This window comes from Ochotona princeps, chromosome 8 (genome assembly GCF_030435755.1).
Source record: "Ochotona princeps isolate mOchPri1 chromosome 8, mOchPri1.hap1, whole genome shotgun sequence".
Taxonomy (NCBI): Eukaryota; Metazoa; Chordata; class Mammalia; order Lagomorpha; family Ochotonidae; genus Ochotona; species Ochotona princeps.
In genome coordinates, this window is record NC_080839.1 from 72,492,425 (window position 1) to 72,564,513 (window position 72,089).

Consider the following 72,089-nt stretch of genomic DNA (forward strand, 5'->3'; position numbering starts at 1 on the left):
ATATCACCTGTGTCCCTACCTACCTCCTAGAGCAGAAAATGAATGCTGAGGCTCTCCAATAATTTACTTAGGCTCTGAATGCAAACTTCCTAAAGATGTCAGCAGGAGGCCTGTTACAATCGGCCTTTCATTAGTGAGGTCATTATTTTTAAGGATCTGACTCTACTTCCCTGTGGCAAAGTCAACTGCAGCCCAGGACACAGACACACAAGCATAATGCATCCCCACACCTTCGTCACCTCCATGAGGAAGGAGCGCTGGGATCACTTTGCTTCCTCTCTCGTGGGAAGGAACAGAGTGTCAGATACTGTGTGGGCCCCCCAAGAGCTGAAAGTCTCTTCCAGAGGCAATGATCAGAGAGCAGGGATGTCCCTGTCATGAATGTGGCCCTGTACTAGGCATATAGGCACTGGCAAACTTCCAGTATTGCACCGAGCCACCACTGCTCCAGTAAGCTACAGCTCTAACTCCGGGGACCCACCAGGCTGGAACTATTGGACACCCACAGGAGGGCTGACTGTGTCTCTTTCTATAGTCACATTAATGTCTACAATGATATTATCACACCACTAAGCCACAAGATGTGTTCAGATTTCCTTGTTTCTTTTCCCAGCAATCAACACAGACTGGGTGTTCGATGCAGTATGAACTTACCAGAGATTGGAAGTTCGGGAAACGAAGATTTTGAGAAATCGGAAGAAAAATGAAAGATAAATAAATTATATGCTACATATAAGCTGCAGCATATGGTTACGAGCCTCAGTACCTATGGGGCGGTGGGGGCAGGGAGGAGCTCTATGCTACTATTTGTAAGGCAAGGTAAGAGAAGGAAAGAGATCTTCTATCCACTGATTCACTCCTCAAATCCCCACAGGAAATGGGGCTGCAACAGGTTGAAACAGGAACCAGGAAGCCCATCTGAGTCCTTCACATGGGTGGCAGAGACCCTGCCAGGTGCATCAGTGGGAAGCTGGACCAGAAGCAGAGTAGCCAGGATTCAAATCAAGGCACTCTGATACAGGATGTGGGCATCCAAAGCAGCGGTTTAACCCACTGCTCCACAAAAGGGGCTGCATTTATTTAGTAGTTGACCACATAGGGAATTCAATGAATTAATGAGCTAGATGGGCTTCCTGGCATAATTGGGACTCAGACTTGCCCCCCAAAGTGAAGCAAGTTCCTCCAGGACATAGGAAGTAGGATAGGCAAGAGGAAGAGAGTTCCTTAAGATCCACTGGAAGGAATGACTTGGCATGCCTGGGAATGTCACCTGGCTAATGACCTCAGCAAGAGGAGTGTCTGCAGAGAGAAGCTGCACCCACACAGCTGCAGCAGAGGAGACCCTCTTAATGGTACACCTGAAAACACCCTACAGGGGTGGCTTAGGAGAACCTGGTACCCTGTGTGCAGAACTACAGGCAGAGAGCCTCGCACAAACACCCGCCCTCTAACCAGGTGCTGACTCCAGCACACTCTATTCTTAAAGAGCTCAAAGAAAACATTGCAAATGTACCTGATGACATGGGAGAGTGCTAGCGACCATGGGCTTCAGGGCTATGGTTGCAGGAACTGCCTGACTTCAGTTAGCTTACATGCCAGCTACTGAGTTGTCTGAGCTCCTTGCCTGGGATGTCCCCTGCCCCTTCAAGCTTATCCAAAGTCCAGTCATCTCACAAAGGCTGGATCAGCTCAGTCTCCCTGCACTCACCAAGCCTCCACGGCTCCATTAGTAGAGTGGGAGGAATGACCGCCTCTCTCCTGCCTTCTGGGTTTCTTCAACAAGGAACTCTCTAGGGGTGGAACAAAGCTGGGGAAAGAAAGAGCAGTGTCCAATCCAGAGTCCCAGGTCTGATCCCTCTCAGGATGACCCTGTGAAAATGTGGTGAGACCTGCCAGCCTCACAGCCACCGTCTGCCCAATGGGCCCTGATGCCCCTTTCCAAGAGTTAAGAGATAAAATCAGTGACCCGACTTCAGATCATTCCATGCTGGAGGTGCTGTCTGCTTTGGCATTCTCTCTGTGGCCATCATAATCTTTCCTCTTCCCTTTCTTTACTCTCAGAAAACCAAGCCAAGCCTCTGGCCCAGATGGTAATCATTTCATTTTGCAGATTTCAGAATTCTTCCGTAGAGGGGGCAGCTCCCAGTGTTTCCCAAACTGTGGGTGTTGACAAATGATTCTCTAGGATATTGGGCTAATTATAAGATGTCGCTGAGTCTGTCCCATCTTCGTACCTCCCACTTGCATGAATGAGCCGGCCACTATGACAACCATCACCCATGAGTGCAAAATGTCAGCTCCTCTCCCAGGAAGTAGAGAAGCTTCAGGGATCATACGACAAAGATTTGACCCCTGGTATATCCAGGACATGGGAATTTATCAATCAGAAACTGCAAGGCAGCAGATGACATTTTAGAAGGCATTTCATTGCTCTATGACCTGTGTCATTGCAGATAACTCCAGGGTTTTGTTTGTGGTGACCATGCAAACTGCCCTGCTCACAACAGGCTACCATATCACCTTCCAAGCACCAGAAATCCTGCTATGACCACTCCCACATCAGTGCTTAGTCCTGTTTTCTAAAATCTCAGGTTCTGCCTTATTCCAAGCTAGGATCTGATGCTTATTCCAGTAAGAGCTTTACTTCGCAGAGAATCTTCCTAGAAGGAAATTCTTAGCAAACCTCCTAAAAGACACAGGCATCAGAAAAATTTGAGTCTTATGATGGAGAGCCAACCAAAGTTATGTGGTTCAGGTAAATATACCTGTGAAGACCACGATCCCTAGCACACTCTCATGTCACCAAGTACATGTTCAAAATGTTTCTTGCCTCTTGTTTATTTTTGATGTTTTTTACACTGCTGACAAGAATGCATGCCAATCCCAGGTCACATGGCCCAGGTGCTTGGCCCACCTTCACAGTGGGGACAGGGTCATGAGCCCCAGGGGTGGGTGCATCCAGTGGGGCCCTGGTTTTCTGGCCTGGGTCCGTGGCCTGCCTGCATGGTGGATGCCAGGTCCTTAAGCCCTTGGAGTGAGGGGTCTGGTGGAGCCTGGGTCACCTGGCCCCGGTCCTTTGCCCTACCTGTGCTGTGGGTGATGGGACCATAAGCCCCAGGGATAAGGAGTCCTTGGCCCACCTGTGCAATAGGTTCCAGATCTGTGAGCCCTGGGGGTGGGAGGTCCAGTGGAGCCTAGGTTGCCCGGCCTGGGTCCTTTGCTTGACTGCATGGTGGGCGCCAGGTCTGTGAGCCCCAGGGGTGGGGGCATCCAGCGAGGCCTGGGTCAACTGGCTCAGGTCTTTGACCCACCTGTGAGAACTGGTCCTTCTCAGAGGAGAACAGTGGACAGCTGACACAGATCTACATGGAAGATATGGCAGCCTATTGAGGCCTGCAGAGGATTTCTATAATTTTCCAGAGAACGGAGGACAGAACAGGACTATGCCAACCAAATGATGACAGCAAATATCTTGGGAAATGGAAACTCTAAGGTTAACTATGTCAGCTAATGTACGTCAAAACGGTTCCCTCATCCTTGGATCGGCAAGATTGACAACATTTTAGAACTATCAAAGCCACCTGGAGTATATCCCTTGGAGTATATGCCACATTGAGACCCTGGGTTGATATCGGGTGGCCATTCCCCATCCCTGGGTATTGGGGCAGTTGAGAGTCTGGATATGGCCTCTCCATTTATCCCTCCTCCTCTCCCTACCAAAACAAGAAGGAGAAATAGAAAATTTTGAAATGATGATCATACCCACGTTTCCCTGACTCTTGATCCATCCTACTCTGATCAACTATGTTAACATCATCTAAAATAATAAATAAAATAAATTTAAAAATAAAAAAGAACACATGTTCATGATGCCCACTAAATAGGGTGGAGGGTCTAGATATGAGGGAAGGTGGGTGGGACAAATGTTTCCAGTTTTCCTTTCCTTCCCTTTTCTCCTGTTGAACCACTCTCAGCTGTCAAACTACATCAGTCCCGATAATGGGAATATCCACTCGATGTCATCTTAGAAAGCCCGATATGGGAAAGAATGTTCTGAGGTTATTGCATGAGTGGCTTTGATAGCTCCAAGACACTGTTGGTTTCGCTGCTCCAAGGTTGAGAAAATTCTATCAAGGTCCGTTGGCTGAAAGAGTCCATCCTAGTGTATCCACTCACCCAGAAACTTGCTTCCAATGTTCTACCAGGAGGGTTTTCCAACCTATACTGCTCTCCATCTTCTAACATGGAACTTGGCATCCTTTGCAGGTCCAAATGATTTGCTTGTCATGTTCCCCTTATGTACCTGGGCATGCCATCCACTGTACAAGCATAAGAAATTAAGAAGGCCCAGTCCTGACACATGCGTTCCAAGGTCATACCACAAATCCTGTGATTCTACCTGTGGCTAGAATTTTCAGTCCAGTGGTCTAGTTGAGGAATCCCCCAAGAAACCTTACCTGAGGTGACCCCAGACCTGACTCTTACATGTGCCAGTCAGTACAGAGTCCAGTTCAGTCCATCACCCATATCAGCCTGCACACACTGATGATTGTAGTTGTCTGATCATTTCCATTCCCAGCCCCACATCCTAGGCAAACTGATGGGTACTGCAGCCCAGCCCAGCCCAGCCCAGCCCAGCATGCTTCAGACCAGCAGGAACTGATGCCTGGTTGGGGCAACACCCCAGCCCCAGTTCCTATGCATGCTAATACGTGCAGCAGACTACTCTGGTCCATGCCACATCCCAATCAGGTTCTCACACACACTTATGGGTGCAAAATGTTTCCATTGAGCACATCTTGAAAGATGGGTGCTGCATTAGCACCCACAGGGGCCCTGCTACAGAGTAGTCTGAAGGCCAGGATGTTAGAGAAAATCAAAGAGATTGCTTGAAGGTACAGTGGGAATCTCTTTCTGTTGGGAGTGGGAGTGGGAGTGGGGGTGAGCCTGAGCTAAAAGTGGGCTCTCCAAGCAACATGATGCAGTGTACACAATACCACAGTAATTCTGCTAACCAAGTGGCAGGTCTCTCTGCTAACTCCTCTGGTTTATTTCTAACAATTATTTGGCAATGGACTTGGGGACCCCCTCTCTGAAAATGCTCAGTGGACTTGGGGGCATCCCTCACTTGGATGACCCTGGAAGGCAGCCCCACTCCTACATAGTATTATTTTCTAGACCATGCTTCTAATCCTGCATACAATCATAAATTTTGAGGACAGGAGGCAGAGATGATTGACTCCCTTCTCCCTAAGCCCTTCCCACATGTGTAGGGCTTATAGTAGATGCTCACTCTAAAGTAATTTCATGGAGTTGAACTCCAAACCTGCCACCCTTAGGGAATAACATGCTTTGCCTTTGCTTTGGGCATTCATCAGACAAGGAATGGAAGAAGTGTTGAAGAACAGGCTTCCACCCTTGTGATACTCACTAGCATGTATGATCCAAACCAGAAACACTCAGCCCATTGTTGTCTTGATATGTCACCAAAGAGTAATGTCATTAGGAGGAAAAAATACGTGAACTTCTTTCTTGGTTTCCTACTCAAAATCAGTGAAATAGTTAAGCCCAAACTGCCAAAGGTCTTATGCCTAGACAGGTAACTGTGCCATTGTTCCTGAACAACTCAGTGTTCAAAAGACTGAGAATCTATTCTGATCCTATAGTGAGGCAGATACTAGAACTGCGTCAATGAAGAAGGTATAGTGTTTACCCTTTGAAAGGCATCGGCAACACAGATCACTGGGGTATGAAGCAGCACGCTGTGTAACAAAAGGCTCCCCAGCATGCAGAAGCATAGACTTGGAGATCCACTTCAGTGGATGACACCTGAACTAGGTATCGGGAACAAAATGGAAGTAGCCCTCCTAAGAAACAACAGAAAGGATATCATTGGCATGGCAGACATCATAAACAAAGACATGGAGTAAGAAGGGTTTAGTTTGTGCAGGGAACTTCATACTACTTAGTGTTTCTGGTACAAACAACTTAAGTTGGGGGATGGTGGTAGATTCAGAAAATACCCAGGGATCTCATTGTAAGTAACCTTGTATGTCTGTCTGCCTAGAACAATTTGAGGAGCCATAAGAGGGAGTCTTTGAAGAGTTTTCTTTACAGCAGCAAAGACTTAGTAAAGACTGGAAGTAAAGGAGGAAGTAGAGTTGGTAAAGGAAGGGTGATCATCTGGGAGACAATGACAACATCCCAGAAAAAAGGTTAGTGAGATCTTGGGGCAGGTACACAACTGGACTTGGGAAAGTAACTGAGTGGGCAGAACCTAGTCTTCCTTCTCAGGGAAGTTGCCATTTTATGTTCATGAGCATATCCTGGCCTCTAGGGTATTAGAAAACTATAGGTGGGGACACAAAAGAAGCAGAACCCATTTAAGAATATTCCCCTCTAGAACCACTGCCCCATCCCTTTGACTGACTGGGAAGAATATGGAACATCAAGCACAGGGTGGGATGAAACAGACAGGCACTGGATGCCATGATACTCCCGCATCCCAAATCAGAGTGCCAGGGTTCAAGCCCGGCTCTGCTCCTGATTCTGGCTCTTTGCTCTGGTGCAATCAAGGGGTGGCAGGTGATGGGTGTCAAATTGTCAGGTCCCTACTGCCCACGTGGGAGATCTGTGCTGGATGGAGCTCCTGGATCCCAATTTCGGCCAGGTTCACCCATGGCTGTTTTGGACATGTATGTAACAAGTAAGCCACTGGATGGGAGCTAGATTTGTATCTATCTCCATCTCCATCTTTCTCTCCTTTTTACATAAATATAAAACCTTTTAAAAGTAAGGAAGAGGAAGTCGTCATCACTCTTGGAGAAGAGCTGCAGGACCACGGTAACCACATCTGCCTACCTGTCAGATACTGACTCTGTAACTCCCGAGCCCTCCAAAGGGGCACTGTGATTATAGGCACCACAGGGTTCCTTTAATTGGTAGCCATTGGAATGCTTTTGCCTACTCCCACCCCCAATCTTTATAAAACGGAAATGAGGGCTATGGTAGGTGGGCGAGGTGTTGAGCTGCTCTGGCTATGAGGAAAAAGATCAGGCCTTTGATGAGCTGAATAATCAACTCCACATGTGCACATTACACTGCCCAGTTCACAGGAGCCTCCCAGAATGCCCCAGGGAGAGGAGAGACAAGCAGAGGAAGCCACTGATAGGTGCCTAATTTGACAGGTTGCCAATGTGGATGATCACCAGAAGGCTGGTTTGAAGCAATGATGGGAGTAGGTTTAGCTGTGAGTTTGGGGCAAGGTCAACACACAGGTCCCACCCCTACAATGGGGTTGGCTTTTTCTGACACTGTGCTCTCTATGACTGAGATAAGGATTCTGGTGAGAGAATCATGGGTTTTCAATGATAATCCAGTGAGTGGCAGCAGAGTATAGTGATTCAGACAAAGCACAAAATTGAAATGGTGTGGTCAGGCATCTGGGCTTAAATCCTACATCCCTAACTTACGAGGAGTATCACCTTGGGTAAGTCACCCTACTGCTTGAAATCTGCCAATTCCGCTGCAAACTAGGGTAGCAATTGTTCTCACATCATAGGAAGGAAGTTAGGATGGAAGAAGGCAACACATCAAATGTTGGCACATACAAAATGCTCATTCCTGGGATCTGTTTGCGACATGGAAGAGCTGACTGGTGTTCCGGCAGGGACAGCATTCATGGCCCTGCAAACATTGGCACAATATGATGATGACAGTTACTCCCCAATTCAATATCAAATTTATTCTAAATACAATTCATTTTTGTCCTTCATTTCACCCCAGCTTCATCACTCTTGGCCCCATTTTGTACACAGGACTGAAAGCATAAAGAAACTGAGTGACTGCCCTTGGTCACATTTGCTATTATCTGAATGCTAAGTGAAGCTGCTAGAACCCACACTGATTACCACATAGCATTCCTGCTTGAAGCATCGTGATGGCCACAGCCCTGCATCAGGGGCCTGGCTTGTCCTTCTATGGTGTGGCATTTGCTGAGAGGCCACCATGCACCATGCCCACGCATGTCACAGTCTGACGTGTCATAGTCTCACAGCACTTCAGCCACAGGTGCTACTGAAGAAGGTCTGCCGGAGCGACGCTTCCTCCTTCCGGCCCGCTGCACTCCGGAAGCCTGGAGCAGGAGAGGATGATGTTCAAGGCACTTCCAGGACCTTTCCTTTCCGCCACAAAGCAGCTACTCTGGCTCTGCTTGAGCAAACTGAGAAAGAAATGTGTGAAGCACTTGGCCAAGGTCAAAAGGCAAAGCTGCAGCACCAGCTCACCGCCCTGCCATCCAGAACGCACAGGCAGGAGTGGTGTGTGGCTGGCAGCCTGCGTCAAAATCCAAGGCGTTTTCTGGGTCATTCCCTGGGCACCCGGCCGGCAGGCAGGATTTGAAGAAGCACCTCAAGAGGGGCAGCCCACGTGCTCCGGCCACAAGGAGCTGCCCGCACAGTCCCTACCTATGGGCTGGCAGGATCAGATGCTGCTTTAATTAGATCACCATGGTAACGAACTAGGGGAGAACAATAGGCAGTTGTGTACTCGCGACAATCACCAGTCTCAGACAGGGCCCCGCTAAACTGTAATTACTTGGCAACGGAAGCGGATCTTCATCTCCATGAGAGAAATAACCCGCCATCCATGTCTCCTTACCTGCCCGTGTTTTGTGAACATTAGCGTTTGGGATTCCAAGCAGGCTTATGGCTTAAATTTGTATTTGAAAGCACTCAGCAGAGAAAGATGATCATCTTTGCACCTAAGACTTTGTATTGTGTGTTCCCAAGGGGTGCTGAGAGTGAAGGAGGTACAAACGACCCCATCAGCAGCATGGAGTGACATAGCTGTGTGTAGTTTATGCGACTTCTCCCTTAGCACCACCCTGCATGGCCACAGTGGGTGTCACAAGACACAGGAGGCACAGGGGGACAGAATTGGGTGCTGCGCTGTCAGGAGGGCACGGCGGGAGGTAGATAGAGCTGGGTGCTGTGCTGTCGGGATGGCATGGGAGAGTGGATAGAGCTGGGTGCTGCGCTGTCAGGAGGGCACGGGGGGGGGTGGGTAGATAGCGCTGGGTGCTGCGCTGTCAGGAGGGCACGAGGGGATGGATAGAGCTGGGTGCTGCACTGTCGCGAGGGTCCCAGGAGGATGAGGCCCCCGCACTTTGTCCTGAGTCCCATCACTGCTCAGGGACAAAGAGAGTCCCAGTCCAGTTCTGAGCCCTTTGGATAGCGCCTGAGGGTCCCTTCCCTTGGAGTAGTTTTGCTAGTCTGATAAGATGCAGTTCACCCTGGTCATCAGAGTCATGGAGACCCATAAATAACAGAAAGATCATTTAAAATAAATCACTGGTAGAGCCCAGAGAAACGGATCCTCGGGTTGCTGCTCTCCAGGCCTGCCATAAATCTGTTGTCTTCTCGGCTCTGTAGTGGTCAGGGTCATAGGCCATTAAAAGAGCTTCACGGAGAAATTTGAAAAATCCCAGCAAGATGGGGCATGTGGGAGTCACAGGAAAGGCATCTGTAGCCTCTTCCTTGGCTGGGGTTGAAGGCTGGAGCCCAGGCTGGCACCTTGGACACGGTGTGCTCGCACAGCCAGCTGCCGTCCTGTCTGATGGGATTTCAGGAGCCCTGTGGAAAGACCCCAGCCCCTAACATATTCCATGGCCTCACTCACTTTTAACAGAAGCTATGCAGTTGCCAGTCTGATTTTGCCACATGAAGCTACATTCCCTTTGGAGACAGGACCCAGTGACCTCAATTTTATGAAACTGAGATGACTTTGACCTTCAACTTTGTTTTTCCAGGAAACTTAGTAGTGACGAAAGAGAAGGAAGGCAGGGTGAGCTGTGAGAGGTGCCCAAGAGCCAGGGACACTCACAGGAGGAGGCAAACAGGGCGAGCTCCCAGGGGCTGAAGCCAGGGTCAAGCGAGTTCCCTTTTGCCCTCTCACTGGGCTGTCCTGAGGTTCCAGTGACGCAGCATCCTCCAGCCTCTGGCTGCAGGACCCTATAGTGTGCCAGTGCTCTTCAAACCTGGACTTGGAGCAGCCCAAGGGTGATCTCAACCTGCCACCAGATGTCCTCCTCTTCTCCATTGCCAGCGGGAACAAAGCGGGAATGCGCAACTCCCTGGCAAGGCACAGAGAGCGCAGATTCCTGGCAGTCCACACCTCACATGCATTTTGAGATTGCCTAGCTCAGGGAGCCACCACTCCGGGTGATCTAGTTCCCAGAAGAGATGCTGAGAACCAAGAACACTTTTGCCTGTGGGACAAGGGTAAGCATGGATCCACACCCCAAATCTAGATAAATCTCAGTCTCTGTACCCCCTGACACTCATGCATGGATGGCTGAGGGGGTCCCCCAGGTAAAGAATCCCTACTGGTCTAAGAAAAAGAGCTAGAAACAAGCCCCCAGTGGCAAAGTGGGCAAGTCCCATACTGCTTCAGCCGTCACTCCTCCCTCCCCAGACCCCAACAACTATCTTCTACCAAAGTTCAATCCAGTATAGACTGTCTCCCTTGTGCACACCACACAGCAGATGAAATAACATTTACAAGAACATGTTGCATCTTACGATTCTGCTACTTAAGACCCTTTAACAATTTTCCATTACCTTCCAATAAGATGCATTGCCTCATCTATGGCCTGTTGATGAAGTCAACCAGGGATCAGCCTCCAGAGAGCCACTCACACACTGTCTTCCCCCTAGAGGAGGAGGGGGCGTGCCTGGGCCCTGCCAGCAAGTCCCTGCTCAGCACAGCGTGGCCTAAGCACACCCCTCCAGCCTCAGGACAGTCCCCTCCCTCAAGTCGCCTGGGTCTCCCCTATATGGTATACTTAGACATGATCTCCAGCCAAAGAACTTAGTGCATACCTTCCTCTTTCTTAAAAAATATTGTTTAAATTATTTTCCATGATACATTTTTTGTACATACACGGATTCCCGGCTTGACCCTCTCTTCCCATTTTCTCTATGCCCTCTTCTTCCCCATATTATTGCAGTAATATAGTCCTTCAGTAACACAAATTTAAATACATCATGGAACTGCAGGTATCGACAAAGGTAGAAAGTCTGGGAGCATATTGTCAGGGCATACTTAACTGTTCCACTGGGAGTCTCCCCTTTATTAGGGAGTAGAGACGCCTACTGTGACACATCTTCACTCCCAGTAATGCTAGTCTTCATTACACAGTCCATCCATGAGAATATATGGATGAACATGCTCATTTATATATCTATTTGCTTCATATTTTGCATGAATATTGCCTTATATCAGAGAGAACATATGATATTTGTCCTTTTGGGATTGACTTATTTCACTCAGCATAATGGTTTCTAGTTGTGACCATTTTGTTGCAAATGTGTACTTCATTCTTTTTCATGGCTGTGTAGTAGTCTATGGAATAGATGATAGATGTACCACAACTTCTTTCTCCATTTCTCTTTTGATGAGCATCTTGGTTGTTTCCATGTCTTTCCTATTGTGGATTATGTTGCTATAAATATAGGGTTGCATGTTGCTTTCTTATATGCAGATTTTACTTCCTTCAGATATATTCCCAGAAGTGGGATAGGTGGTTCATACAGTAAATCAATTTTCAGTTCTCTGAGAACTCTACACAACGACTTCCATAGTGGTTATACTACCCTACTATACCAGTAGGGTACCCTTCTCAGCACATCCACACCAGTAAGTGCAAATAGATTCTGGGGCCCAGCATGGTGACCTAGCAGCCAAAGTCCTCACCTTGAACACGCCAGGATTCCATACGGGTTCTGGTTCATATCCCGGCAGCCCTGCTTCCCATTGAACTCCCTGCTTGTGACCTGGAAAAGCAATAGAGCATGGCCCAACACCTTGGGACCCTGCACCCACATGGGATACTTGGAGGAAGTTCCTGGCTCCTGGCTTTGGATTGGCACAGCACCAGCCATTGCAGTCACTTAGGGAGTGAATCGTCAGACAGAAGAGCTTCCTCTCTGTCTCTCCTCCTCTCTGTATATATCTGACATTGCAATTAAAAATAAATAAATCTTAAAAAAAAATAGGTTCCTGAACATAGCCAATTTCACTGGAATTAGATGAAATTTCAATGTGGTTTTTACTTGGGCTTCCCTGAATGCTAGGGATCCTAAACATTTTTCCTATGCCTATTAATCATTTGAATTTGTTCTTTTGAAAAATGCCTGCTCATTTTCATCAGCCAATTCTTACCAAGGTTGTCAGTTTTGCTGTTGTGGGTCTTGAAAGCTTTTTGTAAATCCTGAACATTTGTCTCCTATCTGTTGTGTAGTGTACCAAGATACTCTCTTTCTGTACAGAAGCTTTGTTGATGTGTTCCCTCTTGTCTATTATGGCTGTAACTGATTTAGGTGGCTTTAAAAAGTCTTTGCTTATGCCTATGTCTTGTAGTTTTCCCCAAATAGTTAAATAGTTTCTGAGTGCAGATTTAGGCACTTGATCAATTTGGAGCTGATTTTTGTATAAGGTGGAAGATAGTGCTCTTGTTTCTTACTTTTGCAAGCTGGTATCCAATTGTCCAACAACATTTGTTAAAGACTCTAACCTTTAGCCCTGATTATTTTCAGTACTCTTATTGAAGATTAGTTGGCTGTACCTGTGTGGGCTCACTTTTTGGTTTTTTACTCTGTTCCACTGATTTCTTTCTCTGTTTCTGTACCACTACCAGAACTGTAACAGTACCAGACTGTTTTGATTACTACTTCCTTGCAGTATGTCTTGAGGTCTGGAATTGTCATTTCTCCAGCTTTATTTTTATTTTGTTGTGAAAACTATAAAGCATTTGTTTAAAAAGAAATAGAAGAGAACATTAAAAATGGATTAAAAATACCATGTTCCTGGATTGATAATTCAACATCATCAAAATGTCCACATTACCAGTAATATGCACATTCAACGCAGTCCCAGTCAAATCCCAACAACACTCTTCTCAGAGCTGGAAAAGATGATATAAAAATTCATCTGAAAACAAAAGAGACCACAAATAGCCAAACCTATCTTGAAGAATAAAATAAACCTTTATTTCATTGATCTTAAGTATGCTTCTTTTGGTTTTTATTTGGTTCACTCCCTGCTTTGCTTTGATTTTTTTTTTTTTCTGTTGATTTTGGGATTGTTTTGCTCTTGCTTTTCTAGCTCTTTCAGGCATATAGTTAGCTCGTTTACCTGATGTCTTTCTAGTTTCTTGACGTAGGCACTGATTAGGAATGAACTTCCCTCTAAGTACTGCCTTGTCTGTATCCCACAAGCTTTGATATGTTGTGTAGATGCTTTCACTCATTTCAAGAGACTTTTATTTCCTTTTTGGTTCCTTCTGTAACCATTGCTCAATCAGGAACCTATTGTTGAGTTTCCAAGTATTTGCATGTTTTCTGGGGATATCTTGACTTGCTGGTCTCCAGTTTCACTCCATATTGGTCTAAGAAGATGCATGGTTTTGATTTTTTTAAATTCGCTGATGGATGCTTTGTGGCCTAAAGTGTGATTTATCTTGGAGAAGCTTCCATGTATTAATGAAAAAAATATGTATTCTGTGTTGTAGGATGAAAGGTCATGTAGATATTAACTCCATTTGTTCTATTGTCTGGGTGTGCTCTGTTGCTTCCTTGCTGAATTGTGTTTCATTGATCTGCCCATTGAAGTCAGTGGGATGTTAAGGTCTCCCACTATTATTGTGTTGGAATCTATGTCTTCTTTAAGTCTATTAATAGTTGTTTCATTTAGCCAGGTGCCTTGGTATCTGATGCATATACATCTATTATTATTATTATTTCTTCATGCTGAATGGATCCCTTATTGTTATGTGGTATCCTCCTTCATCTCTTTTAATAATTTTTATGTTAAAGTCTATATTACATGATATTAGAATGGTAACACCAGCACATTTTTCCATTCCATTAGCCTGGAATATAATTTTCCATGCTTTCACTTTATGTATCTTTATTGGTGAGGCATGCTTTTTATAGGCAATAGATAAATGGGTTCTGTTTTTTCATCCAATCTACTAATGTGCATCTTTTTTAATTGATAAGTTTAAGCCATTTGTGTTCCGGGTTAGTATCAACAGGTAGTGATGTAGTCCTGTCATTTTAGTGGATTTCTCGTTGTTTGATTTAGGGTGTGTGTGTGTATTTTTGGGGGGATGGGAGATGTTGTCCACATTTGCCTTTGGATTTACTCAATGTTATTCTTTGTAGCACATCTTCAAATGACATTTGTAGTGCAGGTCAGGTAGAGGGAAATTCAGTTTTATTTGCATTATAAGTATTTTATTTCATTTTTAAATACAAAGAAAACTTTGATGGTATGTATTTTAGGCTGACAATTATTGCCGGAGTCCAGTTCCGGCCGAGGTTCGGAACTCGTGAAGTGTGCGTGGAGTCGCCTCAAAGAGAGAAAGAGACGGACCACTAGGAGTCCATGATGATTGTGGACCATGCAATATTGCTGTCCGCTTTATTTAAGCAGAATCAGTCAAACTCTGGCTCAGACTTTCCACGTCATGGTCAAGTGGGTGTTTCTAAGGACAATACTGCCACCTGCTTTACCCAAAAACAATAGAAGTTCCTGCTACAATTCTTATTCTACAACCTAATCTTGTATCACAAAGAAAAGGAGAACCTAAAGATTCAGGAAAGAATGAAACCCTAAATACAGGTCCCTTGATTAGCATAAGGTCAATGGGGACAGCCAAGACAGTACGAGTAATAGAAGGCCCTTTTGCAAGACATTATTGACATAAACCTCCAAGCTCACATTGAGTAAAAAGCCAGCCTCACAGTAGCAAACAATGCCTGGATGGATTAGAATTCTTCCGCAGGGTGGTCCGGTATCCATGCAAAGGAAGGTGGAGCTGCATTCAGGTGGTTGTAGTCATCCGCCCGGGCCCTGCCTTACAGTGGGAAGTTCCTTGCGGCCCTGCCTACAATGGAACAATACTCCTCACACCCTCGTGTCCCCCACATCCACTGCACGGACCCCAACAAATTATTTTTTCTTTTAGGATCTAGAGTATTTCACTCCATTCTCTATTGGTTTTTAGGTCTTTCTCTGATAAGATAGCTGTGAGTCTGATTGAGGTCACTCTTTAAGTTAATTGACATTTCTCATGTGTGTATTTAGGTATCTTTTCTTTATGATCAACTGAAGATGGCTTGATTATGATGTACCATGCTAAGATCACTTCCAGTCAAGTCTCTACTGTTCCTATTTTTGGTTGCCCATTTCTTTCTCTATGTTGAGGAAGTTCTCTTTTGTTATTTCAATGAATACATCTTTCAACCAACTTTTTTTCTGCTTCTTCAAGAACTCCCTTAACCTTTATATTTGGCCTGTTTGATGGTATTATTTAATTCTTCAATGATTTTCTTAGCTTTACTCAGTTCCTCTTCCGCTTTCTGACTGTTTCAGCATTTTTGCATATGGTGTCTTCCAGTTCTGAAATTCTCTTTTCTATCTGACTCATTCTGCTATTGATGCTTTTCATTGCATTTTTAATTTGCTCTTTTGAACTTTTCACTTCAGTTTTAGTATGTCTTAATGCTGCTATTTCCTGTGTAATGCATTCCTTGAACTTCTGCGTCTGCTTCTGGGTGTTTTTAAGGAGCTGTATGATGAGTTTTTAAATTCTTTATCCAGCAATTTTTTGATGTCTTTATCTGTCAATTATGAGATTGAAATATCCTTTTATCTTTTGTAAGGGAGGTATTAGTAACCTCTTTCAAGGTACTTGTGCCTTTTCATTTACCCTTGGTTGTTGCAATTCAAATGAGCAGATTCTTCTCCTCAGGACCTATTTTTAAGCTGTGTCATCACCGGTCTGTAGGTTGACTTTACTGATCCTTTTCAGTGCCAGTTCTCAATCTGTGTCTCTAAGAACCACTCTCCCAAGCAAGTTTCAGTTCCAGGCTCCTATGCTGCACTCCTGCTATGGCCTCCACAATCAAGACACCCAGGTCATCTCACCTCAGACCCTGTGACTCAATGTCATGACTCCATGTCATGGCTGTACCATTGTCTGCTCAGCCTTCTCCTGTGAACAGTTCCAAAAGTACCTAGGATTAGAAAGGTTATAGATGTGCCTTTAAACTGCATCACAGGGCTGTCAATGGCACCCTTCCTGATAGTAATGTACATTTTTTCCTTCCTGAAGGAACCTGCTAAGCAGCCAGTTCTCAGAGCAACCCAGGCCTTTTTAAGTAAGGAACCCATGGGATACCCTGTTGGAATTATTTTCCTGGTGGGACCAGCAAAGTGTATTGCGCCAGAAGTGGGTTCTCCCTGGGATTGGAGCATGAGTTATCCTCCCCAGGGGCAGCTCTGCCACATTACTGAATATGACACCCAGTGTGGCACTTATTACATCCAATGTGGACATGGGGTTATGGAGCTTTTTGGGAGGCTGAGTTAAGCACCTCATCCCACTCCCAAACCCATCTACAAGGGCTCTGCTACTCTGCTTTGGTTCATGATTGGATTTAAAAGATCACCAAGAGCAACGGTTCTATGACCTGATTCAGTTACTGCATTCCCAGGGCCCTTCCCTCCCACCCCCCACCTTCCCATCTTACTGCTGGTGCAGTTCTGATTGCTACTGGGATATCTGTTTGCCACTCCATTGTCTTCTTTGCTTCCTTGTGTCCAAGGGTACCCAGACATCCTTCCACTATTGGCCTGTTGACTCCTATTACCTGGGACCACACCTTCTCCACTTCTTTAATCCTTCTCCATCTGCTTTAATGTGTCCTCACCCTGTTCTGCCATCTTGCTCCTTACAAGTCTTCCTCTTGCCTACCACATATTTCCTGCCTCATTCTCCAGTTCTCAGCTTTAACACTCTCCTAAGAAGGTCATCTCTGCATCAAGTTCATCTGACACTGTTAACATCCAGTGAGGACTTACAGGTCATGGTCACTTATGCCAAATTGAGGGAATTTAATACAGGAAATGTTTCACAGAGGTGTGGAAAGGTTGAAAGCTTTTTTTTAAAATGGATGCTGAATTTATTCAGAGACTTATGACTTCGGGAGGCCACGACTAGTTTTGAAAATATAAGGTGAAAAGTGGGGTTATCGGGGTCTAGAAATTCAGGGAAGGGACACATGGGGTTAGTGCTATGGCTACCAAGTAATTGCCACATCTCTTGGATGGGGCCTTCAATAGGGTGGACAGAGTGGCTGTTTGGATTTCTGAATAAAACTCAGATACATTCATAGGCAGCATGAGATCACAGAGGGCCTCCCCTGACATGGACGGCTAGTGCTTATGATACAGCATAGAGATATGTCTGTGTTCAGATCACCATGAGCTGCAAGATACTGGGGCTCTCCCCTGCTGCAGGGCCTGCTGGGAATGCAGAAAATGGGATCCTCTGGGTCCCTTCAGATGCTGGAAACCAAGCAGCTGGCAAGAAAGTCTCAGTTGCCTGACCCAGCACCACAGTGTGTGGAACGGGTTCTGCTGAGACACAAAACAACTTGCAAAATTTCACCCCAAGCATCGTGCACCAGTGGACCTTTGTATTTCAGTATGAGCTTCATGGAAGTGGGTCAACCCCCTTGCACACCCCAGCATTTGGCTCAAAACCTCAACTATTAGCTCTCAATAGGCATTGATTAGCAATTGACTAGGAGGGAGAAGTTATTTCTTAGCCTCAGTTTCTCCAACTACCCAGCAGGGAATACGTCCATTCCATAGAACTTGTGACTGCATTAGTGCACCGATGAGGGCAGGCCATGTGTGGTTTGGACTCCAGTCATGACCCTCGATGGATAATTCCTGAATTCTCTGGTAGCCACACTCCAAGCTTGTTTTAGCAGTGTGTGAGGACACCAAGAATAAGTGTGGAGCTCACTTACTGCCTATCTGACCCTAAAGAATTCCTAAAGCTCCTTCTGCCTATTTTTGTCCTGTAGTGCTTGAGTGACAACATTTTTGCATGAGTGCTGACATTTCTGGTGTTTCTTGATAGGATGACATCACCTATGGAGCCCTGTGAAAAGAAGTTGGCAAATATTCTGACCTTGAGGTGTTAGGGGTATAGACAGGGGAAAGAGGGAGCAAAATTGGGTCTCAGAATCCTTCACTGATGTCCAGAAAATGATGAGGGCAATGAATTCCTGCAAAGCCCACAGGGCAGTGTGTGTCACAGATCATGGTAAAGATGGGAGTGTTTTGCATGCACTAAGACACCTAATCAAGGATGTGTATAAACATGCCCTGTGGGTGTGGAATTCCTCAGGAGCTAGTCGGGAGGTTGTCAGTCACCTTGTCATCTTCTTAGTGAGGAAAGGTCCCAGACCATGGGGCCAGCACACTGGCTCTGATCTCTTTCTATTGGCTACCGCATGCTGAGTGGAGGAAGTTCCCTTCCCTTGCAATTGTCTTGATTCGCTCTCAGCTTGAGCTGTGCATTTGAATCATCTGAGTCACTTACTGCAAGAAATCGGATTTCATTGTTTTGGAGTGGTGGAAAGTGGAGATTATGCAGCTGTCAAAGCTGGCTAGGTGATTCTTCTGTGCTTTCAGGACAAGACCACTGCAGTAATTCACTTTAGCACTTGTCAGAATCATTGGGAACACAGGATGCTCTGCTTCATGCCAGATCTTCTGATTCAGCAGGTCCAGGTGGAGCCTGAGAACTGGCATTCCTTACAAGGTCACAGGTGCTGCTGATGCTGGCATCCTGGAATCATGTTGTGAGAAACCGTGCTTTAATTTTGAGACTCTTTTAAGTTGTGGGGTGAGTTTGGAAGACACATGGAGACTCCATTGGTTGTCAAAACTGAGAAGACAGTTTGAGTGGCATCTGGAGGGTAGACACCTGGGAGGCAGAGCTGCACACAAATGCAAAAGACTGTGACTGATCAGGCCAAATATTGGCGGTGTCGATGCCTCTGCCTTTGCAATGGGCATTTGGAAGTTGTGTTAGGGTATGGAATCTGCAACAGCCAGCTGGAAGAAGTCCCAAGGTCTTGCATTTCCATAAAGTTCTTGGTGATATCCCAGCTGCTAGTCACTCATAGCTTGAGTCCCTTTAGCTCAGCTCAAAAGTGACTTCCCGCATCCTCGAGCAAATATCTAGCTTCATCCTTGAAGCCATCACCAGTGTGACACTGAAGTCCTCCATAGTTGATGACTATGAGTTAAAAATTGATTGATTGATTGATTGGTTGGTTGGTTGGTTGATTGGCTGATTTTAAAAGGCAGGGTGACAGAGAGAGAGACAGACAGACAGACAGACTATAATGACCTGAGCTAGGCCAGTCTGAAGCCAGGAGTCAGATGCCTCTATTGGTTCTCCAGTGTGAGTTCAAAAGCCAAGTACTTATACCATTTTCCTCTGAATTATCAGATACATTAACAGGAAGCTGAACTAAAACAGAGAAATGTGAGCACACTTTGGTACTTTAATATGGGAGGATGCCACATTGCCATCAGCAACTTAAACCACTGCACCACAACATCAAACCCTATGGCTTTCTCAGCATCACCACTTTAATGTCCAATAATGAGAAGTATGTGTCTGAACATACCTCCCAATTCCTGACTGACACTCAGGCCCTGAAACCTGCTACTCCCTCACTGCTGTTCATATTCATTTCCTCCCATCTCTGCAGAAACCCTTGTCACCCCTTGTCCTCTTAAAAATCTCATTAAAACTTGCCTTGGTGCTTGAAATATTTGCTCTAGTCACCAATGCTCCTCGACCTGGCCAAGGTGACAGCATCTGTCACTTGGGTAAGGGCTGCGAACCTTCTGGATTCCACCTTTGCTCCCATACAAGCAGCTGTTCTCCACGAAACAGAGCCTGGGTTTCTTTACTGTGTGGATTAGTTGAATGGTTAGCTCCCAAAATAATCTATCTATGTCCTAACATGGACCCAGTAAATAGGGCTTTGTCTAAAAGAGGGATTCCTGTGGGTATAAGACTTCCAGATAAGATCACCCAGAAGATCTGAATAGTCTCTAAATCCATGGATAACTGTGCTTAGAAGAAACAAGAAAGAAAATGAACACTCATGGGCAGAAATGGATGGGAAGTGGGAGACAGAGATTGGAGTGGTATGGCCACAAGCCAAGGAAATGCAGGTCCTGAAAGTCTGAAGAGTCAAGGAAGGATTCTCCTTTTGAATCTCCAGTAGGAGTATCACAATCCCGAGACCCGACTCTCAAGCTTCTGCCAAGTAAAACAAGGAAAGGCTAAATGTCTGGTGCTTCATGGCACTCAGTGTGACAGCCCTAGGAAGCAAGCACACCTCACACTTGTCCTATTCCTCCAGTATGAGTCCCTGACACTTCCAGTCAACCCAGGCTTCTTGTTGTGTCCTATAGCTGGTCATACGAGCAGTTGTCCCAAGCTAGCCATAGGCCACTCCCTACTCTCTCAAGTCTCTACCAGAGATATCCTCTTCCGCTGGGTGAAGCCACATAGTCCACTTTTACCTGCCTTCTCTTTTCGTCAGGCACTGATGTTTCTCCTGACTTGGATATTTCAACTGGGCTGTTTGACTGTCTCTTCCCCCTGGAGTAAGAATCACAGGAGTAAGAACTCTGTAGTCCAGACTCTTGTACCCCCAATGCAGCAAAGTGTCTGGCACCTTCTAGGCACTCAAAAATGTCTGCCAAGTATATATCTCCTGCCAGCACTGGAATCATACACACATCACTCAGCAGTAGCATGGGGACAATAGTAACTGCCTGAATGGTTGATTTCATGATAGTTTACAGAGTGGCCTTCCTCAATGTCACACCATCATGCACTGAAGGCTGGACTGAGTCAGCTGGAGGCTCTGCACTCAGCTCCCATGGAAGGACTAGGAGTCCTGTTGCCTTGAAGATGTGGGCTGAATCTTCTTTTGCTGTGCCCGCTATGAAGCCACACAGACAACATCCATGTTAAAACTGAGAGTAGAAAAGACCCTTTTGTGTCTGAGCACACCTTTGTGTCTCCTTTGAGGACAGAGAAGACGATGTAACTCAAGGGCTTTGTCTCTGCTTTGGTCTCCAAAATATACAACTTGAGGAACTGAGTGGAACGTAAGAGTGACCCCACATGGTCCCTTCTCCTTGCCCCATCTCTCTGCTCTAATTTATGTGATCTCTCATCCAAGTATTTTTATAGGGCTATTTTATTGCGTGCAACTCTTACATGAAGATGAAAACTGGAAAAATAAATCCAAAAGGTGACCAAATTCACCATCTGGGGTTATAATAAATCATCATGCTACAATTATGCTATATTATAATACAAAAAAACTGTCCAAAGAGTACCAAGGGGATCCCAAGGGGAGTGAGTTCAGAGAAGCCAGAGCATTTGGGAAATGACACCAACTTCTACGTACCCAATTGTCACAGAGTACAAGGTACAAAAAAAAGACAGAGATAAACAAGAGAAGCTAGCCTAGGTCCTTAACCTAGTTAGGCTTTATGTCAAGAACTGCACATCTTCACTCTCCTCAAAAATATGTTCCTGAAAAAGTCACTTTATGTACATGTACACATGAAAGCTTAACATTTTTGTTCATTGTCAAGGGTATAGGTAACTTTTCTGGTCATCTTGGACTTCAAGCAAACGCCCTTCTTTTGGAGAATTGGATTTCAAGCCAAGAGAAGAGAGAAAAGCTACTCCATACCAAGGCAAAAGCTCTGGAAAAACCACTAGCTGCTCATTCCCTATCCAAGAATCTTCCACTTAAGGTAAGAGCTTCAGGAAAGCAGGACATGCCAGACACAGAGAAGAATTTCTGCTTGATAATTTTCAGATCTACAACAGGGCATCTTCAACCCACCTAAGTCTTTTGAGCTGAGGCACAGTAAGCCCATGGGTTGCACCTAGGTAGCAATGTGATCCACCTCTGAGCTGTCAGGAGTCCAATATGGGCACCAGGAGGTCTGCACACTGCCAATCCTCTCATGCTCATTTCCCATTGTTCCACATTCAGCTGTGATCCAGAGCTCTAGTAAACAACCAGGTCCACCAGGATCAAAAGATATCATTCCTGCTCTTGAAAAAGACATTCTGGAAAAGGATACAGAAGAATAAGCAGATTGCTATAACAATTGCAATGGCTGCTCTCAGCTCAGTGGGCGTATGAAAGAAGCAGCCTGCCTGCTTCTGCTTGGGTTTGCAGAGGAAGGTTGCAAAGGAAGACAATGCTTTCTACTATCTACTCTTGGGGTACCATTCAAATGTAATGACAGATGAATGGGTAGTGGAGAAACAAGGGACAATGATCAAGAACATCAGTTTCTTGTCACATGAACACTTGGCATGGCCATTCGCAGAGGCACAGTTCACATCATCTGTTTTGACAGTTTCGTGATCTTAAAAGAACCACTGCATTTTCTGCCTTTGCTTGACCTCTGAGTTCCATTTGTTGAGTTTACAGAAAGATGAGAGAAAGACCATTGAGAGAATGCTTCAAAGAGCACAAAGAAGACAAATTTAGGTCACTAGGGATGAAGAACTCTCTAAGGTTTCCCAACTTGCTCTCAACAACCCTGACATTTTCCCCATTAACTATGGGATCTGTCTTGATGACAATTCCTTTACTACTCACGGAAATTTACATGGTGGAAATCCCACCTCTAGTCCTCAAGGCCACCTGCAGGACTGGGTTTCTGGAAATATTTTAATGTATTTATAGATCCGTTCCTTCTTGGGAGCAGATGGCAGTATGATGATTACAAAAATCATGTTTAGAACGTGTGACTTAAACAAATTCCATGCCCTGCCACCTGGTCACTGCACATTGTAGCCTGCTTTCATTTTCAGCTGAAAATGAAGATGATGCTCTGTACCCTGAAAACAGAAATAAAATAATTGATGTCCAAGAGATCTTCAGGCAGAACCTTTAAGGATAGCAAGTTCTGCAAAATGCACGTGCTGTCTCCTCTTCTCTCCTTTCTCCCAACCCACTTACTTTCCAGAACACCCTCAATCTACCTCTACTGTCTGTGTCATTGATGCTTTGATTTGAAGTCATTAGCCAGCTGTCCAAGTAGAAACTTCGAGCTGCTGTGGCCCAGGGCAGGAGAGCCTAGAGGCATAGCAGTAGGACTGAGAGCAGAACCTTGGGCAGAAGACCATTTGTACACACCTGGAATTGCTGGCTCTGGGAAACAGCAGACCAAACAGTTGACCATGACAGCCAATGGCCATGACCTCAGCAAGGGAGGGAAGGAGTGACCCATGTTCTGTAAGATATGGTTGGGAAGCAGAATGTGTCAAACTTCTTTGTTTACCTGAATTAATATATGAAATATCTGAAGCAATATAAACCATCACCAAAACAAAACAAAACAAAAACCCTGCAGTTGCTGATTGTAGACAGAGAGATGAAAACCAGAATGTGTACCTCCCTAAATATAAAAGTGGAAAGTGTAACAAAAACAGAAAGGGGGCCAGGATACTGGGAAAGATTTGATCTTGAACAGCTTGGTGATGCTCAGAGACACATACAGCCAGCAGCCCAGGGAGCCTCTGCAGTGAAGAGCCTATCAAGGCTCACCTTACTCTTAGAAGGTGCTGCTGCCATTGCTTGCCAGGCTCCCTGCTCACAGCCGATCTCACATGCACTGCTCCTAGTTCAAGCTGAAGGAGTGTTCAAAAAGAGCCAAGGGTCCGAGAGGAGCTATGCTTAGGTATTGCAATGGATTTCAAACAGTCCATGCTTCTGTTTTACTGTTTTCTTTTTTTTTTAAGATATATTCATTTATGAAAAAGCTAGACTGCCAGGGAGACAGAGCGAGCCTCCCCCAATAGCTGGGACCAGGTAACAAAGTCAAGAACCTAGAATTTCACCTGGGTTTCCCATGCAAGTGGCAGGAACCCAAGCACTTGGCCATCTTCCATCACTTTACCAGATGCAGGGAGCTGGATCACAAGCAGAGTGGCCAAAGCTCCAACTGGCACTTACAAAGCATAATTAGATCATTTAACAGACTGTGCCACAATGCTAGCCCCTCACTCCTTCATTCGGGGCCTGTTCTATGGAACTCAGAGGACTTCAGCAATTCTACCATGCTTGAAGAGCTGGGTTGCCATGCATTATGTAAATAAGTTAAGAAAACAGAAGATGATTGCCTTTGTTTTCTGTGTGTTCCCTCATTTGTCTGCAACAACTGGGTTAGTAATAGATTCTCCTGTCCATTAATCCATCTGCCAGTTTAACATTAACCAGAGTATCTGTTACTGTCCAGATAGATAGATGAACAAGCCAAAATCCCCGACCTGAAAGAATCCTCAGCATGTCCTGGCCATTTCACGCTTCCGGAAGCTGTCCATACTCTTTGGCTTGTGGCTCTACATAATTCCAACCTCTGCTTCCATCCCCATGTCTTTTGTGACTTGGACCCTTGGGCTTCCTTCACAAGTTGTCCCCTGTGCTCCAACTGAGCCCAGTACAGTTACCCAAGATAATGCCTCCCTCTCCAGAGCCTTATGTGGATCATATCTGCAAAGACCCTGAAGCTAGGTAAGCTGGCATATTAACAGTCTGGGGATTGAGCAGTGGAGAGCTGTAGGGCCTTGATTCTGGCTACCAGTCATCATTTTAGATTGCAAAACAGCTATTCTCTTACTCTAAACTGACAAGGCAAGGGAAGAATGGAATGTCCACCCTGCCTTTTCTCTGCAAACTAAAGCTCAAAGATGCCAAATAGTGAAGAAAGCTATCTTTTCTGACCTGCTCTGTTTCCGACTTGGGCTGGTTCACCCCACCTTAGGCAACCTGGTGGTCCCCCTCTCCCGGGAAGTCACCATATTGATGCTGAACTTAGTATGGATACCCGATCAGCATAGCGCCCTACAGCCCAGAACTCCTGGACTCAAGCGATCCTCCGGCTTCAGCCTCCCGAGTAGCTGACACTACAGGTGCGCGCCACCACGCCCGGAGAAAGCTATCTTTTCTAAGACTTTTTTATTTATTTGAAATGTAGTAATACCAAGAGAGAGATGAAGAGAGATCTGCAGTCTTATGGTTCATTTCCCAAATGGCTACCTTGGCCAGGGCTGGGACAGACCAAAGTCAGGAACAGGGAGTTTCTTCCAGGTCTCCCAAGTGGGTTCAAGGATACAAGAACTTGGACCATTTTTTGCTGCTTTCCCAGGCACATTACCAGGGAGCTGAATTAAAAGCAGAACAGTCAGGACTTGAACCAGTGCCCTTAAAGGATACTGAACCTCACAAGCAGCAGCTTAACTTGCTATGCCACAACAACAGTCCTCAGAAAAAGACCTTTGTAAAGGAAGAATCCAGGGGGAAAAATAGGATAGGAGGAATGATCCTAACATCACCATTAGGCAGCCCTATTAACATACTGATGGTTGTTGAAAGCATTTGGTTAAGAACTCTGGGTAAATGTCATGAGGATTGAGTCACCTGAATGCACTGAAAAGGAGTAGTCACCAGGCAGCTCCTGACTCCAGCGGAAGAGTACAACGCTTCTAGAATCTGAATGTGATAGCTCCCCTAGATCTAGCACCCAATGTGGAAGTAACATGGGAAGGACACATAGGTACAGGTCAAACAATAGCACAAAGATACAAATCATTAAAAACAAAATATGGAAGGAGACTGACAGGGTGGCAATCGTGGGTAAAATTTCCCCCTGCAACACCAGCATCTCTTCCATGTGCCAGTTTGTGCCCCAGCCATTCCACTTCTGACCCAGCTCCCTGGTAATGGCCTGAGAGAAGCAGTGAGAGATGGCTCACATGTCTAGGTCATCGCCTCCCATCAGGGAGATTAGAATGAAGCGCTTGGCTCCTGGCTTCAGCCTGGCCCAAACCTCAGCTGTTGCAGTCATCTGGGAAGTAAACCAGCTGATAGAATCAATCTCTCTCTCTCTCTCTCTCTCTCTCTCTCTCTCTCTCTCTTTCTCTCTCTCTCTCTCTCTCTCTCTCTGTTTTACACACAGACGCATACACACACACACAGACACACACATACTTAGGAAACCAGGGATTGAGTTTCCTGCTCCTGGCTCAAGCCCTGTCCCAGTCCTGCCTGTTGCACACATTCGGAGAGTTAATCTGTACATAGGATTTCTCTCTCTCTCTCTCTCTCTCCCCGCCGCTCTTTCTCTCAAATAAATAAAAGCAATGTTTAAAACATGAAATAAGACTCTTTAGTACTGAGAGAATACCTGAAATATTAAGGAATTGTGATTCTTTTTACAATTCTTTTCTGTGATGAAAGATTTTTCTTTTTTAGATGTGCTGATAGTATAGTGGTTATTTTTCAAAGTCTCTTTCTTGTAAAGATACACACTGTTATGTATGACACCATGTCTTAGGGTTGTTTCAAAATAACCTGGTTGTGGAGGGGAGGCTAAGTGTATTGAAGCAAGGCTGGCAATGAGCTGAGAGCTATGAAAGCTGGAGGTTGGTACATGGGAGTTCTTTATTCACTTCTATTCTTGTATTGGCTTGAAATTTGCCACAATGACAAGTTTTAAAAAATATGCACCCAGAAATAAAATTACTGGGTATGAGTGTTTCCAAGGCATTTAAAATGTGTTGTCAAATTGCTTACCACGGAGACTGTAGCAATTTGCAGTCCCACTAGTACTGTACGAGAGTGTTGAGGATATAGTATTTTAAGAGAACATATAATCACTTGGGGAAATGTAAGCATGTGTACTTCTCTGCTGTTCCCATCTTTGGAAAGAGCAAGGGCCTATTACCGGATACTGCAGCCCAGTGGTGACCGCACGCTCGGGGGCCTTGGACCTGAACAACAGAGGAAAGAATCCCAGTAAATGGAAGTCAGCCCGAGAGTCCTCTAATGAGAGAGGCCTATGTCATTTCTGACACTATTGTAGAAAATCGGAGTGCCCATTGAGGCATTTGTTCACTGGGAAAATCCACAGAGGTACCTTCCTGGTGAAATCTGGTTATCTTCAAGAGGCTTTGTCACAGAAATACGGGGAACAAAACGAGTGCCTGGGCTTTCCTGCCTACCGTGAAAGAGGACTTCTTCACCATAAGGTAATTTGGAGCTCCTAGAATCTTCCAATTATATTTGATTGTAGTGCCTCTTTTCTGTCTCAGTACTAAAGGATGCCCAGCACTTTCCTGCCACCAAAACCAACTTTCAAATACAGCACCACTTACTTTGATGGCTTGTTTAGAAGTAGCACTCTTGGGCCGTGTGAGACGTTCCGTTTCAAGAAGGAGCACACCCCATGATCCTTCCCTGATCATTAGTCAGCCAGCGAGGAATAGGTGTCAGTGATGTGGAGGTGAGCTCTCAGGTACTGCGTGAGGACAGCAAGAGCCGCTCTGGATGCCAGCCCTATAAGTCACTGTGTTGCTGGGTTAGTTAGAGGAACGTGAGTGAAGTCATGTAGCAACTTAGCCAGATAATAAGTGCATGTGTTTCTTGGACTTTAAATGACACGAGGAGCAAAGAGATGAGCAACTCAGAACCCAGGCACATCCCGGATAGAGACCAACCAGAACAGACTAACATAAAACAGAATTTGGAAAGTGCAGCACTACACAAATACTCAGGCCCAATGTGGTAACCTAGCGGCTAAAGTAATCGACTTGCACACACCGGGATCCTATACGGGTGCCAGTTCTAATCCAAGGGACTCCACTTCCCATGCAGCTCCCTGCTTCTGGTCTGAGAAAGCAGTCAAGCACAGCCCAAGACCCTGGGACCCTGCACCCATGTGGGAGGCTCAGAGAGGCTCTGAGCCTCTGGCTTCAGATCCGCTTCAGTTGCAGCCGCTTAGGGAGTGGATCAACGGACAGAAGATCTTCCTCTCTGTCTATCTGACTTTGCAACATAAATAAATAAATCTTTAAAAAGAAAGAAAAAAAATGCTTCAAGAGGATTTGTAGTGCCAATGAAAGATTAGCTCAGGGAAATTCCCTGGTCAGTCGAAAGAGAGCACAGTCTTGAAGATGGTGCTCAGGGCTGGTGTTAAGGCATAACACGTAAAGCTGCCCTCTGCAAGGCCCCATCTGATACACGCCCCATTTGTATCCCAACCCGCTCCACTTCCAGTGCAGCTCTTTGCTAATAGCCTAGGAAAGCAGTGAAGGAGGCCCAATTCTTGAGTCCCTGCCACCTGCATGGGAGAGTCAAAAGCAGCTCCTGGCATCCTCCTTGCCTCGCCTTGGACCTTCCAGCTGTCTGGGGAACACACCAATGGATGGAATATCTCTCTTTCTCTTGCTCTCTGTAACTTTGGCTTTCAAATAAACAAATACATTTTGAGAGGAAAATGAAGATGGAAGATAAAGCCAGAGGAAAATAAAGTCAAGAAGGAGAGGAGCTTTCCAAGCAGAAAAAAAGTATGTGGGAGGATAAGGAGGTGTGAGGTTGCCTGGAGCAACAATTTGTTTACTTCTAGGGTGAAGTTAGTGCCTGGGTGAAAAAGAAAGGAAAGGTAGAAATGAAAAGGTAGAAAATGCCAGTGGAGGACCTTTTCCAAACGTGGTGACAGGTTTGCTTTGTAAACTGTGTTAAATCGTGTGTAAGAGCTGGATACGTGAGTGAGCCATAGGGTCGCAAGGCCCAAGGACGGCAAGTGGTGGTTGTGAGAGCCTGACACCTTGATTGCATCACAGTAATTTCCCTCTTGGAATGGCCAGGCCAGGGGGAGAAGATGCAAAGCTGTGGGAAGAATTGGTTAATGTGCATCGTGGATGTGGCTGCCCTAGCTTCCAAGAGCTAGAGTCTAACTGCTGAGCGATCCAAGGGGCAGCATGCAGTGACTGCTTCCGCAAGAACAAAAAAGAGCCAGGAAGTGCGAGGTAGGAGGGAACTGCAAAGCAGTTTCAGCAAGCTGAGCAAGACCAGGGCGTGCTCTCTTGGCCAGCACAATTAAATAGGAATTTTACTATGGCCTCCTTTCCAGTCACCCACAACCCTTTATTTTTCTTTTTTTTTTTAAAGATTCATTTATTTTTATTGGAAAGGCAAATATACAGAGAGGTAGAGAGACAGAGAGGAAGATCCTCCATCCAATGGTTCACTCCCCAAGTGACTGCAACGGCTGGAACTGAGCCAATCCGAAGCCGGGAGCCAGGAGCTCTTACGGGTCTCCCACACGGGTGCAGGGTCCCAAGGCTTTGGGCCATCTTCGACTGCTTTCCCAGGCCACAAGCAGGGAGCTGGATGGGAAGCAGGACCGCTGGGATTAGAACCTGCGCCCATATGGGATCCCGGCACGAGCAAGGCAAGAACTTTAAGCACTATGTTATCGAGCTGGGCCCACCAGAACCCTTTCTTAATCATTGGATTCATTGTATATGGAAAAAAAACTACCACACCAGTATTCACAAAATTATTAATATCATTTTTTAAAAAAAGAAGTAAACAAAAACCTGGGAGAAATTTGGAGAATCAGGGAACGAATTTGGTAGCTAGAGATGAAAGCAGATCAGTGGAGAACACAAGCAAAAAAATCGAACGCGTCATTTGGAAGCATCTGCGGGGCGTTGTGCTCTTTTTTTTAAGTTGTTTTCTTTTGCTTTTTACTTTTCTTTCTTTTGTGGTAAATGTTGAGTGGAGCACAGAGGAAAGCACAGTAAATCATCCAGGTGACGCCAAGGAGGAGGCTGAGAGGTGAGAAGAGCTGTCACCCAACCAAGACTTTAATGCACTCAGGACCTGGTTTTTAAATACTGCCATTGTAGGGGTGATAATTCCTGGATGCATGTCCTCCCAAGGGAAGGATTCTAAAATCTCTCATGGGAATCTCTAAATTTAGATTGCCCTTCTCTGTTCCTAATGAAGTCTGAGAAATAGATGCCTTTCCTGGAAACAGGGAAACTGTCTCCACATGCAGAGATCAAGTCTTGCTCTAAAATCCTCCAAGTAAAAAGTGTTTGTTGAATGCATTCATGAAATAGTAGCAATTGCCAGAAGCTCAACTGCTTATCCTTACAAGGGCTTTTGCAACTGGTCATTGAATCACAATTATTCCTCGCTGGTTCTACTTCATTCATACAAATCTGACTTTGAAAGGTACTATGACATTAGTGTGGCCAAATATCTTTTTTAAAACCAGTAAAGGAAAGAGTTCATTAAGATTGCCCCCATTGTAAGCCTTTTTGCTAAGAGAATAGTTTTTGTGCAAAGAAAGTAATGGCCCTAACAATCTATCTAAAATGATTGAATTAGCAGCTTGACTGTTTTGCATTAAAAGGGTCCACCTCTAGCTATTCCAGCCAAGAATTGAAGTCTCCTAGCTCTGCAATAAGATATTTAAATGCTTCTAAGAGTTCAGCAGGTACATTTCACACATACAGCCTTTCCATTCAACTTCCACGCTTTGTTTGAACACTTACGTAATGACAGAGAGCAGGACCAGGTAGAGACAGAAACGATTGTGATTCACAAGTGAGTAATTCCCCTAACAATCTCAAACTTCACATTGCTTTTACTGCAATCTGAAATGATTAGCTCTAAGCAGTCCTGACAGTCATTGGGCGCTTATGAGAAAAAAGCAAAGCTGCTCGGGACCACAAGGCCCATTTCTCCAGAAGTTCACATGCCGTGCACCCAGTCGGTCGCCCCCTGGGAGAAGAGGAGCCGCGGTGAGGCAGCTGCCGCATGGTGCTTGGGCCCATCGGAGGGCTGCTGGGGCTGATCTGGTGTCCAGATAAATGTGGCATTCATGCTAGCCATCTGTCCACAGGTCAGTGGGGACAGAAACTCAAAATCATTATTTCTAATGAATGAATGTACAATGACAGTCTTGTGTGTGGCAAAGGATCATCATGGAGAAACATGGCTGGGGGAAATCAGGCATTGGAAAGCAGCACTAATCTTGCAAGAGAAGACTGTGTGTGTGTGTGTGATTGCCTTTAACGGTTCTGCTCTGCAATCGGCTTGTGGAGGAAGGGCACCGTAGCCTCTTCTTTGCCAGAACATCACAGTATTTTGCAGAGATGGTTCAGCTGATTACATCCATTCCTTAAACATGCCCATGCATTTTGGCTACCCACTCCCTGGCTCTGCTCCTCCTGACTAGAAAGCTTTTTGACATTATTTTCCCCTGTCCCTCTTCCTTGGGGCATACATAAACACCTTAGAACATTAGAGTATATTCTGCTAAGTGTATCTTGCCCTGAACCTAAATCCCCTTCCTTTCTTGCTCTCCAAGGTGAGTTTATATATTATTTGTATATGTGTGTGTGTACATTCTCATGCATTCATATTGCACACAAAAATATAACAGCAGAAATTCCAGTACCGGTAAACAGACATTCTACTTTTGCTTCAAGTCACAGAAGAGACCCAAGAGATAATTTCAAGCCTAATGGGAAAGACAAATTTGCTAAAAATGATTATAAAGAGCATTAAGCAGGAAACAAGACACAGCTAGCTTCAACACACTTAAGGCATCCCAAGGAAAGAAGGCCTAGGGAAGTGACTTTATCTTTATGGTTGCCAACTTCCTTCCAAGGTGGAAATCGCAGCCTCAGCTTCGCAGTTGGGAACACTGGTCTCCAGGAGGGTACAGCAAAGATTGCATAGTCATGTGGTGTGTAAGCAGCTCTGGGAATCTACAGAGTTTACGCAGAAAATTTTACAGAAACCAGGAATGCCAAAACAGACATAGGAAAGGGGCCTGATGATTCGTGAGGTAAAGATCAGCATACAGGACACCCCAAGCAGCAGTTGGAGGCCAGTGCCGGGAGAGGCACCCTGCAGGAGAGCTAGATGCCTCCTGCCTTGGATCCTACACAGAGAAACACAGTCTTGATTCTGTGAGGGTTGGGGCTTATTGGAGCGGAATCCCAGAACCTAAAGCTAAGGTTGGTCCTCACTGCCAATATGGTCCTGCCTGATAGCTGCCCAGCTGATGGGAGAATCAATGTGCCTACAAAACCAAAGACCCACATGAGATGGCCAGAAGCTAGATCCTTCACAGCCAAGTCCTTGGCCATGACCATAATAGCAAGGGACGTTCTCTAGCCTTCCAGCAATGTATGGAACTGGAGAAGGAGCTGAGGGCAGAAGAATGCGCATAACTCAGATGGAAGCCACATTCAGAATTAGAGGAGGGGCTGCTGACTGCACAACACAGTGTTGACACTTAATATTTCTCCTGACCCAGACCCCTGAGCTGTAACTAGTCTTTGGGAGGGGACTGATGAAAGACAACCACCTTCATAACTGAGGCATCAGGGGTTCCCTGTGGATGTAAAGGAAGGCCTGACCCCCAACTGGCACCTTGCAGGTGGAACAGGTGTGCTTATCATGTGTCACAAGGACCAATGGAAGAAGGAAGAGGGAGAGTCATGTCCTAGGAATGAAGAGGCATGCACAGGGCACCTGTAAAAGATTTTGAAGCAGTCATCACAGCTTGACATGACTAAATGTCACACATACAGTGGAAGGCTTCAAATGGTGCCCTGAGTAGTCTGGACTCTGTAAAAAGCCACAGATGGATGTGCCTGACAAACACTGCCAAATAGGGGGTGGGACTGGGGCCTCCAGGGTTCAGCTTGAAGGTGCCATATGGAAAGACTGCAGTTCCAAGAAAGTCAGGGCTTCTCCAAGTGTGGTCCCTGATGTTTTCGGTGGCCTTGCAAATGGTCTACAGGTGGTGGAAAGGTTTCAAACGAATATGTAATGACAGAACCACATTTGTCAACCATGAGCCAATTCCAAACGAAAAAATATTTGTAATTCTTCTGATATTTTCTGAACTCATTATGGGAATGTACTAAACAATGTTACAGGTAATATATGGTTTATGTAGTCAGTTTACCTTGGAGATACTGTTTAACGTATCTTAACTACCACTTCTTCATCTCATTACAAATATGCTGTTTTTGGAGATGTATGAACAAATTTGTGTTTTCTTGTATTACTCCCTAAATCTCAAAATGATGAATCAATACTTCAAAAGCAGCTTAAAGAAATGCAAGAGTCATCATGATAAGATAACTGTGATAGCTCAGAATAAGGCCACTATGGCACTGTCAAATGCATATTTGATCTCCACCCCCATTTTCTGATATGCAGACCCTAAAATCCTTGGGATTTATAAGTAATGAGTGTCTTTTTGTTTATTGGTGAGATGACAGGTGGCAGGCAGCCCCCAGGAAACATCAAGATTGGGACTAGTCACAAAGACCACCACGACAGTCAGACTTTGAGCCCTACCCCTCATGGCTCAAGCTCCAGGGAGGAGGGGAGAGAAGGAGGAATTCTGAAGATTAGGTTGACTACGAACAGCCAATGATGTGATCAACCATACCCTGTGATGGAGTTTTCACCCAGATGGGCTTCCAGAGCCTGTGGCTGGCCACATTCAGCCCCCCTGTAGCAGAAGTTCCTGTTCGCAACACTCCTTCACTTCTGACCTGTGTCTCAGTCTGGCTGCTCCTTAGTATCCTCCGTTAACAGAGCAGTAAACCTAAGCCAATGGCTTCCTTGAATTCTGTGAGCTGCTCCAGGGAAGTGGGTTGTGGGAATCCCAACATATCATCAACTGTTGAACAGTTCCGGAGAATCTACCTTGCAGCTGGCATTTGAAGTAGAGGACAGTCTTGTGGGTTTCGACCCTCTCTGTAGGCATGAGTACCAAAACTGACTTAAAGTAGAAGTCATCCACTGATGCCCACAGGAGAGTTTTAATGGAGCAAGATTGCTTGCTTGCGTTATGGAGAAATTCTATGCATATTTAATCAAAGTGTTCTATGGGGAGAGTATTATAGGAGAAACACTTTTTTCCCCTTAATCCCCAAAGTCATAAATGATAGCGCAAGACATGACTATGGGTCAGTTACAACCTGTGAGTCCATATATCACGAAACACGAGCATTTCTTCCTAAAGTTTATGTGTAAGCAGTTAAAAAGAAGAAGGAAAAATTGAAATGTGCTGACAAGTGTCCAGGTGTATGTTCAGAATCAGAGTTTTTGGCTAAAAAAAACACTTGCCCTCAGTCCCCAGGACACTAACAGAACCTCAGCTGAGCACTTCACACAGTTAGTTTGGAGGGAAAAAACTGGTGCATTTCACCAAGTCAGTCAGAACACTTCAAAGTAGACTGGATAAAATGCTTCCCTGTAGAAAATTAATGAATTACATCACTAAATGTAGAAAATAAAGGAAAACCAAGGAAGTATCACTCAAAGGTAAATTTTCCTAGCACGAAATCAAGGAAATTTATCCTGTTGCCAAGTAGTTTGCAAACCACTCACAAAGTTAATGATGAAAATTGTGCTGTGATCTGGAGAGGGAGCAAGGGAGAGAGAGAGCGCGTGCGCAACAAATTTCATGTAGGAACCAATACTGATGGGTGAAAGGTATCAGAGATGTACAGTGAAGCTGCAGTGATCACCAAGGGTAAGAATGGAAGAGTGAGCTCCTGGCATATACACAGCACAGCACTTACATACACAGAGGGAAAAGCATGCAGGGGGCTCCTGTCGTGTGTGTTGCTGAAAGCCATGCTACCTACCAGCAAATGATTATTTCATGTTGGTGATGACTGTCTAGTGGGGTGCAAGGTAGATGTTGAACCAGCAGCAGGAGCCATGTGTGTGCCACAAGAAAGGGCATGATTACCAACAAACTAAAGGTCGTCCTGGCAGGTGAGCACAGCCATGGCAGGTGAGCGTAGCCATGGCAGGTGAGCGTAGCCATGGCAGGTGAGCACAGCCATGGCAGGTGAGCACAGCCATGGCAGGTGAGCGCAGCCAGCCCTCAGCTGCAGCTGGGCGTCAGGGTGCATCTCCTGATGTTGACTGAGGAGTTAGGAAAGCCGTGACAGCCGTGGTCACTCTGCCTTTTCAGCCTCAATCAGAACCCAATTGTGTGGGCAAAAGGTGCTTCTTCAAGTTTTGAAACAAGTGATCTGATTAGAACGTTTCGTGGAGACACAGATAATGCAAGTAAAATCATTTTCTTTGTTTCTAATCTCTTCCTCCAGGGAGTTATATCTCAATAATAACTTGAAATCTTGAGCATATCACTTCAGAGGTAGAAAATCCTCTCTCTCTCTCCTCTCTCTCTCTCTCTCTCTCTCTCTCTCTCTCTCTCTCTCTCTCTGGGTGTGTGTGTTTCCACATTGAAAATAAAATATCAAGATTTCTTAATAGGTTGACTTTTGATACCATAGACTTTTAATAATTTCTTTTACTTGTCTGAGAAAGAAACTGATGCTGTGATACATGAAAGCTACATCTTCAGGCAAAAACAGTGAAATAAATGCCTTTCTGAGATAAATGCTATCAAAGTGTTGTTGAGAAATCCCTTGGCAAGTTGCAACATCGAGCCTACCAGAAGCATCGATCTAACTGCTATGAAAGGAGGCCGGGTACGAAATTACTGTGTATCATTGTTTCCTGTTCTACCTTGAGACCAGTTGCCAGGGAAACACCTGTTAGGGAAGGCTGTTCCCATGCCTCTGCGCTCAACACAGGACTGGGTGCACAGTCACTCAGACAAAAGGCATCACCACATGCACAAGAGAAAGAACTATCAAGAGGATCCAGCTCTAAGACTCTGCATAAACAGGTCACAGAATAAAAACACTTTTCCTCTCCTCATTTCATCTTAGGTTTTATTTCAAAATTCTCTGCAGCCCTGCCTGTTCTCCAACGTCCTGGGCTCGTTTCCAAGCTATGATGTGCCTTTTAGGCATCCAAATGCATCAGGCCAAGGGATTTCCCCCACAATCCCTCCTACCAGCTGTGACATCTGAGGACCACTCCCAGCACCTCTCGGAGTTGTCATCTACTCCATGCCAAACCCTGAATAGGCCCACAGTAAATGCTCATTTGTCTGTTCCTGCCAGTACAAGCCAAGTATGTGGGCTCTCTGTCCTGAGATCTAGTCTCCTTGGGTTTGGGGAAGGAAGGGCAGATGTCATTCTTGATGAATTGATGTTCATTCCTTGTCCTCACTGAACTCTCTCGAAATACCAACAATCTGCTGTGTGGCAGTTCTGCAGCAAATCAGCATTAAGTCTCCTCCATCTGTAGCTTCCAGAGTCCTTACTGCTGTAAAAGTTGGGAAAAACAGTCACACCAACCTTTCCAGTGTGTAGATAGACATTAGGCACCGCGTGATTTTGGATAGATTTCAACAGGGGCTCCAGAATAAAATGCCAGAGTCTTTCATCTTCAAAACAGGAGGTGAGCAGCCATCACGGTGATTTTGAGTTTTCTTTGAGACTCTATTCCAAGAATCAAAACTCTAGTATAGAGGCGACTCTGTTATTCCGGAGAGCTAAAGGGCCTGGAAGAGAAGGCCACTCATGCGACTAGAAATGGAAGAACAGGTAATCAATAGCTCCAAAAAAAAAAAAAAAAAAAAAAAAAATAGAGGGGTTTTAGAGGAAATAGAGACAATGAGTTTATCCAGGGATCTTTTTTCATCTGCAATTATCCTAGCAACATGTTATGCCTCTCTAAGGTACAAATTAGTCATCTTCACTGATTGAAAATGTGTTGATGACCTGTCATTGCAGACAAAATAGATCAAGTCAAGGTCCTTTCCCATATCATGAGAGGTCCTACGTAGTCTGACAGCTGCAGTTCCCTCCAGATTCCGGTCCGCAGGGCTCTTGTTCATTTGATACAGAGCCGCTCACACCTCTGTGGGCTTGTTCATGCTATGTCCTCTGTCCCTGAATTCACTCATCCAGCTAGTTCTAACCATTCTTCAGAACTAAACTCAGCATACTCTCAAGATTGTCTCAGACCTGTCCAGTGGCTTCTGTACTCACCAGGACAGCAGAGCCCAGGAGCCAGAGTGCAAGAGTGTCATAACCTCCCTAGGGTTTGTAAATGTCAAGGTAGTGTATTATTCCCCCCTGTAAAATGCAGTAAAGATGACTGTGATTGCTATCTATTAGGTGATAGTAAGTAGGCATTGTACCTGTTAGTGGCAGGCAGGTGTTTGACAGTTGGCTGGGTCACTGGCTAGTCTGGTGGCCCACTGTCTTTCCATTCTTACATGTAATGAGTCAGACTGTGCCCTGTACTAAGTTCTTATGCTGCATAACAAACTTGGTGACTTAAAGTGCGACACACTTATTAGCTTATAGTCCTGGAGTTAAAATCTGAAATGGGTCTTACTGGGATAAATTGAAGGTGTTGATAGAGACTCTAGGTTCTCCATTTCTTTGGTTTGGCTTTTAGCAGCTCCCTGCATTACTTGGCTCATGGCCCCACATCACTCTGCCGTCTGCTCCATCCTCATTACCTTTCCTTTTTTTCTTTTCTTTTCCCCTATACATTTTCACTTTGTTTAGAATACAGAGGGACAGGGAGAGATATTCCAGTCACTTCTTCATTCCCCCCAAATGTCCACAGCCGCCAGGGCTGCACCAGAACCTGGAATTCAGTCTGGAATTCCATGAGGACAGCAGGACCTAAGCACTTGAGCCATCATCGGCTGCATCCCAAGGTGTGCATGAGCAGGAAGCTGGAATGACAGAGAAGTAACCAGGATTAGAACCAAGCACTCTGACATAGCAAGTAGGTGTTCCAAGCAGTGACTTAACCACTGTGACATACACCTGACCTGTCATGTTCCTACGCCTAATGTTGACTGAATGGCTTTCTTTTTCACTGCTAATTACATTGAGAAGCCTAGGATAATCTAGTCTCACTTGCTCATCTCAAGACCATTACCTCAATTGCATCTGCAAACTCCCTTTTGCCATGCAGGGTGACATACTTCTAGGATCTGGGTACTGGTATGTAGACATTTGGGGAGAAGGCAGTATTCAGCATATTGTATGACAAAATAAGTTGTAACAAAGTATTTCTCATGAGTCTTCGAGGTGTTTTGTCATCGCATGAAGCCATGAATGATGAAAACTGAGGCAGAAATGGCTGCTCTCTCACTTGTCATCTGTCAGTTCTGGGTAGGGCAAGGCCATGTAATTATAATTACATCCCCGGCACTTGGATGTGCTTGAAGGGCATTCGTATAACTGAAGCACTCAATCCCATTGGCATGAGAAACTACATCAGCCATTTAGAGAAACCTCCAAACTTACGCCTGGAATGATCTCTGTGATCTTTCCCAGGAACATCACAGTTAAAAGTGCTTCCGTTTCCAACATCCTGTTCCATACTCTCTCCGAGTTCTCATCAGATCTCCCTGCAGCTGCTACCTGAGCCCTCAGTTCATCCCTTCAGCCTGCATTTCTGTGCAGAATGAGAAGTGCACACTGTACTTCAGAATAACAGCTTCAGCTGAAGAAATGGAACCCGCCCGAGATGCCAGCTATCTGGAGTCATTCTGAGCTTGCAGCACAGGTGGCTGGCTCCACAACCTGCTCAGAACCTCCTTGCCTGTGGGCCTTCTACCTACAGGAGCACCAGGGCACGTTCCTGGCCAGGTCACAGCACAGCTTCAGGGCAGAGAGCCTGACTTTGGATAGATATGCAGTAAGAATACACTCCTCCTCTTAGCATCTCAGCCAATGGGTCCCTAACCAGAAAGGTCACACCTCAGGTGTGGAAGGTGGTGCAAGGATAGGGGTACCTGGATTCCTATCTCCTGCCTTGGCTCCAGCTGGATGAGACAGAGTGCAATATCACATATGGCAAATGCCTTGCTATTGTCTGCAGTAGGAAAAACCAGGCTCCTGGAAAGGCTCTGTATAGACGCATCAGTTCACCCACATACGCTTCACATCATTGGACCTCACCAGCCAGCTTCTCTCCTCCAGGGGCCAGAAATTGGCCATGTAACTTCAGGAGTGTTTCCAGGACCTGCCCACAGCCTAGAAGGACCACCTCTCCCATCACCTGGGGTTCCAGTTTCATCAGCTGCACAGTGACGATGCTCACTGTGCCTCTGCATGGAGCAAATCAAACAGTGGGAACAGTTAAGGGAGGGCGGTACCAGACACACGGGCACACGGACACACGGTGGGGATTGATGAATGAAATACGTACTGTTGCTGCTGCTGCTGCTGCTGCTGTTATTTCTGTCTGCCTCATTTCACTCTGGTGTCTCTTTTGGAGAGGGGAGCGTGTATCACAGTGAAGGTCGTGCTGGGGATTAAGCAACACAGTGCCAGCCCCCCATCTCCTCCCCGGAGGCCCCCCCCCACCCCCGTGACAGCCACAACTTTCTTCCCTCATCAGAGCTAATCTCTCTGAGAGCAGGATTAGCGGTGGCTGTGCCTTCTCACCGCTGGGCCATATGCTCCTGAGCGACAGCTGCTGGACAGACTACGCTGGGCAACATGGGGTCTGCAACCCACATTCGATAGACGCCCGTCTCTCCTGTGTGCTATCCTGTAGCCATCTGTCAGGGTGGCTCAGGGTCTTTGCCTAGACGGGCAAGGTGCCGAAGTTGGACCACCAATGAAGATTCAGGGGCATATGACTGCCAGGAGGCTAGGGGCTAGGGACCAGAGAGTGTTGAGCTCAGAGCTGGCTGCTCCATCCTCACCTGCAGAACATCTGGAAGGTGTGCTGGCCGTGGAGCCAACTGGGTCTCCGGGCAGAGCACCCTGAGACAAGAGAGCTGGTTACAGGTGTGAGGAAGCAGAGCTTCCCAAGCCCTCAGATGCTTACAGATGGCCCAGGGAGATCGCCGACAGCAGATTCTGATTCCATGGCTCTGGGGGGAGGCCATCCCAGTGAGCTCCTTGGAAGTGCTGCTGCTGCTGCTGGGGAGAGCAAGCAAGGTCGTGTAGGACAATGAAACCAGGGCCATGAATGTGGATCCCAGCCACTTGCTAAGGGACAATTTTGTAAATAATATCCTCATAGTGACACAGAACCTGAAGATGAAGAGGCTGTGCTGGCCACAGCTTCCCGAGGGAGCTGTCTAGAGCTCTCTGGCTGTCTGTCATTCACTTCTGTGAGACGTACACAATGCTAAACGCCCCAGCCCCAAACACCAGCTGGACATTCCCATTCCCACTTAGAGTGTCCACTGCAGATAACCACGAGACACAGACTGAACAGGAAGCCTCTTATCTGCCCTGTGCCTGCAGGGTGGAAAGGGGCACCCAGACCGGCCCTGGGCTGTGGGAGAATGGGTAGGGAGTTCAGACACTCTGGCGGAGGTCCCACAGACTGGACGTACCCACTTCCCACTGACGGGTGACCTGGAAGTGGTTCTTTTCAGAGCTGGAGGAAAGTGTATGTACTTGCCCAGAAGCCAGATAATGTGAGCAATTTCCCAAATCGAAGTTGGCAACCTCGAACTCGGCAGAAATGTCAGACGGTGACATCAATCCACTCAAACTGCTTTTGAAGATGGAGAGCTCTAGATCTCATAATTCATCTTTAATTGTTAAGGAACTAATTAAATCTGCAGCATCCCTGTTAACTGAGTTTTATGATGTTAATTTCACTACTGGACATGCTAAGTCAAGCATCGGGGGAAGTGCACTGTAGGCTTCTGGCTCCTGACAAAAGGTATTAATGATATCGTCCACGAACACAGCGTCCAGACCCACAGAATTCCAGGTGATTTACCAACAGTCTCCTGCTGATTCCCACAGGACTGGGACCTGGCAGCGCATCTCAGCCTCCCCAGTCAGTGCCTGTACCTGCAGGTGCGTCTGTTCAGGTTCATACGTTGGGTCCATGGCCTGGAACAAACACACACCACTGGAATGGACGGAGGAAAATAAGAAAATGGTACAATTTGGAGATTGGTCTTCATTTCTGTTTAAATAATTGATAATTCCCTAATTTCCTCTGAGATCGGACCCTCAGTGACTCCCCACACAGGATCCTAAACAGCCCGAATGGATTGACTACCCTCCCTTGCCTTTGCGTAGCACGACCCAGGCCCAGGTACCCGTGTGTGATGCCTCACCCTGTACACAGTAGTGCTGTTTTAGCTTGACATTGCCCATCCAGCCAGCAAAGTCCAGATGCATGAGAAATCCACGGCTCCTACACACTTACCACTCTCCATTCTGACTCCAGCTCATGAGGTCTCCGGGCAGAGTCACAGTGGAAACCCATATCACTGAACTCCTCCTGTTTCAGAACAATGGGATGGAAGAGAGTCTGGAAACCCTGGGAATCTTCCATTTGTATTCTCTCCTTCCAGAAGAAGCTATAATCTGCAGAGACAGTGACCCTTGCTGAAGTGAACACTGAGCGGTTGGCTTGTGGGCATTCTCCAAGCGCATCTCCCACCTGTCAGGGCAGAGTACATCCAGCCAGGGAGCCCAGGCTAATATTAAGTGTGTTTCCAGGAATGTAGAGCCACCTAAACCCCATCTCTCCAGCTTAGCAACAACCCAAAACTCTGTTCTCAAAGGCAGTGTGCGCCTATACCTGGAAAGAGCTCACAGCAGTTGAACCCCCAGAGCAAACTAGATGAGAGCTGGATGAGAGGAGCTCTTCAAGAAAGCCGTGTGTGAAGGACCAAGTCCATGTACTCACAGAAGCTTCCACTGGTTTCTTCAGATACACACACTCCTTTTGCATGGCCCGTCTCTTGCTTCTTTCAACCCAAATAAAGCTGAGAACCGTGAAGGTCTGGGGACTTGGCAACCCATACATTTTTTTTCAGCAGAAAAAAAAGGAAGAGAAAGGTGACCTGAAGTGTCCTCCAAATACTCCTCAAGAATTCTGTCCCTCCTGCTACTGCCCCAGACCCTGCGTCTCTGGGCTCTGGAAGTGTCTCCACAGGCTCAGCCCCAGAAAGGCATCAACACCAAGCACAGCTCACTGCTGATGGGCCCCACAAGCCTTGCAGAGACGCCCACACCCCAGGGCCTGTGGCTGCCCATCAGGCTTGAGGCTAGTCGCTGAGCAAGGAAGGAACTAAGAATCACAAACTACCAACCAAAGGGAGAAAAAGGAAGTCAACCAATTACCAGAAGGTGGTGCTATGCTTTAAGACAGGCCAGCTCGAAAGGGTGCTGCCTCCATGAGAAAGGCTGTAGGATCACACAGACAAGGGTATCTCCAAGCAAAATGAACAAGCAGTGCAATGCACCCCCTAACCCTTCATCCTAGAATAATCCCATATTATTGATAGGGAAACTGAGACCCAGAGAGGGAAAGCCACTTGTCCACTGTTGGACAGACCAGGAGACAGAACTAGCCTGTCAACCTTCTATTTGACAAGGTCTGCTGGCTGGCTGGCGGAGCTAATCGCTGTTCCTGTGATGGGGAAGGGATTCCAGCTCTTCCCAGGGGGCACTCTGTGGGGTCTCCCAAAACAGAGAGGTTTTGTCAGTGACCATGGTCTTACCCTGCCACTCCTGACAGAATGACAAAAGAAAAACCACCACTTCCTGGCTGCATGATACTGGATATTCAGTAAAGAGCTCCAAGCCTTGGTGTCTGCATCAGAAAAAAAAAATGATGTAAAACATCTCCCCCTCGGAATTCCTTTACAGAACGGAGATCCTTGTACAAAGTGCCTAGCGGTAAGTCCTCGCTACAGTATTTGATGCCTCCAGAGACAGTGCCAGTGTGTGGCACACACATGAGCTGGAAATGCTCTGTGCCCTGTTCCTAGGACAGGGCTCACGGCCAGGTACCATGGTCATGAAAGTGGGGTTAGACGATGGGTGGCCAGAGCAAGTATGGGAGCAGTCTGCCCTGAAAGAGTGAGAGATGGGGACAAAGTTACCAAGCCCTGTTTTTGTTGAGAACACATGCCTTGGTAGAACCACTGAATGATCTCCACGTGTAAGCAGAGACACACTTACATGCCTGCACATCACACACACACACACTGAGACCTGCCAGGACAGTGTAAGTCAGCAGAGGGCAGGGTCACAAGAGCCTGGTTTTCACGGTGGTCCAGATCCCACAGGGAAGTACGGTGGCTGCCTTGGCCTCGAGCTGCACACATGCTCCTTTCAGTCACTGATTCCCATTCACAGTCCATGAGAGCCAGCAGCACTATCATCCCCATTTCCGCAGACAAAAGAACAGGTCTTCAAAAGCTTGGGACCCCACAGAAAGGCAGCCCACCGAGTAAGTAAACCTGCCAGGCAATGGACAAGGCCCAGTCCTGTCCAGCTCTGCTTTCAGGTGCCAACCTTAGCTCTTTAGGGGGCATTTGGGATTCAGTTACCAAGTTGAGAGGTGAGAGGTGAGAGAGTGGAGGCCACCAAGACCTCTGCTAGCTCTCTGACCCCTTGTTTGCTGGCCTAGTGTAGCCAGTCTGCTCACCGGCACCAAGGAAGGATTCCCCAGGCCCTCTGGGGGCCACCGTCTCATCTAGAACACGTGTCTTCAAGGTAGAACTTTCTGGGCCATCTTTTAGGGACAGCAGGTAGGGAACGGATAGAAATCACCTAGAAAGGTGAGGGAAAATGAGCCCCATCTCTTTGCATCCAGTATCCATCTACCTCTGTTGAAGGACTCCTGTGCTCCTGCTATGCTTTTACCAGTAACCCTCCCTCGAGGCTGCCTGCTCCTGTCGCTTCCTGATAAATGATGCCCTCTCCCTCAGCACCCAGCCTGGCCCCCGTTATGTAGTCAGAGGATGAGTTCCCCGAGGACAAGCTCATGTCTGGTGCACACCTGTGCTGCTGCAGCATTTTACCCATGGTCAGCTGCACACAAGGGTGTCGGAGTGCTCACACGCTGGACGGCTGGGCCCAGCTCCCATTTGGCCGCCTGCTAGCTATGTGACCAGAGGCAGTCAGTTCCATTCCCAGGACTCTGGCTGAATCTGTGACACACTAAGGATAATAGTGTATTTTATAAGCCATGTAAAGGACTGCCAGTGACCGGCTTGCAGTAAGTGCTTCCTAAGTGGTAATGAAGATTATAAGTGAGTCTTACAAGCAGACATTTGACATTTGCAGTGTACCTACCAAGCGCAGGTGCTATAGAGCTTGTTCAAGTTAAGGCACGGGGTCTGTGTTTTCCTCAGGACATACTATGACCAAGGAGGAGAGGAGGCTGGCCAGCCCAGACACAAAGCAAAGGTGAGCCTTTCGGGTTTCTCTGACTAGCAGGGCTCCACAGGTGAGGAACATTCCTGAGGTCCCCGTGGTTTGTTGGTGGGCCTCTCAACTCTCCTTTCTGTGCCAGCTGTCTCCTGTCATCCTGAAGGTAGCAAGTCCTCCCCAACCCTGCCCAGGGTCTGCTCACCACCATATTTGGCAAAGACCCTGCTTCTTGGTTCAGACATCCCCAAATCGTTCTCCTGTATCCTCCCAGCATGGACATGTTTGTGGGAGGAAGAGAGACATAGGCACGCGATCCCTGCCCTTGCAAAGCCCACAGCCCCCTCTAGAATCCTCCTCTCCAACAGTATTTATTCAAGTCTGGCTAGGTGTTGGGTACATGCATGGCTGTAAACAAGATGGATGAGGTGTCTTCCCCCAGCCCCAACCCTGCAGCCTGCAATCAGGTGGAGGGTGTGGAGGGGGACAGCCTGTAAGCAAAACATGACACCCGTGATGAGGACAGAGTTCAGGGCTTTGTGGGAGTGCAGATGATACGGTAACAACAAAAGGAGATAGGGGTTGTGAGGGAGGGAGACATGAAGGCTGCTAGAACACACAAGAAGCCACATTCCCTGGGGAGTTGGTTAAGCTTCAGAAAGAGGAGACGTAGCTGAGCACCACCACTGCAATCACAGGCATCCGCTGTTGCATACAGGTTTGCCACCTCCCAGCTGATAGAGTTAACCTGGACAAGTACCCAACCTTGTGAAGCCACTGTCTTCCCTTCTGCTGTAATGGGAATAATGTTGTCCTCGGTGTGCAAGGTTGACATGGGCGCCAACCAAAAGGATTCACGTGGGATGAGCAGAACTGTGCCTGCTGGCTCAGGCTGTGTTTGGTGTCACCACTGCTATGCTATGAGACAGGAGCTGGGCACAGGCGCTGCCTGGAACTCATCGTGGGACGAGGCAGTTTGTTCTCGGCCCTAAACAGAAGCCCTGACCACAAGCAAGTCACTGTCTTTCCCGAGGATCTCAATTTCCCATCTATGAAATAAGTGGATTCAGCACCTTATCATTGAGGTCTCTTTAAGCCATTAAATGTTATGACTCTGTCAGGCTTTGACCTTTTGAAGTCTGGGGCCAGACAGGATAACCACTTTTTTATGTGATTTTCTAATGTGTACATTCATGTAGCTCATAGACAAAACCATATCCTAGGTAATGGGAAAATTGTCTGTCTCAAAGATCTGACATGGGGTAAGCATTTAGCCTGGTTCTTAGGGTCCTGATGGAGATACACAACTCTCCCATCACAGTGAGTGGGGGTGAGCCTGAGCTCTGGGGCCTGCCCCACGGCTTCCTTCTACTGCAGACTCTAAGAGGGCAAAGTGAAGGCTCAAGTAAACCTAGCCCCTGCCACTCACACGGAGACCTGGATAGAGTTCCTCGCTCTCGCATTGGCTAGAGTCTGGCTCTCTCTTCTCTTCATCCTCTTTTCTGACTCTCTTATTGTCTCTTTTTTGCTCTCTCTCTCTCTCCTTCTCAAATAACAGATAAATTTCAAAATATCTGACATGACCTGGCAAGGGTACAGTGTCCCACATGAGCCAGGCCCCAATGCTGCCTTGCTAAGAGAACTCTCCTGTTCATGTTCAGTCTCAGCTTGTGTCTTCACGACCAACTCCTTCACCACTAAAAGTATGGGTGCCCAGCAGATGAGAAGACAGAAATGCCATAACATGTATTCAAATTCATGAGGCATGTGGTTTCAATACGCCCGTTGCACTCCTTACACTGTGGTTGATACCTTATTATCTGCCTTTCAACAGAACCCTTTCTCCTGAGTTCTGGCCCAGTGGTCCAAACCACACAAATTCAACTAAATGTTCAATTTTTGTCCTTTGGCTTCTTCAGTGCTCTAGCAAAAACAAAAAAAAATGAAAAAAAAAAGCCACAAAAGTCTTTTTCCTTGTTGTCTATCTTGTTAAATAACATCTACTTTTACCTAAGACCAAAGCCGAGGAGTCAACCTAGATTTGTATCGTCATTATCAATAATTAGCTGGTGGTGAGGCCCCGTGTATTACGCCTCCTTCCCACCTCTCAGATGAGTAGGCAAGTTGGTGCCCCATTGCTGCATCCTCAGACAGTTGTCATGTCCTTGCGCAGAATTTGGCCAAGAAGTTGGCCTGCTATTCAACACTAGCTCCAGTGCCTCTCCCATTTCCAGAAGGAACTTTCCGGGATGTATATGTCACTCCACCCCCTCCCCAACACTTATCAGTTATTTCCAGATTCCCTGTATCTATAGCTCCCTAACTTGAGTGTGTATCAGAGACCCCAGGGAGACCTGTTAAAACATACATCAGTGGTCCTCGTCCAGACCTTCTGACACAGTGAGTCTAGGAGACGGTCTGGGAGTTTGCATTTATAATAAACTGGCAGATGGGGCTGACTCTGTCATTCTGTGTTCTGTGAGATACAGACTTGTTGGTCTGGCATTCTAGATCCCAGACGATCTATTTCCAGCATAGTTTTTCATGTTATTTCAAGTCATGCCACACACATATGCACCTCGCATCCAAAGCCAAATGTTCTTGTTGATCAGAGACTTTCCAGTTGAAGCAGAGATTCCAGACTGTGCATGTGAGCTCACACTCCGAACAAGGAGAGGAGTCAGGAGCAGGCAAAAGTCAGTGTGCAGCCCAGGACGGACCCAGCCGGGGGCTGGCAAGCACCAGCACTCCAGCTTCAGGTTGGGCTTCCATGCAGACGCTGTCCAAGATGCTGTCTTCATCTGGTGCCTGAAATCCATGCGGCAAAATAAACTCCACAGCCAATTTATTATCTAAGCCAAACATAAACAAGATCTAAAACAGAATAGGATGGACAGAAGCCAAATGGAAAGGTAGTTTAAGGTTATGAAATCTGGCTTGGAAACCACATGTTGTCTGAACTTGTAAACATCAAAGAGCCAGACTGGGGAACTGTAATAATAATATAATAATTAATAATAATAAAATCCTGCCTTCCCCACTGTTACTCCAGGATGTAAAATCATGAAAAAAACATTAAGATGTGATAGGTCTATTAAGTCATCTACTCCGTCCCCTGCTGGAGAAGGTCTGCTGTATTTGGTGGGTCTGGAAAACCTTCTTTTCCAGGAAGGACTCAGACATCCAGAGGATGGAAGGAGGCTCGGAAAAGGCAAACTCACTGCCACCCCACCAAGGAGCTGTGCAATCGTGTTTGGAGTCCTGGGATGCTGACGTCAGAAGGCCTTCTCCCAGCAACCCCTCCTGCTAACTGAGTCACCAAATTCAAGGGAGCTATTTGGAGGACAGTAACCGTGACCATGACCTTAACCATCACATGGGTGTTGCTGGGACAGACCCCTGAGATGGAGCTGTTATTGCTGGCCACCTCTGAAGAACTGGTCAGAATTTATTTTCAGTAATTGGCAGTCATGTGCTTTGCTGGTTTCTCTTAGAACTCACGATTAAGAAAAAAACTTGAAGATTCAGTTAACCATGCAAGGAATTATTCTTGTGCAGTTAATAAGATGGCAACCTTATCATCATTTTTTCTGGTAACTTTGCAAAAATGTCGATCAATACTAATTCATCTTTGGCTATCTTAGGAATTGCTTCCTTTCTCCCACCAAAGCAATCACAAAACCACCTGAGCAGAAGGAATCACCTGATAGTTCCTCTAAAGAAGACTGTTTCAGTAATAATTGATTAAGGATATTTATCTTTCCATATCATTATATGTATTTTTTAAAAGATTAATTTATTTTTATCGGAAAGTCAAATATACAGAGAGGAGAGACAGAGAGGAAAAATCTTTCATCCATTGATTCACTCCCCAAGTGGCCACAACAGCCAGAGCTGAGCCGATCCGAAGCCAGGAGCCAGAAGCCTCTTCCAGGTCTCCCATGTGGGTGCAGGGTCCCAAGGCTTTGGGCCGTCCTCACCTGATTTCAGGCCATAAGCAGGGAGCTACATGGGAAGTGGAGTAGAACCAGCACCCATATGGGATCCCGGCAAATGCAAGATGAGGACTTTAGCTGCTAGGTTACCCAGCTGAGCCCATCATATATTTTTTTTCTTTGCCTAATCCAATATAAAGAAAATGTTTTGATCCAATCAAGATTTTTCTAATCTTTGAGCAGGGTCTCTTGCAACTAAATTTTGATCTTCAGTGTTTGAAGGGCTCCCAAATAAGGGAGTTATAGAATTTCAAGTTTCTCAAAGAACTATAGTTGCTGTCTTTTTTTCAGAGCAGCACCATCCAGTATGGTAGTCATTAGCCACTCAATACAATTTAAGGTTACTGTTCAATTTATTAAAATTAAATCACGCAAGAAATTCAATCCCTTAGTCACACTCCCATACATTTAATATTCCATTACCATGTGTAGCTTGTGGCTGCCAAATTAAATAGAACAGGTAGAGAACATTCACATGTTGCAGAAAATCTTATTGCCTAGTCTGTTTCAGAAGTTTAACTTCAGTTCTGGCACAATGGCTCAACAGCTAAATCCTCACCTTGCCAGCTCCAGGATCCCATATGTGTGCGGGTTTGTGTTCCGATTACTCCATTTCCCATCCAGCTCCCTGATTATGGCCTGGGAAAACAGCAGAGGATTGCCCAAAGCTGTGGGAACCTGCGTCCAGGTGGAAGACCTAGAAGAAGCCCATGGCTCTTGGCTTCAGATTGACTCAGCTCTGGCTGTTGCAGAGGATGGAAGACATTTCTCTCGATCTCTCTTTTTCTATGTAAATCTGATCTTCTTTCCAGTAAAAATAAATGCATCTTTAAAAAATGTTTAACTTCTCCACCAAGATTATTAAATACTTTTATTTAAAAAAATTGTTAGCAGGGGCAGGCATTTGGGGCAGTGGCTAAGGCGTGACTCGGGGGACACAACATCCCACCCCTGAGTGTCTGGGTTTCCTCCATAAGTCAAATTGCAAATGCCTGCTCACGTATGCCCTGGGTCACAAAGTGATGGCTCAAGTGATTGGGATGCTGACACTCAGGAGGAAGAGTAAGATTCAGTTCCAGGTCCAGCCCAGGGTACGGCGGGCATTTGGGAGAGTGAACCAACAGAAAGGATATCTCTTTGCTGATGTGTCTCTCTGCCTTTTGAACAAAAAATGAACAATTTAAGTATTAAAAAACCTCCTGTGTTACAATCTGAGGCTCATTTCCTGGCCCTCATCACCTCCATCCTACACCCTAACTGTCACAACCCCCTTGTCTGTTAAATGTCCCAGTCCTTCCTCAGTCAATAGAACTACTTACACATTTGTGCCTGCAGCCTCAGCCCTCTCCAGCCCTGAGAGCTTGTCCCATCTTGCTGGAGAAGAAATGAGACACCTGTTTACATCAATTAGTAATTTAGAACCATGCTCAGATTCCAACACTCTAGCAATCTGTGTCTTGATTCCATTAATGTTTTCCTGCGCTTCATCTTTGTCCCTCCGGATGCGTTCCTACACTCTACTTACCCCGACTTGTATCATTCAGCTCCTTATGACCTGGAGGCTCCTTGGAGAACCTTCTGACCATTACGCATCCTCGTAGGCTGTGGTCGGCATAGTTCAGGGTCACATAAGGGAGGCCTGGAAAAAGCAGGTGCAGGCTCTGAGTACTTACTTGTTCTGAAAGGCTCTGTTGCTTCTCAAATTAGGACATGGTGCAGTAGGAGGACCACCAACAGCCAGGAGAATGTGGCCTCTGTTTCTGCACTTCTGTTTCTGTAAACTTAGACAAATTATTTAACATCTCTGACCCTCCTTGCTCTCACCTTCAGGAACAATAACAACAAGCATGAGAAGCACATGACCCATGGACTTCACATAGCTGATTCAGTGACAAGACACAGCCACAGTGGCAACTTTTTTTTTAAGATTTATTTATTTTTATTGGAAAGTCAGATATATACAGGAGGAGACAGAGAGGAAGATCTTCCATCCATTGATTCACTGCCCAAGTGACCACAACGGCCAGAGCTGAGTCGATCCGAAACCAGGAGTCCAGAGTCTCTTCCAGGTCTCCGACATGGCAGGGTCCCAAGGCTTTGGACCATCCTCTGCTGCTTTTCCAGGCCACAAGCAGGGAACTGGATGGGAAGCGGAGATGCTAGGATTAGAATCAGCATCCATATGGGATCCCGGCATGTTCAAGGTGAGGGCTTCAGCTGCTAGGCTACCGTGATGGGCCCTTAGTGGCAGCTTTATATGAATCAAGGCAGCCATTGAATTTGCTCCATTTGAACATTCCTCTAGAAATAGTCACGTTAGTGATAATAATTCAATAATGCACTGAGTAGTTGTGCCTTTCTTAAAACATTAAAAATAAACCTGTTGCTCTTAAAATAACTGTTAGACTAACACCTTACTTTTGCTTATTACTAGAAAAACATCTATGTTATCCAAGCCTTGCAAAGTTAATTGTTCAGAACCAGGGTGTCTCATGTGAAATCTTATGTGGCAAGCGACTCCTTAAAAGGCCCCAACGAGGGCAGTCATTGGGCCAAGCAGTTAGGATGCCGCCTGGAACAACCACATCCTACACTGGCAAGCTTTGATTTCAAGTGCAAGTTGAGCTCATGATTCCAGCTTTCTGTTTATCTGCATCCTGGGGGGCAGCAGTGAATGATGAAGTACTCGGGTCCTTACCACCCACACGAGCGATCTGGCTGTGAGCTTCAGCTTGACCTAACTACTGTGGGAGTGAACCGACGATGGGAGACTGTCTCTCTTTCTCTCCCCCCATCAATCCTTTCTAAGTAAACAAAATTAAGCAGTAAGAATAACCTACCATTAAAAAAAAGGCCAGCATCTTAGAGCCAACTTCAAATTAGCGATACACATTTTTTTTTGCCAATTCTAGGTTTCTAGTCTCTAAATTATACTTGTCCCAAACTTACCCACAAACACAAGCAAGGATCAGGACAGGCAACCCAGTAGAGTGAGTGAGAAACACAGGTTCTGAAACCAAGTATCTGAAATGCAATCTTGATTCACATACTTTTCATTGAACTTTAAACTAATCAAGACACTAGGACAGCATGTGACAGGTAAAAGATGCTTTCTGCTTAAGGCTGCAAATCAAAATTTTCTGATACTCTGTGGTTGCTGGTATACTCACCCAAAATATTGTAATCAATGGGGAAAAAGTTGAGGCTGGGGCTGCTCCTAGCACTTCTCACTGGAAATGGTAATGTACATGTGCATTTCAACCTATTAGTTCTCAAACAAATTCCACAACTAGCACGTAGAAAAGTCATAATTCAGAACAAGAAAACATGTTGCTGGTTTTAAGATCTATTTTACTTATTTGAAAGGCAGAGTCACAGGGTAAAGAGAGAGAATCAGCTCTTTCATCTGCTGCTTGTCTCCCCAAAGGGACATAAAGCCCGGGGCTGGGCCAGGCTGAAAGCCAGGAGCCAGGAACTTCATCCAGTCTTCTACATGGAGGGGGCCAAGCACTTGAGCCATCTTCCACTCCTTTTCCAGGAACATTAACAGGAAGCTGGATTGGACATGGAACAGTCTTAACTCTAACAGGCACTGATCCGCCATGACACTGGTCCCAGCAAAACATGACTTTAAAACCCAATGTATCATTCCCTTGTCTGCTGCTATAACAAAACATCTACAGGTCCATAATGTGAAAAAGAAGAAGGCACACTTAGCCCACATGTTTTGGAGTCTGACAGTCCAAGTTCAAGTGAACCCATGAGTGTGGCCTCTGACAGGGCCACATCACAGTAGTGGGAGTGAATATGGAAGGGTTCACGCAGCAAAGCAGAGAGCCAGGAGATTCAAGGGCCAGGTTGGTTCTTTGTCAACTATCCACTGACGTGGAAACTAACTAGGGTCCCCAAAAGTTATTTTCATCCCTTTGGGCTGCATTGCATCTTCCACTAGGCACCACTTCTTAAAAGATGTACCACTTCAACACCAGCACACTGGAAACCAAACTTGCAGCACATAAATCTGTGACAACTGTATAATGAGGGTGCTTCCTATGAAGACCCAAAAATATGAATTGTACAAAGCACCTAGACACACAGTAGGCAGATTGAACAAAGAAAAGAAACATGCCCGTAATTTTTTGCCACAAGACCTGCCAGTGACCTGACTTCTCATTGGAACAGTTAAGTAAGTCATTGCTTTAGCAAAAAGACTCTAATGACAAAGGTGGAGGTCCTGGGAAAAACAAGCTTTGCATCAACTTGCCGGCCCTGGTGAATTGAGGTGTCTCTATGCCTCTATCTTTCTAGTCCACTGGTTCTCTGCAGAGATCTTGAGACATGGAAGAGCTCAGTTGTGAAGCCACACATTTTTTTTAAAACTGCTTTTATTGCAAACTAAAGTTAACATCAGTCACAGCTCAATCCTTGATAACCTTGATGCTGATAGAGAGATCACCTGTTTTGCCAGGATAACTGTTCTTAGAAGTCCAGACATTAAAAATTGATGCTGCAAGTCGTGTTTTCACTTTCCACTCTGGTTTCCAGTATTTGAGCTTATTTATCCCTCCAGAATGGTTACACAGTCTCCCCAACTTGGTCCTTCCCAGTACCGCCAAAGAAACCTTTGGAATTTGCATCTGTTGGAAGAATGTTAAAGAATGCGTGGCAGAGTGAAAGATCCTTATCTCATTTATCAATCCGATTTGGGCTTGCATTCCAACTACAACATTGCTGGGCAAGTAATTCAATTGCTGTATGAGTCCGTTTCCTTACCTGTAAAGGAAAGGCAGGAGTGCTAGTAATGCCTATCTCTGCCTTGTAAAACTGCTATAAAGACTGAGTGGAATTTAGGTCTAATTCCTAGCAAAGAATCTCACATATAACGGGTACTTAGCCAACAAAAGCTAAAACAAAATGACTGAAAAAATTTAAAATTTAGCTACATTTCTGTAGAAATAATGTGTAAGTAGGCACTATTAATAGGACCAACCACAACTAACAAAAATAACTAATGTGATGAAGTTACAAAGATTCAAGAACACCTACAGTCACTTCATGTTCACTGATCTTGAGTTTGCTGAATGCTCCTCTGGTTTTCTGGTGTCTCCTTGGTTCTCCGTGCTCAATTTTGATCAGATCTTGCTCTATCCCTTATGCTTCTAGAAGGTCAAAGACTCCCTTTACCCACACTGCTCTCTCCTTTATAGCATACAGACCTAGAAGTATCTCTGAATGTGTATTAGTATTTACACTCAGCATTACATATGCTTGTTTGGAACTGATGATGTGATACAGCAAGTCAAACTGCCATCCACAACAACAGTATACTGTTTCAAATTGCTCATTCCTGTCCTGGTTGCTCCACTTCGGAATCAGCTTCCCACTAACATGCTTGGGAGGAAAATGACCCATGTGCTTGAGTCCCTACCATTCACATGGGAGATCCAAATGAAATTCCTGGCTTCTGCCATCAAACAGTTGTGATAATATGAGGAGTGAAGCAGCATATGAAAAATCTTACTACCTGAGCAAGATTGACTAAGTCTTTCGCTATTAATGACCAATTTTACTTTCGGATCCTCTCCCTTCCCCAGTGGTTGGGGTCAGGGCTGAAAACCCCCTAATCCTGCTTTGATCTTCCACCATCGTAGTGCCACCTGTAGGCTGGTAGTCTTCAGTCACCTGACTAGCATACAAAAGATACTCACCACTTTGGAGAGTCCAACGATTTTATAAGCAGGATGAAAGGAAACTTGGACAGACCAAGCACTGCTTTTACATCATCACAGGGACATCACCCCCCAATTCAGACAGAAAAGAGGTGAAATGCCAGCAAGCACACAGTCCTCATGGACTATTCTGGGAGACGGCAGGAGCAGGCACAAGTCCCCGGACATGCCACCAGTACCATCCATACCACCAGGGTAGTGATGTACAGCAGTTCAGTGAGAGGACAGGTGCTGGGAACCACAGGTGAGAGCAGCACACAGCACAGCCAGGCTGTAAGGCTCCCTAAGGTGCTTGTTTTTCTTCATCTCATAAGTACAGGTATTTCACCAAAAGGAATATATAGGCAGCTCATAAACACAAGTAAAAAATATAGCTTTCTTACTAAAATTCAAAGAAAAGCAAGTTAAAATTATTGATCAGGTATTAGTTTGTGTCATGGCCTGGAACAATGGCTAAATCCTCATCTTGCAAGTTCAGGGATCCTATATGAGTACCAGTTTGTGTCTCGGCTGGTCCACTTCCCATTCAGGTCGCTGCTAGTGGCCTGAGAAAGCAACAGAAAATGACCCAAAGCCTTGGGACCCTGAACCACGTGGGAGACCTAGAAGAAGCTCCTGGCTCCTTCAGACTGACTCAGCTGTGGCCATTGTGATCATTTGGGGAGTGAATCAATAGATGGAAGGTCTTTCTCTCTGTCTCTCTTCTCTGTGAATCTGATCTTCCTCCCAATAAAAATAAAATAAATTTTAAAAAAAGAAAAGAAAAAGAAATTACCTAAAGTTTTTGAAAGACAGAGTTACACAAAGGGGGGAAAGAGACCGAGACAGAGAAACAGAAATCTTCCAACCACTGGTTCACCCCCCAAATGACTGTAACAGCTAGGGCGAATGAGGCCCACGCCAGTTGCCAGGGGCTTCTTCTTAGTCTACCACATGGGTGGAAGGGATCCAAGCTTTTCCATTGCTTTCCCAGATACATTAGCAGGAAGCTGACTCAGAAGTGGAGCAGCCAGAACACAAACCTGTGCCCAAATGGGATGCTGGCATTGAAGGCAATGGCTTAACTTTCTATGCCACAACACCAGCACCAATCACCCAACATTGTAACAGTCACAAAAGTACTTGTGTCTTCTATGCTTCCTTTACTTCCTGAAGGTATATTTCCAAGATACAGACCAATATAATGAATTTCGGCTACTTTCAGGGAAACAATAAATAGTTAAAATAGTTCCTAAGCAGAAGATGATCATATATAAATAATTTATATATAATATTATGTATGATGTTTAATATATTATATGTACATATAATATAGCCATCAACAATAGCAATTCTTTTTTTTTAAAGATTTTTTAAATTTATTTTTATTACAAAGTCAGATATACAGAGAGGAGGAGAGACAGAGAGGAAGATCTTCCGTCTGATGATTCACTCCCCAAGTGAGCTGCAACGGCCGGTACTGCGCCGGTCTGAAGCCAGGAACCAGGAACCTCTTCCAGGTCTCCCACACAGGTGCAGGGTCCCAAAGCTTTGGGCCGTCCTCGACTGCTTTCCCAGGCCACAAGCAGGGAGCTGGATGGGAAGTGGAGCTGCCGGGATTAGAACCGGTGCCCATATGGGATCCTGGGGCGTTCAAGGCGAGGACTTTAGCCACTAGGCCATGCCGCCAGGCCGAACAATAGCAATTCTTAACATCCTTGGTTAGGGTTAGTCTTAGATAATTAAAGTTATTCTCCACTATTTTGAATGGGACACTGTTTTTGTAAGTTCTTTTTCAGCCATGGAGTCTGCAAATACTAAGGCCGTTGATTTTATAGTCATTGATTTTGTGACCTGTGACTTTGCCAAATTCCCCTATGAGCTCTAATAGTCTCTTTACTGAGTTTTGGTTCTCTTCTATCCAGACTCATGGAATATTACTCTGCCATTAAAAAGAATGAAATTCTACCGTCTTCAACAAAGTGTTCTAGAGACCATTATGTTTAGCGAAATGTCAGTTCAAAAAAGACAAATACCATATGCTCTCTCTGATCTAAGCAACCTTCATGCAAAATACAAAATATATAGGTATATAGGTAGTCAAATACATGCATAGATTCTTATTAACAAACTATCTTGTTTGTTACTAAACTATTTAGACTTGAGTACTGGGACGCAAAGAAACACTGCAGTGTGTATCACTACTGCCAAATAAAAGAAGGATCCAATGAAGGTGATAAATATACCTTGACAATTTGATACTAGATGTTCTTCCATTGCCTAAACCTACAATGTCATGACATGTGTAAATGGCAGAAGCTTGGCATTGTGACTACGGCTGAAGCACTGGATTATAGTAATAATAAAGGGGGCGGGAAGGGTGGAGGTCCTGGGGAGAGGAAAGGAAGGAAAAGAGAAGGATCCCCACATCTACAAAACTGCATCGTGAAAAATAATTTTTGAAAATAGTGATTTTTAAGTAACCACAACATATTTGTAGTACAACATCAAGACACAAAATACTGTTTTTTTCTCACAGTTAAAAATTTGTAAAAGTATACAAGAGCATACTTCAGAAAATTTCTGGGAAATGAAATTAAAAAATAAGCCTTTTGGGGTGCAAATAAAAATTGAAATTCACACTTATTCTTAAGTTTCCAAAAAGTTCAAGGAAGATGTGTATTACAAAAAAAAAAAAAAAGAAGAAAAAAAATATTCTATGCGTGGATTTTTTTTAAAAAGGTTTTGCACCAAAATAAACTTATTTTTTAATTCTATTATTTCCAGAAGCTTTGTAAAGGCTCTGACAAACACGGACAGAGACCAACACTTACACAGAAAACGAAAACTACTGTTGGTAAGGAGGAGGAGGAATTCTTTCCCTTTCTAAAACTTATCTTTCTGTCGTTTTTATTTTCTAACCAGAAAGGTCGGCTAGCCTCATTTGATGTCGGGCTGGGGACTGCAAGTACTGCCAGTGGGATTACTGTGGCAGAAGCTAAAGCCCAAGGCTGGGCCCCCGGCTGCTGGACGTCTGGGCACAGCTCCCCGGGACGGCCTTCAGACAGCCCGTGCTGTTCCAGCCAGCAGAGCCCAAAGGTAGCAACGTGGGCTGCAGACTGAATGTTCCTTTGGGTTTCAAACCAATCACAAGCCCCCAAACAACCTCCTTTGAGATATTGTCAGTTCTCAAGGTAACTCACACCCATGGATACTTTACTGACTGCGTGGAGAACAAAACACTCATTAAACTTCACCCTTTGGCGCCATCACAAGGCTGATTTTGACCACCTTGGAGCTGGAGCCTTCGCTTTCTTGGCAGATAATTCCGACCTGAGAACAAGGTTCTAGCCACTCTTTGAGCCCAATAAATAGCAATTAAATGAGGCAGTTTGATTGCCAATGGTCAGATGGAGCAACCGCAGCAGCGCGTTAGCAGAGCGCCTGGTAGGGAATTAACCTCATCGAGGTGTTTGCCTCTGCCTGCAACCGGTGCTCTTTAAAATTCAACTGCATCTCAGGAAACGGGTAACTTTCCAAGCCCAGAACTTCCCCCTGGACTCTCATTCACTGGCTTGTCAATCAGATGTTCAACCTTCCTTTAAACTTTAAGCCTTATTAACCTACACACTGGATTTGACTGGTGATAGAGCTTGCAGACAAAAAGAGACCCCTCTGAGGTTCCAAATCCTGTCGTCCTGGTTCAGCTCCCCACAAACTCCCTGGACGGGATGAAAGAATCACTCACACATATGATCCATGGAACACAGGCAATGAGAAAACCACAGTGCTAAAAAAAAACAATGAGAAATAAAAAAAACTTTGGGAGGCCCTGCTGATTGAGACATCTTGGAGGAAAAACAGCTCCGCTCCTACCTAAGCTGCCTGGAGCAAGCGGGAGCGTGCAGCCTCTGTCTTCCCAGGCAGCAGGGCGAGCGGGCTGTGGGCACCATGTGTAAGATCCGAACCCAACATATATTTGGCACAGGGACCTGCTTCAGAGGCGGGCGTGCCAGGGTTGCCCAGATACCGACAGAAAGTCAGCTCCAGACTTGGGAGTGCATCGTGGAGAACATTCTAGCTGGAAAGCTGGTGAAATTATTAGTGGAGGCAGCTTGGATGTCAAAAATATGGTCTCTCCGACTACTGGGGGAGGGAGAGCTGGAGGCCCCCATCCCCCAGGAGTCCAGCATCCTTTGATTTCTCTCTCTTTGTTCCTTCACAGTGGAAAGTTACCTCGGTTCTGAACAGCTTTTCCAAGCATTTCCAAGAGGCTTGGCACCTCTGTCACTTTCCGCAACTGCCAGCTCAAAAACAAAATAACATACGCATCTCTAATGAGTGGAAGCTGCCTACAAGAAGCTGAGCTATCTAGTGTCACAGACAGGGAAATACACACACACAAAAAAATACCCATTTGTCACTTTCCAGGAGACTGCTGCCTTCTGAAGCCAAGAGCAGGTGGAGCTTCATTGAGTTACCTTGACATTTATTTCACCTGCCTTTTAAAAATACCAGAATCACCTCACGTTGCTTGGAATAAGAATGAACTTGGAGGCAGCTCTCACAAACCTAATCTCACCCAGACCCCTGGGGTACGGGAATGGAAGCCCCAAGTCTGCAGCTGGAACACTCCTCCAAGCACACAGAGGAGTAAGAGGGGTCCTCTTGTTCGGAATCTCCACTCCCAGGCCAAACCTGGCGCTCAAGGATAAAGAAGCAGGAAGCATCCACAGTTCATTCATTGCTTCCCTTGAGTGATAACAGAAAGAGAATATGAGGGGTGCGTCAGCTAACTGGCAGCCTGTGAGTGTGAATGCCAACCACAGACCAATCACTCTGAAGAGGCAGCTCTGTCCTCACCATGCCAACTGGGAGGAGGCCAGAGGTGGCTACCCAACCAGGGTGAATGCTTGGTGGCTAACACTGAGATGCGTCAGTACTACTTGGCAATGTGTGTGGCTGCTCTGAACCTCCGAAGTCCCCCGATGGCAAGACACTGGGTGACACAGACAAAGGAATCTGTACCACTGGTCATCCCACCAGCAGCTTCCTCCAGCACCCCATCCCAGCCCTTCACAGTCCCTCCCTGGCGACCCAGGCCCAGTGCACTCACAGAAGGAGCTTCCTTGGTTTATGGCTGAGAAAAAATCTCCACAATTGCTGGTAATTAACTCTGGAATGACACAAGGACTTTTTATCAAACACTCCTCCCCTGAAAGTTATGAGGTTGAGTAAATATGAAGATGTCTCACTTTTATCAGTTAAAAAAAATCCTGACTATATTCTCTGAAGATTGATGAAGAGGCACCATAGTGATTTATTTTTGAAGAGGAAAAAAAAAAGAAGCAAAAACAGGTCATATTTTCTGTTTTAAAAAACACAGAGCTTAACTAAGCTACTATGTGGTTAGTGCATGGACCCTTTGACTTTTCAAGGCCAATAGCAGAAATAAATCACAATAAAGATTATTAAAATTAATTTAGTGCTTATTGAAGGAACAACAGCTGTCATAATGGTTTTTTAAGGGAATTTTATAAGAAGTGAAAGAAAAATATTCCCTCTTGGGCTGCACACACTGCTGCTTGTTACATCATCGTCATTACTTAGGATCAGTTGAGAACTATCCATGGAGAAGACTGGGAACCATTAGTACCGCAAGCAGTGGAGACTTACAGTGCTCTGCCGGTGGCCCACTCAGGTTCCTCTCGTCATGCTCAGGTCCAAAAAGGCATGAATGAAATGATGTTTAGAGCTGCTCACCTCTGCTGTCCAAGGCCTGGAGCCGTTGGCTTGGAGGGTTGGCAGTGACATACGAGAGCAGCGGGGGATTCCACAGAGCACTGAAGGTCATGGCCATGGCTGTCCTTCCCCTCTGCAGACTCAGTGTTATCTGGATAATTTACCCGCAGGTGAAGTTTCTCACTCCCATCAGAGATCAGCCATGTTTCTCCAAGGACACCCCAGCAGGAAGGTGTGTTAAGTTACGAGCTCTCAAGATCAGCACAGGGGAGGTGCTGACAGGGCAGAGGTGAGCAGAGGGCGTAGGTGTGACTTCACAGCACTGGTGTTGAGTCTCTCACTAGCCTGGCAGTTACAGACTCGTTGCTCAATGGAACTGGCAAGTAATGCTATTCAATAAAAGAGATAGCCTGATAGCAGAAAGGGCAGAGAGACTTCTAGCCAAACACAGGACGGAAGTCATGTGCTGGCTGATTGAGACTCCATGAACATGGGTTCTCTTACCTGCAAAGCAGGGAACTACCTCCCAGCCAAACAGCTATCCAACTTCGGAGGTAGAAAGACTTTTCAATCACAAAGCCCAAGCAAAGGAACAGGAACAAAAGACGTAGTGACTCTATCGTATAAAAATAGTAAAGAAACTAACACAATATACCAAATCAGAAGAATCTTTGCAACTTTGCAGGCACACAATGGATTGATATTTTGTATATAAACAGCATTTATTACTCACTAAAAAATGATCAACCATAAAATTTTAAATGTGCAACAGTCATAAAAAATATGCAAGTGACCAATAAGCATTTTTTAGAAACTCAACTTCACTAAGCATCCAAGTTTTACAAATTATTTCAAAATGAGTTTCATGTTTAATCCCTCACATTAGAGAAGGGGTTTTTTTTCAATATTAAATGTTGGCAGAATTGAGTAAAATAGCAGATAGTTTTAAATACAATGTAGAAATGAAAATAGGCTTAACCTTTTTGGAAGCTATCCAGCCATGTTAAAGGTAGTCATACTCTTTAACCAAACAAGCTTACTTGTGAGGATCAATTGTAAGGAAATAATTATGGATGTGTTAATGATTTAGCTGAAAGGACATTGCTGCAGTGCTGTTTGTAACAGCAAATATTTAGAAACACAAGCTAACTATTCAACATTCATTCAAGTAAGTCATTCAACAAATATTTACCAAGCACTTAGTAAACTGTGATCCATGGACACAGAAGAACAAGTAAACCAAGGCCCTTCAGTGCGTTAAATACTCTACAACACTAAAATCAGACAGAATATTTGATGACGGAAGAAGAAAGTGACTGTAATATCTTATTAGCTGGAAAAGGGAGATACAAGACAGGATACACAATATAACCCAATTTCGGAGAAAGTAAACATCTTTTAATAAAATTGTGTAAATAGCACAATGGATTTGCAAAGTCATTAGGGCTGGGTGATGGAGTATGATTGCTTATATTTTTTTTCCTTTGGTTTTCTCTGTGCTACAATCTTTTCTAACCTTAACATGAATCCACTGATAATCTTGAAGTCACTTTTATTAAAAGCACCTATGTTGCTTTTGAAGGTAGCATAAGAAGAGTATCAGATGCAGGAGAAATGCCCCAGACGCTGACTGGGTCTCTGTGTGGGGTTTGTGCCAGGTGCCTTCACTGTCAGAGCCTGACTACCCGGGAGCCAGCTGCTTGGTGCCTATCACCTGAGCTGCTGGGAGGTGGGGAGGACTGGATCATGAGAATGCCACAGGGCCTGCAGAGTCCTCAACACCGACCACAGGCATGCCAGTTCTGCGGTTTGCCAAGGATGCCAGCCTTGCCGCTCATTTTAGCCTGTTTTGCTGGTGTTGTTATTGGTGTATTTGTTACACAGTGTTATTGTTAGCATATAACTTCTCTGCAATAGTTTTACTCTTCCTGTTTCTTTCTTGAACTGTGCCAATGCGCTTTAAATCATGTGCAAACATTAATCCACTGCTTTTCGTAGGAAACTGGATTACAAGAGAGGCAGCCAGAGTCAGCACAGTGGCACAACGGGCTAATCCTTCCCCAGCAGTGCCAGCTTCCCATATGAATGCTGGTTTGAATCTCGGCTACTGCACTTCCAATCCAGCTACCTGCCTGTGGCCTGAGAAAGCAGTGGAGGATGGCTCAGGTCCTTGGGCCCCAAAGCCCTCATGGGAGTTCTGGAAAGAAGCTTTAGGCTGTTGACTTCAGATGAACTCAGCTCTGGCTGTTGTGGCATCTGGCATCTGGGGAGTGAAACAGCAGACGAAAGATATTTCTCTCTCTCTCTCTCTCTCTCTCTCTCTCTCTCTCTCTCGTTGTCTGTCTAAATCTGCCTTTCAAATAAAAATACATCTTTAAAAGAAGAAGAAGAAGAAGAGATAAGAAGGAGCAGCCAGGACTCAAAAGCAGCACAGTATATAGGATGTTGATTTAAGACGCTGATGTTGCACTTGGCAGCTTAACTCACTGTGATACTAAATCAGCCACTGTTACTCTCAACTTTAAATATGGCCACTAATTCAATGAGACTGTTGAGAGGTGGAGACAGTGAGCTAAATCAACATAAAGTCTTGTTTTGGATCTGTACCTGCTGCATCTCTTCATGACCTTATAACCTTTCCCTTAGGAGCACAGCTTCCTATGATTTGGGTTTACGAGGTTGGTCTGGCTGACCTCAGAGCTCTCGAGAAAGCCCTTTCCAGTGTACTTGAGTCACCTGCAGACCTTGTGAAGACACAGATTCCAGCTCGTCAGGTCTGGGGTCCAGCCTCAAGTTCTGTGTCTAACATGTTCTCAGGTGAAGCAGATGCTGAGGGTTCTGGGACCACATTTTGAACTAGCAATATCCTACCATGGGATACTGCTGCTCCACCTCCCCTGACCTCAGCATTGAGGAGGCAGAGCAAATTGGGTGCCCCTAAGGCTCTTTCTTCAGACCTAACTCCCAGAAGATGCTGGAAGCCTCGGGAGACTAGACATTTTCCCCATACCATGTGACCCTAGTCCAAGAACCACTTGATAAGGCTCCTGCATCCCTAACTGTCACTCGCTAAAATATGTATTCTATCTTCAAGATCTAAAAAGACCTGTGAGCACGTGTGATTCTTACCTTTTTTTGATGTATGTTTCACAGTATTTGGCTGGTACACCTCATAATGTGTGGCTGGAGGTTGTAGAGGTTCTCTTGTATCAGTCAAAATAAAGCTGTAATCTTTTTTCTGTGTTTCATTCTATTTCCTGGATCCCCAAAATGGAAAAAGACCAAAAGGAAGCTGCTTCGTCTTTCAAGCGAAATCCAGCCCTACCATATCTTCAGGCACTCATCTTACAAGACCTGACCAGACAGCACTGGGAAAGGACTGGCTGAAATGCCACCGTCTGCCCTCAGCAGGCCTTGGTCTATGCCTCCTGATCCTCTTCCTCTTTTTTCGAAGTCATCTGCAGTTCTTCCCAGCAAGTGCACCAGCTTGTTGTGTCACTTGGATTTTCTCTGCTCCTCATGCTTCCTCTCGGTATTTCAAAGGAAAATTAACCACCAGCACCTTCTGCCCAACCTCCCCGACATCGCTCAACTTTCATTCCCTTCACTATTAACTACAGCAGAGCTTCCCTGCTTCTAGATTCCTCGCTTGCAAAACACCTCCCAGCCACAAGCTGTGATGTCTTTGTAACCTCCAGATCAATCCTTGCAGCACTAGTGGACAGGCACAACGTGGTAAAAACAAAAACTAGAGTGTCCCAACCCTTGCCCTCAAAGTACAAGGTGGCACTGACTTGTTTCAGCTCTCAGACTGTCAACAAGCTTGTTTATTATTAATATACTCTCTAATATCTGTATTAATGTAATTATCTATTGACAATGCACTCAGTCCCCTTTTTCACATTCTTGTGCTTTCTGTTCGTGATTTCGTTGCTTAATTGTCTCCCAAATACAATGCTGAAGTGAGTTCGGCACTGCAGAGCCCAAGGATGCCGCTTGCGCACCTGTTAAACTTCCTTCAGGCATGGGTTACACAACCAAGAGCACAACACTAGTGAATACCCAATGTGTTTTAAAAATGGCATAACATATAACAAGGCTATTTATTTGTGGCTGACAAAAATGTTATGCAAAGAATCTCCCCAGAAAACTGGGGGGACAGTTTCCCCTAGAAGCAAGTGCTTCAGTATTCACTAATTCAGTATCCAAGGTGCCTTCATCGAAGAACATAGCTACCATCAACAATGGGATAAACTGTGCTGCTCTGGCCACTTTCCTACCCTCAAGTTCAAGATGCAGGACCACCCTCCATTCCTTGTCCTGGCCCTTCCTCATGGCCAGCGGCCATCAGCTGTTCCCCTCTGCTTTGTTTTGCAGTTTTTTCTTTCCTGAAACCCACACATATGCTAATATTTCTTCTGTTCTGAGAAAGTACAGCCATTACCAACTTTGACTCCTGCCTTTGACACTAAACTAAATGCTATTATGTGAATGATTTCTTTTTACATTATTTATATTTTATGTTTATTCATTTGAAAAGCAGACCAGTGAGGCAGAGAGACATTTCATCGATTGGTTAATTCCTCAAATACTCCATCCACATGCCCCACACAGGTTACAGGGCTCCAAGTAGGTGGGTCATCACCTACTGCCTCCTAGGGTACATAGCAACAGGAAGTTGGATTGCAAGCAGAGATATGAATTGAATCCAGCCACTCCTCAATGAGTGCAGGTACCCCAGGCAGCATCTTAAGCATAGCCAGATAACTGACCCTTGTGTTCATGATGTCCCTGGCTCCTCAGACTCTGTAAGAAAGGAATCCTCATTTATAGACAAGGATGTGTAACGATGTTGAATAACAGATCCAAGGTCATAGAGCTTGTAAGTATTGAGGACACATCCTACTTAGCTATCATCCATGTTTTATCTGGCAATCTCATACAAAGACCATGAAAATAAAATATGATTTGTGTCATGCTTGTTCCATGTCATGAAACAAAATATAATTCATGACTTTATGCCATTTGCCCTCATCACTCCGCAGTACAGCTCCAACAAATGAACTGAAACAATCACATACAAGGAGTTCCCTGCAGTCCTTACCTCTCCTTAGCTTGCCCTTGCGTTTAACCCTGCTGGGGTCACCATCTTGAAACCATTTCTCTGGCTGCCAGGACACTAGTCTCTTTCTTCTCTTCACCTACTTTGTCTGTTCTTTCTTGTCACTCATCTACCCCTATATGCCACCAACACATCCCCTTGCTCACACACAATCCCCCCACGACAACTGTGGTGAATCGTGGTAGTTTTCTGTTCGTTTTGGTTTTTGTTTTGCATTGTGTTTTTACCTTGTATCTGATGCGGGTGTATGCACACTGGAGCCAAGTTCCTGCCCACAGAAAGGCATCGACAATTCAACAGAGAGGACAAGAGTCAAAAGTACACTGTTGCAGCCTTCATCAGATGAGCCCTGAACCCATCACCACAGGTCATCAGGGGAGGAAGAGATCCCTAAAGAGTGGAAAGAAAACGTCATGAAGATTGCAGAGGATCTGGATACAGAGGGGCAAGAGGGGAGACGTTTCAGGAACAATAGCACAGAGATTGAACTCCTTCATTGATATGACACTGCCCTCGGGAAGCCCACAGGGTGCCTCTCATCTCCAAGTCTTTGGAGGAGTGTTGGCCTGCACCTTTATTTACCATCTTTATTTACCATTGAGCTGGTTCTGTCTTAGACCTGGTACTTGCGGCCTGTTCTGGTGCCAAGTGGGTCTCTGGGTAAAGGTGGCAGATGGGGCCCGGCGGCGTGGCCTAGCGGCTAAAGTCCTCGCCTTGGAAGCCCCGGGATCCCATATGGGCGCCGGTTCTTATCCCGGCAGCTCCACTTCCCATCCAGCTCCCTGCTTGTGGCCTGGGAAGGCAGGAGAGGACGGCCCAATGCATTGGGACCCTGCACCCGCGTGGGAGACCCGGAAGAGGTTCCAGGTTCCCGGCATCGGCCCGTTGCGGCTCACTTGGGGAGTGAATCATCGGACGGAAGATCTTCCTCTCTGTCTCTCCTCCTCTCTGTATATCTGTCTGTAATAAAATGAATAAATCTTTAAAAAAAAAAAAGGTGGCAGATGGTTGGGGTTGCTTAACCCTATAGCTGTGTAGTCAATGATACGTGCCGGAAAGTCAAGTAGGCCTGGTTCGAAATTCCAATTTTATCACTTACTGGGTAGCAGTTACCTTTACTGGCTTCTGTTTCCCTCATCCACTAAAAAGCAGCCTTATAAGAATTAAGTAATGTCCAGGCAAGTGAAGTGTGAAGACAGCAGGAAACCCAAAGCTGGGTAAGTGTTTGACATCATCAGTCATCTCAGAATCCATCTTTACATGGATCACAGCCAGTCCAGACCTAGCACACTCAAAGGAATGTCTCTCTGCACCTGAACTCTGGGACTCCCAGTTAGTCATTTCCTGTAGATGAGGACCTCCAAAGGGGAAAGTGTCTCCCTCAGACCAAATTCCTCCACATGTGAGTGTAGGGCTTCTCAGAGAAATGCCCAGAATTGTTATGCTGTAAGTAGGTCTGCTGCAGCCTTTGCAACTAACACAGCAGCCGGCAGTGTACTCAGTATCTGAGAAAATCTGCCTCAAAGAAAGGGCCAAAGGACCACACACAGGTGCGGACTAGTGTGAGCTGCTGGGGCTCTCCCAAAACAGCCTGTCTCCCCGCGGCTCCCAGCACTGAGCCAAAGAAGTCGGCTGCCACCCGGCACCGGGACTCCAAGAGGGGCATGCCACATTCTTTCTCAATCACCAGCTTTCAACCAATTCTCATTCCAGAGACTTCTAAAAAGGCAAGGGCCCTGCAATAACAGCAAGCCCACATGAAAAGAGGGGAAAAGGAAAAGAAGAATAAAAAGAACTGCTCAAGAAACTGTTTCCCCTGGAGTATTTTCAAATCTGGCGGAAAGACCTTCCCCAGATGCGTTTTCCCGGCAGGGTGACCTCCGTGGCGGCAGGCGGTGGCGCAGAGGAGTCTTCCCATAGCCCGGGACACAAAGCTGGTGTTGTTGAAATGAGAGCCGTGTAATCAGCTAAAGAATTCCTGAGCAGAACCAAGGGCAGCCGATACTCAAACCTTGAACTTCTTTACCTCCCTGCATTTTTCAAGTGCCTCCTGGAGAAAGGAGCACCCAGGGGCTTTGGTTCTCTGCAGACTGAATTAGGGGCCTGGGGTCTGCTGGAGCCAGGGGCCTGCCTAGCTCTGAAAATTTCTCTTGGAGACAGAAGGAGCCTCAGTAGGGTGTTCATATGGCAAGGATGCATGGACTTATCCGATGTCCTGGCTCTTAGGTAGTGGGGAGATGGCAGTCCCCATCTCTGGTGGGTGGTCTCGAAGCCCCTTCTGCACTTCAGAACAGATGCTCACATCTCTTTCCCTGTGCATTGCACCCTCATGACTTGTGGAAATAAAAAGAGGAGGGAGGGGCAGAAAGCCAGGCACAAGCATTGTTTTTTCAGCACCTGCCGCATGTCAGCTCCTGGGGAGGCCAGGGGCACATGCTCTGACACTGGAGTGGGTGCAGGGGATTGAATCTCTGCATCTTGCTTGACCTTGGAAATGTCACTCAGTTTCTCTGTGTTTCAATTTCTTCATTCAAAAATAGTAATAGAAACAAACTCATGCAGTTGTGATAATCACAGTGAATGCTGTTTCTAAGCATTTGGAACAGAAGCCAGCAACTAGAAAGTGCCCAGTGTGGTTAGTAGTCAGCACTTTACCCTGACCCTTTTTGGAAAGGAGGAAAACAAGAGTTCCACCTGCTACAGTCGACACTCAGTTCCCCCAGAAGGTGTCCAGGACACTTGCATTGGAGAAACTTAGTCCTACAGCTTGTTTTGCTATGAGATGGGATACCTTGTGATTCCCTTCTGATCCTATTGAGAAACACTGCAAGGAGCTCCTTTGCCCACGCCCAGCAACTCTGCTGGTCCCTGTCCTCCAGCAGCTCCCATCCTATAGCAGATGCCTATCCAAACCAGAAACCACAGAACAGCATAAGCAGAGAAGCCAAAGGCATTCGAAAACCAGTAAAGCAATCCGAATGAAAGCAAGTGAGAGGACCTAAACAAGTGGCCCTGGTTCCTCACATTCTCTACTTCATTAGCAGAGAGTTGGTGGGTGCTCCAGCAGGTAGACATGCTTGCTGGATGTGTTTGTGTTGGGTTTTGTTAAACTGACTCCACTTTCATTGGTGCCATTCTCTGGCCAGGAATTTCCACCCCAGGTGTCCCCTGGACTCCCCTAGACCAAGAGCTCTCTCACTGGGACACCTGGATACGTTGCCTACAGCTTCAGGCATCCTCATCTCAGCGCACCTGCCACATAGCACACTGGGAGCTCTCCCTGGAAGATTGTAACCATGTAGGCCAATGGCACATACTCTACAGGTGACTCTAGGTAAAAGGACTTACAAGATCCTTTGGATCTTGGATTCTATCCCGTAATGTCACAACACTGAGCCCCTTGTGGGAAACAGACCTAGCAGCATCTAAGTAAGTGCCCAGTGGGGCTTGATTGTGCACCCTGAGATCCTGGCATTGGCCCTACTCACTAGCTGCCCCAGCTGTCACTCAGGAACACACCCAGCACACATGGCTTGCCTATTCTGCTGACTCCGACCCCTACCTGCTCTGGAGTGAGTCCCAGGATTTGTCTCTGGTGTTGCTGCAGGCTGGAGTGCACTGAATTGATCAGGGGCAGGGCAGAAGGGAACTCAAGCCAAGTGATGAGACAGAGGCTTGAGAGCAGATGGCTTCTGCCTCTGCCTCCTTGTCTGAGGCATCTGGGGCTGGAGAACTCTGGGGGAGAACTGGGTTCCAGCCCTGAACAGACCCCAAAGACTAGACTGACCCTGGGCCTCAGTCTCCCCATCTGTAAAACAAGCTGCTCCTGGAGTATCCCCCAGCTGTGGACATCTGGAATCCCACCTCCCAGACGATCACTGCTCAGAGGCAGTCACAACAACACATTCCCCTCTCTGAGGTGGTTGGGGCAGAGAATATGCAAACAAGCTGAGTGAAAGCTAGAAGTCAAAACAGTATTTCTCTGCATGCTTTGCGCTATCCCCGCCTTGCTCTGCAGAGAGCAGAGCGAAGTGAGCTTTCATCATGTGCCAGATTGGAGCGTGGGCAGAGAGGTAAAAGAACAATTTCTCCAGTTCCAAGCAAGTTCTGGGGGGTGCCACATACCACTGTCAGCTCGCCTTACGGTCTCCTTCCCCATCTCCAGGCACTTGATTACCCCCTGCCCCCAGAAGCATTCATAGTCTTGAACTTTCTAATCATGGCCTGCCTTTGTCTGGGCACTTGGGATCATATGGCATCAATTGAGAGCGTAACCCGACTCAGGTTTGGGATTTAACATACCTGCTGCCGAGGAAGTGTCTTTGAAGGAGAGGCCGTGTGCGGTGGCCCTCGACCCTCCCTTCTGCACGGCCCAGCCCTGCACCTCTTAATCTGTCTCCCCAACTCACCACGGAGGTCTCACAATGGAGGGGCAATTACTAGGGCGAGCAGATGAAAGAGGCAGGCCCAATGGTCCGAAAGGTTCTTTTGCTTTTAAATTATCCATGATTTACCTGCATAAAAGGAGAGGAAGTGCCTGAAGATTATTCTAATTGAGCCAGACTTTTCAAATCATGGAAATACCAGCATTTCCAAGGGGAAATCCAATCCGTTCAAATTGCCCCCGTGAGTAACTCATGCAAACAGAAGGAAAGAGGGGGCTTTCATTTGCCAATGTGGGTCTGATCAGTGTAAATTGGATAAATGGCAGGGCCAGGAGGGCACAGAGCTCTCAGAGTCCTTGGCCCCGTGTTTTCTTAGCCAGGTTTGTAAAAGGGATCATTCTGGAGCAGAGGATGTCGGAGGAAATTCCTCCATTTCAGCACCAAGCCTCCTCCTCGAGTTATTGGAAACAGGCAGGGTGCTCTCTCTGGTAGCTGGGTCCTTCCTCTGACTTCCAACTGCCCTGTCCTGCAGGTCTGCCAAGAACCAACTACCTTCAAGAGCAGAGGTGGATGGTCTAACTACATGGTTCAGAACGAGAGGGCGTGCCTACTTGGTTTTCCCCATGGGAGAGAAAGAACATCTTCGTGGAACAAAGAAACAATCTGAGGCAGGGAAACTGTGTCTTCCCTAAGGTCAGGGTGTGAGTTCCTGGAAAAGGTAGGATAAGACCTTCTGCTAGGGGTTCCTTGCTCTCCCCAAGTTGGGACATTGGGCCTTTTTTCTGGAGCACTCAAAGCCAGTCAGTGTAGAGGAACATGTGTACAAAAACGCAAGGAGTGTTCAGAGAGTGGCCAACATTTGGTTCAAGAATTCACATTGGTATAGAAATAAGGGGAATATGAACATACGTGTGTGTGTGTGTATGTATCTATGTGTATGTATCTATGTGTATGTATCTATGTATCTATGTGCTGTGTTGGTAGTTCTCAAGGCACAAAAAGGAACATTCTCCTATGAGTTCATATACAAAGGGTGTGCATATTTAGGAATGAAGTCCTAAATGCGGCAAATCCTCTAAAAGTGTACAAGCTGCATGTTTCTCCCCAAAAGCCGGATGCAGCATCGTCAAAGTTTCCAATTTTATCTGGAGAATAGCAACTGATGGGCAGCCAGATGGGGTCCAGATAGGAATGTGAGTGCCCATTCCACAGGATCCCCGATCTCATTAAGAGCAAGGCAAGGAGGTAGTGATCTCACCCTCCTGAGCTTTCACCTTATCCAGAGACCAGAAAGCAGAAGTTCCCAATCACATCCTTCTGATGGCTTTTGTTTTGAGCAGACTAGGCAGGATTACTATTAATGCGTTGTGTCCCCACCCTCTAATTAATTGTCAGCTGATTTTTTTAATAAACAAACAAAACAACGTGCTTAAATGACTGCATTTAGATCAGATTTTCAGGTCTGTCTGAAGACTACTCTCTTGACCACTGCAGCAGGAAATTCCTGACTCAATGAGTCCTATTTTGCCCACTGATTCACCATCATGGAAATTCTTCTTTAATATGGGACAAGAGCTGACACTGTTTGGTGTCATTTTCCCAGCAAGCTCTGATAGCACTGCTTGAAACCCAAGACCCTACCTCAGGGTAGAGATTTAACTGTGTCTCAAATCATAGAACCTAATTTTGATAAACTAGTATGCTGCTTTGTGCATTATTCTCTAAAAGAAAATCGCCTTTGTTGGGAAGAACTTTTGCTTAGCAAACAGGTAAACAACATGGCACTTCCCAATTCCTACATCTTACCCAACTGTGCCCCTCTCACTTCACTGTGGCAAAGAAAACAATGTTGTTTCTACTTCCCTTTTCTAGAAGAGGCTGAGAGAGTCCGACCTCTAAGCAGTCACCTTGGACAGTTGTAACCTAGCTCGTAGTAACCCCAAACCAATTGTTCCCCTGTTTAGAAAGGACACAAGGCAATTTCACCTACAGATGCTCCTTTGTATGAATCCAGATTGTATCAGCCTGGATGACAAAGTCAGACCAGGCTTCAACCAGAGAGTCTGGGACCAGGGAAATTATGAAATATTTCCTCAAACCCAAGAATAATAAGTGATCCCATAAAGCAACTCAGGGCCGGTTAGATTCAGTAGTCAGGAACGTCAAGCACCACAGTTTCAGACAGTAGCAATGTGTCAGTAGCAACCACAGCTCTGCAGTTGGGCTATTTACAGGATATAAATAAATTCAGTCTCCAAGAACAATACAGTAGCTGCTCATGCTTCAGCCAATTCATACGAGGAACATGCGGCAGGCTCCATTCAGAATCTAGGAAGCATAGCTTTTCTTGCCCATTTGTTTCTTGCAAGCTGATTCTGCCAAGTCCCCTTTCTGTGCAGGTGGAGACAACTTCACACGTAAGCCATCATTTTGACTAAATGGTGGAAACAGGAAGAGGGATTGGAAGGAAGCCCGAGAAACATGGTAGGCATGCAGCCTCTGTTCCAGCTTTGCTCCTACCAGGCAGTGCAGCCTCAGGGCTATGCACTTCACCTGGGCTACCAGATCCCCTTCCCCTGAGTGAATGTGCCCTTTGCCCTAGGCAGACTCCGGAGGCTCTGCAGAAACGGAAGCACAGAGCATGGTGAAGAAGCCACAGATGGCACCTGCAGGTGGCCCCTTCCTCTGATGCAAGCTGCTTGCAAGGGAATCCAGAAGGGCTGTAACGGCAGGACATGCTCCCAACATGCTTGGGAGGTTGTGTGGGCCACCAGCATTGTGACACAGCTATGACCACCTGACAGAATTCCTGAAATCCAGCCCTGGGTCTCCATAGGTTTTAGACAACCCTCAGAAATCACTGCTTCTGTAACTGTGAAGTTATCTAGTCACTCAAATATGTTTCCAACCCAAAGTTAGCACCAACAGCACTTTCACAACTTTGCAAGAAAAAACAGGAGAGGAGTGACATTTGCTGCGAGTTTTTGTGTATAATGGGTGATTACTGTCTCAAGGGCCTTACTGAGAAAACGTTGGTTCGGGCATGACTGGCATGCAGTTGGCCATGAGTTTCATGTGAAAGAATCATGGATTAAGGTCATCTTCAAACAGAAGCACACAAAACAACTCTGCACTGATGGGTTGACAAAAGCATCCATAGCCAGGGGCTTGTGGTCCCCAAGGAGCCAGAGTTCAGTGTAGGTGTGGGTGAAGCCAGAGTTTTCGGTGGTTTTACACCATGAAAGCATAGCAGCTAATGCGAGGCATCTG